This window comes from Benincasa hispida, chromosome 8, assembly GCF_027475165.1.
Source record: "Benincasa hispida cultivar pf3 chromosome 8, pf3_genome.v1.1, whole genome shotgun sequence".
Taxonomy (NCBI): Eukaryota; Viridiplantae; Streptophyta; class Magnoliopsida; order Cucurbitales; family Cucurbitaceae; genus Benincasa; species Benincasa hispida.
Genome location: NC_143485.1, coordinates 12,160,478 through 12,232,566, shown reverse-complemented (window position 1 = coordinate 12,232,566; position 72,089 = coordinate 12,160,478). Strand labels below are relative to the sequence as shown.

The following is a 72,089-nucleotide window of genomic DNA, read 5'->3' as shown; positions in this document are numbered from 1 at the left end:
AAAGAAGTCAGAAATTTTTGTTACCACATATAAAGCCTTAATGGTCTATTTATAGGGGATTTGACCAAGGGTTTATCTTAATCCTACTAGGATTGAGATATGAGATTTACCCGTCCTGGGATTAGGAATATGACTTTTCCTAATCCTAAACCAGCTAGATTAAATCTTATCTTATCTCTTTTTATCTTGATTTTACTTTAATCGTGATTCTACTTTATCATATCTTGATTTCTGGCTTTATTGTCTGGCAAAAATTCGCTGATAGCACAAAAAATGTGCTATCTAGCTCCACTGAATTCAGGATTGTTCCACGATTTTATGTGTTTCTTATGCTATTTTGTAGGTTTCGAGTAATTAAGAGGTAGAATTAAGCATTTAGAGTCATTCAGGGCTAATTTGAAATAGTTTGGAGTTAATTTGAGTATCCGAACTTCAAAGGAGAAAAATTACCAAAAATGCCCCTAAAACAAGCATAACGACCCAGCACACAGCGTAGAGCTACTTGAAGACAAAATGTTGATAACCATCACAAGGTAATTATGCTAGCCTAATGCTCCAGAGTTACGCTACAAGGTAGTAGCCTCACATTTCATGCAGCGTAATTATGCTACCCATTGCGTAGCTACGATACGTGTTTTGATGGAAAACACACAAAAACGTTCGCATCTGCCCAAATCACCATAGAGTAACAATGCTTGCTGTACATTTAAGACTTACACTCTGATTAGAGTGAAAATTACATTCCTACCAGTGTCATTACGCTGCGACCTCAGTATAAATTGATATCTTTCCGAATCAGGTCATTCATCTACCATCCAGCCAACCCCCACACGACTCCTCTCATCTTTTCCCCCCTTTTTAGTCAGTAGGATGAGTCAAAAAAATTCCTTGTCGATTATTATGAATATTATGGTCTAAGGTAATCGTTCCAAGTTGGGTTTTAGGATTTTTTTACCTATTTGTTGTATTTGTGAATTTTCGAACTAGTTATTCGTAATTTTCGGATTCAATTCCATTTTTTAATGTTTATGATTATATTATTAGAATCTTTGGGAATTTTATAATTATCGCTTGTAATTGACATTTGATATGTGACATTTAATCTTATGTTAATCAACTAAAGCAATAGGTTACGTTAGCTTGCAAATCATTTAGATGAGTATTGTTCTAACAAACCTAGAATCAAATCAATCGAATATTTAATTAAGATTTTTCCTGTTAGATATTCAACCAAACTTTGCCCTAGATTTTAATGCAATTAGGCCAACTTGAATTTGCATGTTGTTCATCGATTTAAATTGGGCTAATTAGTTGATTAGGTCAAATTAACTGGCTTTTTCAATTAATTTGGTTAGGTATAAACAATTGCTTAACTCTAGTAATGAGAAATCTATGATCGAATGAATTGAAATTGAGAATTTCGTGATAACTCAAGCTATGCTTTTTTCTCATTGTTCTCACAACTACTCTACTTTTATTTTATGCTTTTAAATTTCTTCGCTACAAAACAATTTTCAAAACCCCGCTCAGTTACACAAGCTGAAAACACTTTAATTAAGAAATTCTAGAGCTCCCTTTGTTTGACGCAATCTTTCCACTAAGACTAGCAGTTTGTTATAGTGGATACGGTTAACATACTTGGTCTGGATTTGGGTGACGAGATCCGCTCCAGTCATTCACCCCACAACAAAATTATAAAGAGATTAAGATCTTAATTACCATTTATTTCATTTTAAAAGTTACGATTACAATAATTTACATAATTGAATTTTACATATCAGTTCCCGCATCAATTTACGGAATGATGTTACGTTGTAAATGATGTCACATAGGTCTTCAAGTTCTTATGAATTACTCGTATGAATATTGATGGTGTGCAAGTGTATGTGTCGAGTAATAGTATAGTAAAACGGTCTTGAGAGACCAAGTATCATCCCAAGGGATCAAAGTATTACATATTTGTTTAGTTATTTAGAATTGTGTCAATTTTATCTAAGGAATGGAAACTAAGATTTGTAAACTAAATTCATTAAAAAAAAATGAAAATCTTATAGGTAAAAGCATTCTAGGGTGTTGAATTCATTAAATACTTCATTAGGTCATACTTAGATTTTCATGGAATCTTGTGTAAACAATATGCTTAAGTCTAGAAACTATTATCCAAATTATTCCTCTTAAAAACAATTCTTTCCTATGCAACTTAAGTAATTATTAATCTCTTGAAACCAAGTAAGAAACATGGTATTAAGCATCACCATTAGCAACTTTCTTTATTAACTTAACTATTCTCGTGATAAATTAACAAATATTTAATGTTATAGATCCAGTAAAACATACAATCTCTTAATTATACATCTAACCTAACATGTCAATCGCACAGAAAATGTGTGTTATTTTGCCTTAGATTTAGGATTGTATTTAATATGTTTTTATCAAATTTGATGTATTTGCTAGTCATTTCAAGGATTTGTGATTGGAAAGTTAATTATACTTAAAATAATCCAAAAATGACAAAATTAGGCTTAAATGAGTCAAAACCAAGTAATGGACCAAAGGGAGTGAAGAAAAGAGAGGAAAAATGCTATGTATCAAAAGGTAGGGGAGTGTTCCAATGTTGGTTGTAGCATTGCAACAATAAGACGTGAAGCAGTGTTGAATGCAAAAAGGCAGTATCTGCACTCTAGGATGCAACGTCGCAACCCTAACCTTGAACTAAAAGAATTTCGGGCTTTAATGTCGGTTGTTTTTAATGTCGGTTTAAAACCGACATTAAAAGGCTTTAATAACACTGTCTTTAATGTCGGTTGTTGCGACATTAAAGGTCGGTTGTTGCGACATTAAAGCCCTTTAATGTCTGTTCCATCCGACATTAAAGCCCATAATCTATCTGTTTTATCAATTATTGTTCGTTTTTTTAAATTTCGTTGTTGAATCCATTTTTTTGGTCAAAAAGTATAACATGACACATCAACATCGAACGCTGTGGCTATGACATATTATTTATGTATGGATTGCAAATCTATTAAATTTAATCCACAAATTCTGATATAAAATTATAATTTAAAAGGTTGTACAATAATTCAGCCCTTTAAAACACAAATTACAAGTAATACACATTATGAATTTACAAACATTATGAATTTACTGTCCCTCTCCAATTGGTAAGTATGGATCCCTTCATAATTCTTCTTGAACAGAACCCACCCCCCTCCCCCCTCCCCCAGCTTCAGTAGTGTCTGGTTATAGGCATCTTTGTCTAATCACTATTGTTCAAAGGATCACAAACAAAAAAGGTTTAAGACAAAGGATTGAAAGTGAAAATGTGATCAGAATTCATATTCAACTAACCGTGTTTATTGGGAATGTGTATAAATGGTAAAATTCTTTACTAGAGTTCCCCAAGAAAAAGCATGAAGAGGTTACGATACCAAATCTTTACTCCTTTGTTGCACCTGCAAAACAAGAGAATCATCTTTTTAAAATTGTGAGTCATTAACTAAAACTTATTAAGACTGTGAGTCAAACATTCTTTTAGTGTATTTAATTAGTATAATGCACATGTTCTCAAGCTAATCAATCGTTTAGTTCCTGCATCTATCGCTTAGCTCCAGTGGCCCATCGTGTAGCTCAATCGTTTAGTAAACGATCTCGTGCATAGGCGATCGTTTAGCTATCGCGCCCATCCTTTACCTCCATCGTTTAGTGCTGACGGCATATCGTCTAACGCATTCACCTATCGCTTAGCATTCCGCCTATCATGTAGGACGTCTGCTCATCGTCTAGCACAGCACCGCTATCGTCTAGCGCTCACTATCACGTAGCACCATCATGTAGTCTATCACTTAGCGCCCGTGCATCTGCTATACGATCGTCCAATGCCCACCTACACGATCGTCTAGTGCCTACGCATCTGCTACACGATCGTCCAGCGCCCACGCATATCTACATGATCGTCTAGTGCATCGCTTCGCTCCGCATATCTACATGATCGTCTAGCGCATCGCTTCGCTCCGCACATCTATTATATGATCGTCTACCTCATCGTTTAGCTCCCCGCATTACTACACGATCGTCCAGCGCCCATCTACACGATCGTTTACCTCATCGTGTAGTACTACCCATTTGCTACACGATCATCTACCCAGTGCCTTGCGCTCAACATTTTGCTTTCACTGCTCTTGCTCACGCATACCCAACGCAGGAGCAACTTTTAGCAACGCCTCTTGCCAATACTTTAACAAATGTATCATATAAACCAAAAACCATTAATCAAATCGAATTTCAAAGGCCATAGGCACATCAAAAGGCCCAAATCTAGAAGCAGAGAGACATATTGAAGTGAAACCGCAACTGACTTTCATTGAGACATTTACACAAATAGTTGAGAGGCGTAACACAAGAAAAAAAATTATTGTGAGTTTAAGAGAGAAAAGAGAAGAAGAGCATATTGATCTGGACAAACGATGAATGGCGAACTTCAGATCTTTAGATCTAGACTTCAGATCGAACGACAAATGGTGGCACACAGATCAGGGCGACTTCAGATCTGGACTTCAGATCTAGGTGACTGAGTGCGGCCGACGATGGACGAATGAAAGGATCTACACCACGGATGACTGGTGCGACTTCAGATCTGGACTTCAGATCTAGGTGACTGAGTGCGGCCGACGATGGACGAATGAAAGGATCTACACCACGGATGACTGGTGCGACTTCAAATCTGAGCCAGATCTACACCACGACAGACTCTTCACCCACGATCGACGGATGAATGGTAGAGTCTACACCCAGATCTACACCACGATGGACATTCGACAGACAAGGATCTACACCACTGATGACTAGGTTTGGAAGAGAGAAATGAGAAAGAAGAGAGTCTGAAGAGGGAAATGTGAGAATGAGAGGAAAAAGAAAATAGGAGGAGAGTGAAGAGGGAAAAATTAAGCGGGTCTTTAATGTCGGTTTAAAATCGACATTAAAGGTACCCCTACAATGTCAGTTTAAAACCGACATTAAAGATCCGCTTTTAAAAAAAAAACAACCGACATTATAAATCTGATTTCACTTTTTTCAACCGACATTAAAGCCCAAAATTCTTATAGTGAAAGTAATTTAACAAATGTATCATATACAACAAAACCATTAATCAAATCGAATTTCAAAGGCCATAGACACATAAAAAGGTCAAAATCTAGGACCAGAGAGACATATTGGAGTGAAACCATAGCTGACTTTCATTGAGACATTTACACAAACAGTTAAGAGGCGTAAACATAAGAACAAAAATTGCTGTGAGTTTAAGAGAGGAAAGAGAAGAAGAGCATACTGATCTGGACAACATCGCGGTGGACAAAGACGAACGGCAGCAGATCTGGAGACACGCAGCGAGGGAAAATTGAACGAAAAATGGCAACACACACCACGTAGGAATATAAACTTCAGATCTGGAGACACATGATTAGCGTATTAAGTTTGGGTGCTTATTTATCAAACTGAGAGTATAAGATACAAAAAAATAATTGAAGAGGGAGTAGCAGATCCAGGCTGTGGTGCTTCGACAGAATGAGCTTCACCCACGATCAGATCCGGGTTGGCTGTGGTGCTTCGACAGAACGAGCAGTAGATCTGAGCGACTAGATGTGACGGTGTAGGTTGCACAACGAATAGACCTGCACGAAAGCCAGATCTACACCACGACAAACTCTTCACCCACGATCGACGGACGAATGACAAGGATTTGGAAGAGAGAAGTGAGAAAGAAGAGGGTCTAAAGAAGGAAGTGTGAGAATGAGAGGAAAAAGAAAATAGGGGGAGAGTGAAGAGGGAAAAATGAAAAAAAAAATGGGGGGAAAATAGAAAATGAGAGGATATATTAAGTGGATCTTTAATGTCGGTTTAAAACCGACATTAAAGGTACCCCTACAATGTCAGTTTAAAATCGACATTAAAGATCCGCTTTTAAAAAAACAAAACAAAATCGATATTATACATCTGATTTCACTTTTTTCAACCGACATTAAAGCCAAAAATTCTTGTAGTGTGAGCTTTACAATGCTTCGACAAAATCATACCAACATTGCAATGTTGTTGTCCAAGCGTCGCAAAGCTGGCTTTCCTTAATTGAAACTTTAATAATTTTGGCAAGAATTTTGTGCCAAATTTTAACCCTCTGATTAATTAGACGACTCTAAACACATAAAAGGAGAATTCTGACCTAATTGGAAGACATTCATGAAGGAAATCGATCATGAGGATTTTCATGAGCAGTAGAAAGATCATTCTAAATTACAATCATGTATGAACATTACAATTACAGTCAAAACCAGAAACATAGGGTTATGCAATCAATACATGAATATAAAAATGAACAAGGAGAAATGCTATGAACATTTGTCGACTCGTCTCCACGCTCCTTGCTCACGAACGCTCGAACACAGCAACCTCGAATGCTCGATCAACATGATCGCTACATAGCACGAACACTGCACACTCGTCCTCAGCGATCGCCTTGATCACGAACCCTCCAACAACACGAACGACCTCCATAGAACCTCGACGATGTCGAGTTGAGTATGACACCACAAAGAAGGCTACCTTGGTATTCTCGATGTGAAAATCCAGAGGGTGGGCTCTGTTTGGGCTTGGTTTAAGGCAGAAGAATGGAGGAAACAACAATCGTGTAAAAGATTGAGCAAGTGAGAGAAGGCTGAACCTATGGTATAGGTCGATGCCCAATCTTTTAGCAAAAGCTAAGGGAACATTTAACGCATCGCTTAGTTCTGCGTCTATCGATTACAAAACACTACACGATTGTTTACCTTAGTCAAGCTGTTGCTTAGTAAATCCGTGATTACTTGACAACTTCCGTGAGATTCTTTTTACGAGAGAAAATTTCCAAAATCAATTTTGACAAAAAACTTACTAAAAATAGGAAAACAATTTTCCTTTTAGCTCACGGTTACCAAGAACCACCAATAACCTCTCACTCAATTACTGATTAGAGAAAAAAGATTTAATTATCCAATAATTAATATTATTATAAATATAAATGATAACCAACTTATCATACTATATTTATAACCTATAGTTTTAATATTTCATCTCATGAAACATATAAACCATAGTTCTTTTTCTATTCCATGGTACTTAATGTAAATCTCATTTACATTAATCATCCACTAGATGTATCTCATACATCATACCAATCATATCACATATAATCAAAATACCTCTTGTCAATTTGAACATTTCAAATTGAACATTTCAAATCAATACCAAGAACTGATTCTCAATTGATTTCATTGAGCTACCAAGGGGACCTTATAGAACTATGGCTCGAAGCTTCAATGGTACGTGAATAACTGACTAAACTCTTGTCACGAGATCCACCATCCGTTAACTACCAGGCACTCCACTAAAGATCGATAGTTGAACTCTTCTTACCACAGATATATTATGTATCCATCTTAACCAATCAGAAGTGCGACAACCCTTCACAAATTGCTCGTAAGTAAAGCTGGGCTAATAACCGTTATGTCCCTATAGTTACATTTAACTCCTTAAGTACCACTGATCCCTCTAATTAACATAAGTCATAGTTCTACTATGACTGAGTCCTCTCTTCCAAAGAGAAGTTGTGGCCACTATGTTCAAACCCCAGAATCAATCCTTAAGGGAGCAATCTCTCTACTTATCCCTGCTTCAAGAAAGAAGTGAATTTCATCTTGTGGATTGAGTTCCCAGCTCCCAGATCAGACAAGTCCCCAAAAAGGTAGGCATGTTGAGTTGGCAATTTGGCCACTCTCACCCAAACTAATTAAAAGACCGCCCTCAAAGGCATGAGTACCCAAAACACTCAAGATTGAGGTCGTGTCACCTATGGTCTTTTAGGTGAGATGTAAGTCTCTAGTATGAACAGTGTTATACACAAAGTCTAGTCATCTCGTGGTCCGGTCTTGTACAAACTCTTTGTATAGGAAAATCTCACTCGCATGTCTCCACATGAATGGTCAGGATCTACCATCTGTAGTAGTTTACAACACTTGCAAACCTTTACAAAGCACGTCGTATCCGTAGTGTCACCAAGATCAGGTATCCCTCCTTAATCCTTATACTACAGACCTATTTTACTTTATCACTTAAGGCATGATCCACTTGTATATCACATATACATGCTTAAGTTCACATAAGATAACCATGGAGCGTTGTTTATTGGATATGAGTAAATTCCAGAATTAAATAACAATTATTTTATTCATCAAATAATGTGTATCAATACAAACAACGAGACTCCGAGAGAATTAGGATACCAATCCCAAAAATTCAAACCTAATTTTGAGACCAAAAAGGGAGAGTTCTTGCAAAAGATTAAGGATTGAAGACCGATTGTGAGACCGTTTATTTTCTGGACGTGCTAACGTAGAGATGAATGGCAATTTCCACCATAGGAGGAGCATTCTAGACAAAGTTTTCTCTTATTCGTTCTTTCTCTCTACTCGAATGCTATCAATCTTGTATGAGAATATGTCTTTGAGAACCATGAGTGGCTAGACCCTTTGTTTTAGGGTGTTGTTGGATTTATATATTAACTTGAGTTAATATTTAGGAAATTTCATGGAATTGCACAACTATTTATCTTTGTATGTTGCAGTTTTAATTGAATTTTATTGGCCATCAATAAATGTTAGATTGAATGTTCAATTCGGTAGATTCTATGTTTAATCGGACTTGTAACATTAAATTGCTATTAACCTATCACGTACGTAGTTAGAGGAGAAGTAAAAGTTGACGATGAAAATGTTTAATGCTATGGGTTTTAATTTTATATCACGACATTAATTATCATTTAGGATCACATGAATTTGATATCATGACGTTAATTATCATTTAGGATCATTTAGGATCACATTAATTTGATATCACAACGTTAATTATTATTTAGGATCACATGAAAAAAAAAATTCCGAAAGATAATAATTTGGAATTTAGATTGTAAACTTAGATAAATAGTATGCTTGATTCCATGATTGACCTAAATATTGTCCAGTGAAGTATGTAATGAAAACTGACATCCTAGAACACTCATTAATTTTGAAATTTCATCTGTTTGTCGTAATTTTCTGCAATTAAATAAAAATCACTCAATTTGACTTTTCAATTTCCTAGCTAAAATCAATACGGTTTTGAATAGTTAAGTGGAAACTATTTGTCTCATCCATATGGATGATACTTGGCTTCTTAAGCCATTTTAATATATTATAACTTGACCGCGTTCACTTGCACATACACATTGCACATCAATTTTTTGGCATTGTTACCAGAGATCAAAATAACGGCCTTTTTTCTTAGTATTCAATAATCAGAGAAATTTTAGACTAGGGCTTCTTATGCATGCCCCGTGATAAAGGACACACCTCTTTTGCCTCTTGATCCTGAGATTGAACGTACATTTAAGAGAAATCTTGGACTCAAGCAAGAAGTGGAAGAAGTGATGGTCGAAGAAGTGGAGAAGGCCATTAGGGATTATTTCCAACCATCCTTTCCCATAGCTCAGCCCGGGATCGTGAATGAACCTGTAAATGCAAACAAGTTTAAGTTCAAACCAAGGTCAATTCAAATGGCAAAGGACATTGCTTTTAGAGTACGTCCTATTGAAGATCCTCACAGGCATCTGAGATCATTCCTTGAAATTTATGGGACGATAAAAATTAATGGAGTTTCTAATGATTCCATAAGACTGAGATTATTTCCTTTCTCTTTGAAGGATCGAGCTAATGATTGGCTTCAATCAATTTCATCGGAGAGCATTGGAACATGGGATGAACTAGCTAAAGTCTTTTTGAACAAGTACTTTCCACCCACCAAATCTTCCAAATTGAAGTATGAGATTATAGCTTTCTTTCAACAACCTAATGAACAACTCTATGGATGTTGGGAGAGATACAAGGGTTTATTTGATGCCCACAATATGAGTATCTCAATTGGTTGCAAATTTAGTTCTTCTACGATGAGTTGAATGGTAACACTAAATCCATTTTAGATGCTACTACTGAGGGAATGATGATATTTGGAAAAACTGCTACTAATGCTTATGCTATTTTGGAGGACATGGCCATTATGAGTTATAATTGGCCAAGCGATGAGATCTTGCCACCAAAACTGCTGAAGTCTATGGAATTGAAGAGGTCAGTGCTATTCAGGCTCAATTGACCACAATTACTAACACTTGTCTAAATTGGTTGTAGGAGGACAATCATTGAATTCACCATCAATAGCTTTTCAAGTAGCCATGGAAGTAGAATCTCAATAAGTTTGCGGTGGACAGAAGAGTGAGACAGACAATTATGTTGACATAGGACATTATAGGGCCACTAACAAATTCCTACTCGTTATCATCCTAGTTTGAGAAATCATGAATTTTTTTTCTATGCTAACAATAAAAATGTTTGCAAGCACCACCTGAATACTCTGGCGTAGGAATATCAAATGTGAAGAGGAAATCTTCTCTAGAGGAAGTAATGTTGGAATTTGTAAAGGAATCTAGAGAAAGAACTACAAACTCAGAGACCATAGTGCAAGCTCATGGGAAGGCAATTCAAAAAATGGAAGTGCATCTTAGCCAAATTACCACTTTCCTTCGAACAATGCAAAATGGTAAATTCCCCAATTGTCCTGAGAAGAATCCAAAGGAGGAAACTAAAGCTTTGACATTGGGAGTGGGAAAAAGCTAGCCACCCTTTTGATAAATGTCAATGATGATGAACCATTTGAAAAAGAAGTGGAAGAGTTTAACGATGAAGCTAGTGAAATGCAAGAACCTGAGGATGTTGCTAAGGAAGAACAACCAAAGGAATAGATAAGTGAACCAGAATCATCTTCAGGTAAGTCTTCTTCACTTATACTTTTTTTTTTTTTTGCCTAATAATATTCCTTATCCTCGGAGCTTTCAGAAAAAGAAGTTAGATGAGCAATTTTCTAAGTTACTTGAGATTTTTAAGAAGTTGCATATTAATATTTCATTATTAGAAGCTTTAGAAAAAATGCCTAATTATGTGAAATTCATAAAATATTCTATCAAAGAAGAATAAGTCTAAGAAATATGAAATGATTGGTCTGAAAGAAGAGTGCAGTGCTTTGCTGCAGAAAAAGTTACCATAAAAGCTTAAAATCTAGGGAGTTTTACTATCCCTTGCACTATTGATTCATTGACTATTTCTAGAGCTTTGTGTGATTCAGGTGTTTCAATTAATTTGATGCCTTTATCTATTTTCAAGCCGCTTGACTTTGGAGAAGTACAACCCACTACGACCTCTTTACTACTAGCTAACAGATCTTTGACATATCTTCAAGGTATTATTGAAGATGTTTTAGTCAAGGTTGACAAGTTTATTTTCCTGTAGATTTCGTGGTGCTAGACATGGAAGAGGACTCTAAAATGTCTATCATTTTGGGTCGTCCATTATTAGCCACTGGAAGAGCTTTGATTGATGTCCAAAAAGGTGAATTAACTCTGAGGGTGAATGATGAAAAGGTAGCATTTAACATCTACAGGTCATTAAAAAATCATGATAAGCCAATTTTTTGCAATATGATAGATGTGATTGTTAGGACTGTTGAGGAGCATGCTAATGTTTTACTTGCTAGAGATTATTTAGAACAAAGTATTATAGATTTTGGTTGTGATGATGTTGATACATCTTGGATGATATTGCTCAGTATGTTAAATGGTTAGATAGTCTACATGTTTGTAGACAAATGTATAAAAACATGCCTTTTGAGTCTTTACATGCTGTGAATGAGGTAGAGAAACCTATTATGGTGTTAAAACAATTGCCTACTCATCTTAAATATGTATTCTTGGGTAATTCTTCTTCTTTTCCTATTATTATTTCGTCTGATCTAAATGAATGTGAAGAAGAGAAATCATTGAGAGTGCAAAGGGATAATAAATCTGTTATTGGTTGGTCTATTAAGGATCTTAAGGGGATTAGTCCATCAATTTGTATGCACAGAATATTGATGAAAGATTCCTTTACTCCTTCAGTAGAACATCAAAGGAGATTAAATCCTACCATGAAGGATGTGGTTAAAAAGGAAGTGCTGAAACTTTTGAATGCAGTGATTATTTATGCTATTTCTTACAGTTCTTAAGTGAGTCCCATGCAGATTGTTTCGAAGGAAGGTGGTATGACTATGGTTAAGAATAATAAAGATGAATTCATATCCACTAGAATAATGGCAGGATGGCATGTTTGCATCGATTATAGGAAGTTAAATAAGGCTACTAAAATAGATCATTTTCCTCTTTCTTTTTATGATCAAATGCTTGATAGGCCTACATATTATTCTTAGTATTGCTTCTTAGATGGATATAATCAAATTGCTATTACTTCTGAGGATCAGGAGAAGACTACCTTTACTTGTCCATATGGGACATTTGCTTATAGAAGGATGCCCTTTTGTCTATGTAATGCACCTACCACTTTTCAAAGGTGTATGATGAAAATCTTTTAAGCGTTGATAGAGGAGATCATGGAAGTGTTTATGGATGGTTTTTTTGTTTTTGTATCTTTTTTTTTATTCTTGTCTTGCTAATCTTGCTCTTGTTTTGCAAAGATGTCAAAAAGCCAATCTTTTGTTGAATTGGGAAAAATGCAACTTCATGGTGAAGGAATGATTGTTTTGGGGCATAAAGTATCTCATAATGGGTTAGAGGTGAACGAACAAGAATTTTTGCAATTGAACAATTTCTACCCCTATAGATGTGAAAGGAATTAGGAGCTTTCTGGGACATGTAGGGTTTTATAGGAGATCTATCAAAGATTTTTCAAAAATTGCAAAACCCTTGAGTAACTTGTTAGAAAAGGATGTTAAATTTATTTTTAATGATGCATGTTTGAAAGCATTTACTTTTTTTTTAAAGAGAAATTGGTTTCTGCTCCTATCATTATTGCACCTATGTGGTCTGAACCTTTTTAAATTATGTGTGATGCTAGTAATTATGCATTAGGTGTTATTTTAGGCCAACCTAAGGATAACATTTTAGGGTGATATACTATGCTCGTAAAACTCATGATAGTACTCTACAAGATTACACTACTACTGAAAAAGAGTTGCTAGCTATTGTGTTTTTTTTTATAAGTTTAGGCCCTACTTACTTGTTTCTAAGATAACTGTTCATATTGACCACGAAACTTTGAAATATTTATTTGCTAAGAAAGAGTCTAAACCTAGATTGATGAGATGAGTTTTTCTTTTGTAGGAATTTGACTTTGCCATCAAGAATAGGAAAGGATGTAAAAATGTGGTTGCAGACCACCTGTCTAGGCTTGAGCTTGAGAATGAAAAACCTAGCTCATCTATTGTTGAGACCTTCCCTGGTGAATGTTTATATCAGGTAGATGAAAAGTTGCCTTGGTTTGCTGACATTGTTAATTATATTGTAGGTAAGGTGTTTCCTCCTGATCAAACCACTCAATAAAGGAAGAGGGTTTTACACAAAGTCAAATCTTATCATTGGGAGGATCCTCTTCTTTACAAGGTGTGTGCAGATCTCATAAGAAATGTGTCCACCAGAAGGAAGTTATAAGTATCTTGAACTCTTGTCATTCTTCACTTTATGGAGGTCATTTTGAACCAACTAGAACTGCAGCTAAGATACTTCAATCAGGTTTTTATTAGCCTTCATTTTTTAAGGACCATTATACTTTTGTTAAATCTTGTGATAGGTGCCAATGTATTGGCAATATCTATCGGCAACATGAGTTTCCTATGACTCCTATTTTGGAGGTGGAACTTTTTTATGTCTGAGGTATTGACTTTATGGGGCCCTTTTCCTGTGTCTTCTAGAGGTCATACATATATTTTGGTTGTAGTTGATTATGTGTCTAAATGGGTAGACATTGTAGCTACTATGAATAATGATGCCCGCACTGTTTTGAAACTCTTGCATAAAAATATTTTCACAAGGTTTGGTACACCTAGGTCTATCATAAGTGATGAGGGATCTCATTTTGTACAAGTTGTTTGATTCCATGATGTCTGAATATGGTGTGAAACATAAGATTGCTACAACATACCATCCTCAAACTAACAGTTTTGCTGAGGTATCAAACAGATTCTTGAAAGGAAAATTCGAATTAACAAGGATTGGGCTCTCAAGTTAGATGATGCATTGTGGGCCTACCGTACTGTAAGTATAAACAATGTGCATGCAGAAACAATTTGGATCTTAAGCACCCTAAATTTCATTAATTTTAAAGATTAAACATGCATGCAAATAACTTTGAAATTAGGATTTGAGTTACAACCTTTGTAGCTCCAAATTAACCACCAATTCTACTCCAATGTTCTCGGTTGTGAACCAAAATGAGAATACTCCTGACTATCCTCCGGCCTTAGAATGGGATGGTGGGATTCAGTGAGTGACTAAATTAGAGATGAATTTAGAATAGAAATTTAGAGAGAAAGGATTTAAATTCTAAAACTCTTTTATAATCTCTAAGTTGTTAAGAAGAATTTTTTTATCTACTAACTTGAAAATCACCAAATGGCCAAGAATATTAATCTTTATCAAAGCATCCTATTTATAGAGCAATTATATGGTATTCATGCAAATTTGAGTTAACCAAATTTTGACACTTCAAAATACACTCAATTTGGTAGGATGAGTGGCATTTTGTGTAATCAACACTTTGCCAAATGAATCTCACTAATTCACTAAAAGTTGGATTTTTCCACTAAAAATCGTTCTTGAATCTTTCCACTAAATGAATTCAACATTTTGACTTTTGACTATTTTGAAGTCAACATTTGACTTTAGTCAAATTTTAATTAAATACAATTTTAGTTCAAAATTAATTCAAAATTAATTTTTGAATTTCCCACTTAGTGAAATCAACTTTTGACCATTGACCTTCAAAGCTTGATGAAGTCAATATTTGACTTTGACCAACTTTGATTAATTCCATTTAGTTCAAAATTAATTCAAATAATTAATTTTAAATTAAACTAATATTAAATAATTCATTAAACAATTTTAATTAATTTAATTTAATATTCAATTATTAAATCCAACACTAATCTCGATGAATCCTTATTCATAGTTTTGATATTTAAATCTTATTTAAATATCTCCAACTCTCTCTTCATCACTCAATTTCCAACTGAATGATACGTCGTTAAATATATCACATATATTTAACATTTATTCCCTAATTCAAATATGAACACTTCAAATTCTCGTAACACTGTTCTAAGGTTTAGTCTGAAATGAGATAACAGGAGACCTAATGGACCTACAGATTAGCTCCAATGATCCAAGATTAATTGGCTAAACTCTTTTAACTTAATTAACCAATATTTGTTAACTACCGAGACACTCCACTAAAACCCAATAGTTTCACTCTTCTCACTATAGATATATTTTTTCCCACTTGATTTAACTATGATTAGTAAGTCGATCGTTCATAAGTTGTCCATATTTACAACTAGATCAAAATTATGGGTTTACCCCTGTAATACATCTTGCTCCTTAAATCTCCACTGATCCACTAATGAACAATTGGTTTAGGGTCCTACCAATAAAACGAGTCCCTATCAGTCATAGAGAGGGTGAGGTCCCTTATTCAAGATTAGGAGTCAGTAATTTAGGGAACAACCTATCTGCTAACCCTAAAATCGGGTAAGAATGAATTCCATCTTGTAGGACTATGTCTCTAGTTATCTACCTGGTTTTACCTTTAAAATGGGAGGCTTATTAAGTGGCAATGTTGAGCCACTTTCACCCATGTAGACTAAAGGATAATCCCAACTAAACAAGAGTTCATAGTTAGCTCAGTATTAAGATCTAATTACCTTAGGTTATCGAAATGAAACATTTAGATTTAATAGTAAATGGCGTTGCAAAGAAAAGTGACTATTTTATGGTCCGATCTCATATAAACATCTTTTGCATAGTATGCCCCCACTCGCATGTCTCTACATAACTGATTTAGGATCACATCGTTTGTCTTAAATACAAAGTGGCTTGCATCCATAGTGATGGAATACACAAGCAAGAAGAAAAGGCAAAAAGAATCAATAAGCACTCTAATTACGTTTAATTTGAGTTCTAAACCATACTATTTCAGAAAATTACAAGAGGGTTTAAAACATGAACTTACCTTTGATGAATTCTTCCAATTCCAGGTTGCTCTTCACTTCAATTTTGCTCTAAATCAATCGTGAACCACTAAGAGATCTTCTCTACTATTCTCAGCCTTGAATTTGAGTGGTGGAACTCGAATTGAGTGAATTTGGTGAAGTTATTTTTCTGGGTTTAAGAGGAAGATGAAGACGAGTGCAGAAACTCTTTCTTCAGCTCAAAGCACTACTACTTCCACTTAAATTCTGAGTGTTTTATTACTCTTCAGCATGCAAGCACTTCATCGGCTATGAATGCCAGTAGCTTGATCAGATTAAAGTGGAAATTGATGTGTGATATTGCATGGAGAACACCTCATGCATGGTGGTGAAAGTGGGTAAAACACACTTTCTCCATTTTTTTTCAAAATTCTTAAATTTCCAATTTCTTTTAATTAATTTTAAATTAATTAATACCTGATTTAATAAATCCATAATTTAATTAAATCGAAATCCAATTTCTCAATTTGAATTAAAATTGGAATTAGTTTGAATTTATAATTAATTGAACATATTTATTTAATTAATTAATTTAATATCAAATATTAAATTAATCACACGCCTAATTTTAAATATCAATCCTATTTATGTAATTAATATTTAAATCAATATTTAAATATTATAAACTCTCCAATTTGTTTAATTTCAATAAATTAAACGTTAATTATATCATATATAATTATACAAACCCTAATTCAAATAAGAACCTATTCAAATTCAAACCCTAGTTTCAATTTGAACATTTTCAAATTGAAATTCAATTTGAACAATTCAAATTGATATCATTCCAAATTCACTCAATTTATTAATTGAAGGTGTTCATATTTTTGCAAGCTAGTAAAGGGACCTTGTAGACCTATAGATCATGAGCTCTAACGATTAAGATTAATTGACTAAAACTCTTTAGACTGAATTAATCAGTATTCGTTAGCTATCGAGTCACACCACTATAGCTCGATAGTTGCACTCTCCTCACTGTAGATATATTTGTGTCCACATGATATAACCATAACCAGTAAGTCGGCCCTTCACAGGTTGTTCGTAATAATGGTTGGGTCAATATGTTGTTTTACCCTCGATATTACATCTTGTTCTTTAAGTTCCTACTAATCCTCTAATGAGCAATTGGTTTATGATAAAATCACTAAACCGGATCCCTTTCATATCTAGATTTAATACTTAAGAGAACAACTTTTCTCCTATCCTTAAATCGGGTAGGCATGAATTCCATCTTGCACCCTATGTCCCCAACTATCTACCTAGTCTTACCCTTGAAATGGGAGGCTTATTGAGTCAGCGCTGTTGAGCCAACCCTCACCCATGAAAATCTAAGGATAATCCCGAATAAACAAGAGTTCATTGTTAGTTTAGGATTAAGATGGAGTTACCTAGGTCATCTAAGCGAAATAGTCTATCTTAAGCAGTAAACAACGTTATAAAGTAAGAGTGACTTATTTCTTTGTCTGATCTTATGCAAACTCATTGCATAGGACGTCCCTACTCCTCATGTCAATACATGAATGAATTTGGATCACTTCATTTGTAGTATCTTTGCAACAACATGTAATAGCTAGAGACTAGGCCACATCTAATAGTGTTACCAGAATAACGTACCCAACCTTAATCATATACTATAGACTGTTTTGGCTATTTACTCAAAATTGATCCATCTTTATGTCTCTACATAAAGTTCAAGTATTCATATTCATACCTTCCTCTAGCTCTAACATTCATAGGACCACAAAGGTCTGAACGTACCAGCTCCAAGGGTTCTTTGGCTCTAAGACCTTTTTCAAAAAAGGATTTTTTAGTCATTTTACCCTCAAGATAGGATTCGCAAGGCGGTAATGAACTGTCTTCTAACTTATTTAGATGACCCTTCTTAACCTGTTTCTCAATCCTGTTGAGATTTATGTGACCCAGTCTCAAGTGCCAAAGGTAGGCATTTGGAGAAACTTTCCTTTTCTTATAAGTCTCAGTAGTTTTAAACTTCTCTATGTTCAAAACAACTCTGACCTCAGTCGGTTTTAAAAAAATTTTGCAGAATAAATTTGGTTATTTCTGGAATTGATGAACATTTCATCATTTTCGAAGGAAACTTTATAATTTTATTCTAGCAAACAAGAGATAGATATTAGATTCCTTTTCATAGAAGGAACGCAATAAATATTTTTAAGATAAATGTATTTATCTTCTATAAATAACTTCATATATCTCACTGTTTTAGCTAAAACAACCTCCCTGATCCCTACCTTAAAGATTGTTTTGCCTTCTGTCAACTGTCTCCAGGAACTTGTTTCCTATGAGAAAGTACAGACATGATTAGCGGCACCTAAATCAATTATCTAGGTTTTATCATTTTCCACTAAACATGTTTCGATAACTAGTAAATCATATTTATCTTATTGTTCGAATTTTGCATTCTTATCAATATCGTTCAAAACTTTAGATGAGTTGGGAGATAGAGTAAAATCCTCTATTAAAACTCTTTTAGAACCATTAACCGCTAGTAATTTGTACGTTGATTTGATTTTACCATTAACTAATTCGGAAGTGAGTATTCTAGAAGAATTTGACATGCTAAAAAATTTTAAACAAATTCTAATTAGCAATTTGCAACTAAATCCAAAGCCATGTTTTCGCAAAAAAAAAGTAATAATTTACCCATAACCATTATTTATTTGCAGCGATACTATAGTGAGTCAGAATACATGCTATCGAAGGGCAGTTATATCCTCCTTCACTAAAGAAAAATAATTTTGACCAAACACTATCTTCAAAATAACTCTTATTCCTGTAGTTGTTTAGTTACTATTTTCGGTAAGAAATTACTAACACTTTAGTAATTCTGTAAGTGTAACCCTCCATTTTCAGACGTCAGAGGTCGGCCCCAACTATGCTACTAAAATGGAAAGTCAAGGTTGGGAATGGACCTAAGAAATCCTATCCATTTCTGAAGTTTGAGTTGTTCTGAATCCTATGTTACATCCCTCTAAGGGGATAGTCGTCGTTAAACGACTAGCAAGGGCCACCTAAAGCAAACCAGCAGGCGCAACATAAGAATCTCATAGTCCAAACTAACGGAAAAGACCACAGGACACGTTGACATATATCCTTCACTCACTTACTATGAATTACTTCCCTCATTCACCTTGTTATTGACTCATACAAATACTTTTTGAATGAAGGTCACTCCCAAGATGACACGAAGTGTCATATGAATCTCACGGTGTGAACTATGTGGAGACATGGAAGTTGAAATCTATGTATCATATATTTGATTTATATTTGAACGAATTTCCCTTATTCACTAGAATCTAGAATTATGCAAATACTTTCCGAATGGAGATCACTCCCAGGGTGACACGAAGTACCGCTTAAATCTCGATTGTGAACTTGTAGGGAAATGAAACCTAAAAATAACGTATCGTATATGTTATTAATCTCCCACTGAAGTGTTCTAATAACTTTATCATATAAGTTATTAAACTCCCATCGAAGTGTTCTACTATTAATTTGGGTAAAATTATACTTAGGTTTAGTTTCGGCTAATTAAACAACCTAAGTCTATGTTCTAACCTTAGACAGGATTATATAACGGTTGAGTTGTTTTACAAGATATCGACCTATTTTAACTTATTAAAATATGTGATTAACTTATGTGAGCATACAACTTATCTTCGTTATGGATTTTAATGTCTAACTCAATTTTATAACAACTTATAAAAATGAGACATGCTCTTACATCCACAACATGCATCAAAGGCATTCAAATTTAATATAACAGTTATATTAAATAAGTGAAACCCTAAACATGCATTCTATACATTATAACAATTTATAAAATATACATAATGCATGTAACATGCTTCCTATGGTGGGATTTTAAATCTAAATGGCATACAATATGCACTAATATGTTTAAATCTAAATTCAGCATACATCACATGTATAATTATTTAAATAATACTGATATGGTTCAACTTTGGCATCCTAAGCAAGCATAATAACTAAATTATTACAAATTAGGATAAAAAAGAGCTTCAATTTAGTGCCCCAACGGGACCCGAACCGCTCGAACCGGACCTCAAAAGCATAAAAAATGGGTTGAAGCGGCCCAAAAATAGTCAAATTGGACCGGATTGGGGCTGAACCGAATCAAAATTGAAGAAAACCGGTTGAACCAACCCTCCTTGTTCATCTTCGCTCGATCAAACCAGTTCAGACTCAAATCCTCGCTCGGTCAATTGTTGAAACTCGCTACTCGACTGAAATCTCGCTGGTTGGGATGAATAGTGTAATGATGTTGCATCATAGTGTTACGACAGTGCAGAAAAACACCACGATCTGGGCAGCCACGAAGAACAGCATTACAATGCTCAAGGGTAGTGTTGCAACGTTACCTAGACAGAAGCCATTCTGCAGATTTTTCTCCTCGACCTTGCTTGCTTCAATCTTCAAATTATAACCTAATTCATAATCTAATGACTCGAAATAAATTACAGACTTTAGAGCACCCATTAAAGCTCATCAAACAAGAGCCAATTACAAGTTTAACTTGAAAATAAAAAAGAAATCTAATGCCAAAGTTGGAAAACCATCCATATCAGTCCAAAACATGAAACATAAAAAATTTACCTACCAAAAATCAAATTAACACTAATTGAGTACTTAAATCACATTCTTTACCAATTGATGGAATAAACAAGAAAGCAACAAAAGGAAATAGAATCAATAAACACTCTAACTATATTTAATTTGAGTTCTAAAGCATGCTATTTCAGAAAATTATAAGAGGGTTTAAAACATGAACTTACCTTTGATGAATTCTTCCAATTCCAGGTTGCTCTTCACTCCAATTTTGCTCTAAATCAATCGTGAACCACTAAGAGATCTTCTCTACTATTCTCAGCCTTGAATTTGAGTGGTGGAACTCGAATTGAGTGAATTTGGTGAAGTTATTTTTTTGGGTTTGAGAGGAAGAAGAAGATGAGTGCAAAAACTCTTTCTTCAGCTTAAAGCACTACTACTTCCACTTCAATTCTGAGTGTTTTATCACTCTTCAGCATGCAAGCACTTAATCAACCATGAATGCCAGCAACATGATAATAAACTGGAAATTGATGTGTGATCTTGCTTGGAGAACACCTCATGCATGGAGGTGAAAGTGGGAAAAACCTACTTTCTCCAATTTTTTTTTTTCAAAATTCTTAAATTTCCAATTTCTTTTAATTAATTCTAAATTAATTAATACCTGATTTAATAAATCCATAATTTAATTAAATCGAAATCCAATTTCTCAAATTGAATTAAAATTGGAATTAGTTTGAATTTATAATTAATTGAACATATTTATTTAATTAATTAATTAAATATCAAATATTAAATTAATCACACGCCTAATTTTAAATATCAATCCTATTTATGTAATTAATATTGAAATCAATATTTAAATATTATAAACTCTCCAATTTCGTTTAATTTCAATAAACTAAATGTTAATTATATCATATATAATTATACAAACCCTAATTCGAATTTGTACCTATTCAAATTCAATCCCTAGTTTCAATTTTAACATTTTCAAATTGAAATTTAATTGAAATTCAATTTGAACAATTCAAATTGATATCATTCCAAATTCACTCAATTTATTAATTCAATGTGTTTATGTTTTACGAGCTATAGAGGCACCTTATGGACCTACAGATCATGAGCTTCAACGATTAAAATTAATTAGCTAAAACTCTTTATACCAAATTAATCAGTATTCATTAACTCTCGAGTCACACCACTATAGCTCGATAGTTGAACTCTCCTCACTGTAGATACATTTGTGTTCACATGATATAACCATAACCAGTAAGTCGACCCTTCACAGGTTTTTTGTAATAACGGTTGGGTCAATATGTTGTTTGTTAGGTTTTATGTCCTAAAACTTGCAGTTTGTAAAATGATAAACATTTTCTATTATCAATATACTTGTTATTGATCTCATAAATTGTATGAAAGTCTAAATCCAAAAAAATAAGACCCATAACTATTGTATGAGTACTTGAACTTTATGTGGAGACATAAGAGTGGATCAGGTTCGAGTAAATAGTCAAAATGATCTATGGTACATGAATGAGGTTGGGTACCTTATTCTAGTAACACTATTGGATGCGACATACTCTGTAGTTGTTATAAAGAGTTGTAAAGTGCTACATACGAAGTGATCCTAATTCATACATGTTATAATATGAGAAGTGGGGGTGTCCTATGTAATGAGTTTGCATAAGATTGGGACCAAGAAATAAGTCACTCTTACTTTATAACGTTGTTTACTGTTTAAGACTGACTATTTCACCTAGATGACCTAGGTAACTCGATCTTAATCCTGAGCTAACTATGAACTCCTGTTTATTCGAGATTGCCCTTAGATTTGCATAGTTGAGGGTTAGCTCAACAGCGCCGGCTCAATAAGACTCCCATTTCAGGGGTAAGACCGGATAGATAGCTGGAGACATAGAGTGCAAGACGGAGTTCACATTTACCCGATTTAGGGTAGAAGAAAGGTTGTTCTCTCAAATACTGAATCCAGGTCTTGAACAAGAGGCCCCACCCCTCTCACTGGGCTGAGAGAGTTTGGTTTTGTGATCGGATCACAAACCATTTGTTCATTAGAAGATCAGTAGAGACTTGAGAAATAAGACATAATCTCGGGAGTAAAACAAATATTTGACCTAGCCGTTATTACAAACAACCTGTGAAAGGTCGACTTGCTGATTATGGTTAAATCATGTGGACATAATATATCTACAGTAAGGGGAGTGCAACTATGAGCTTTAGTGGAATGACCCATTAGTTAACGAATGGAGATTAATCTGGTCTAATGAGTTTAGCCAATTAATCTCGGATCGTTGGAGCTCATGATCTGTAGGTTCGCGAGGTCCCCCTACTAGCTCTTAATGGACTAGCTCTAGAATAGTGTGATAAGTTGATTTGAAACGTTCAAATTAGAATTAAGGGAATTAGTAACTATATGAGATATAATTATGTTTTATTTTAGAATTAAACGGAATAGGAGAATTTATATATTTAAATATGATTTAAATATATAAAGATGGATATGTGTTAAAATTAATTTAATATTTGATATTAAATTAATTAAGTTTCATTTAATAATTAATTTATGAAATTAATTAACTTTTCATTTTTAAAATCAAAATACATTTATAAAATCAAATTTTGTTTTTTAGATAAAATTGGAAAATTGGAAAACAAAACGCACTTAAATGGAAAATGAAGTTTTTCCATTATCCATCTTTGAAGTAGCTCACACATGAAGCAACATCTTGCCTTTGTCTTCTCCAAGCATGAGCTGCAACTCATGCAACTCTTCTCTTTGCATGTTGATCTGCAATATAAGAAAGAGACTGGAGTGAAAATCGAGCATGCAATCAAAAGAGTTTTGAGAGAAAAATTGGTTTGAAGAAAGGTTCTTCAACAAGGTTGCAGCAGTGAGTTTTTCTCCTTCATCCCTTGATTCAAGCTTGTTTGAGTCTCACAACTCAATCTAGAGCACCAAGAAAATAGTGGGGAAGATCTTAAGGTGGTCTACAACAAGATATGAAGAAGATTGCAGCTGGAGAAGGAGCTTTGAAGAAGTTCTACAAGAGGTATGTCTTGAAACCCATTTTTCTGCAGAAGCATGCTTTATATTATGCTAAAATTATTGAATTTGAGTGCTTAGATGATCCTTGTGCTTCCGGTGCTGTTGATACAATCCTATACTGTTTTACCCTCGATATTACGTTTTGTTCCTTATGTTCCTACTGATCCTCTAATGAATAATTAGTTTATGTTACAATCACTAAATCGGACCCCTCTCGAGCCAATGAGAGAGTGGGGCCCCTTGTTCAAGACCTGGATTCAGTACTTAAGAGAACAACCTTTCTCCTATCCCTAAATCGGGTAGACGTGAGTTTCATCTTGCACCCTATGTCCCCAACTATCTACTCGGTCTTACCCCTAAAAAATAAGACTTATTGAGCCGGCGCTGTTGAGTCAACCTTCATCCATGAAAATCTACGGATAATCCCAAATAAACAGGAATTCATAGTTAGCTTAGGATTAAGATTGAGTTACCTAGGTCATCTAAGCAAAATAGTCAGTCTTAAATAGTAAACAACGTTATAAAGTAAGAGTGACTTATTTCTTGGTTCGATATTATGGAAACCCATTGCATAGGACGTCCCCGCTCCTCATGTTAATACATGAATGAATTTGGATCACTTTGTTTGTAGTATCTTTACAACAACTTGTAACAACTACAGAGTAGGCCGCATCCAATAGTGTTACCATAATAAGGTACCCAATCTTAATCATATACTATAGAACGTTTTGGCTATTTACTCAAACTTGATCCATCTTTATGTCTCTATATAAAGCTCAAGTATTCATATAATAGCCATGAATCTTAGTTTATTGGATTTAGAATTTATGAATGCAATTTAAAGATTCAATAACAATTTTATTGAAGAAACGTTTGAATAACATCTTTATTGATAATATTTGTATTTAAGTTTACAAACTGCGAGTTTTAGGACACACAACCCAACACATAGTGCTTCCAAGATAAGGTGCCCAACCCTATCTCTACACTTATAGTCCCTTTTGGCTATATACTCAAACTTGATCCATTTTATGTATCCACATAAAGTCCAAGTATTCATGCTATAGCTAAGGGTTTATTAGTTTACTGGATTTAGACTTTAACAAGTGCAATTTACATATTCAATAACAACTTTACTTAATATACCTGAATAACATCTTTATTGCGAAATAGAATATGTTTAATGTTTACAAACTGTGAGTTTTAGGATATACAACCCAACAAACTTCCACTTGGACTAAAACTCCATTGGGTTTACATATATACAATGTCGAGTATGAAAGAATAAAATACAAATACAATAAACTAGGGCATCAGATAGCCATGAGTTCTCCCACTTGTCTTAGATTTATGAGTCTCGTAGTCCTAGGTCGACTAGGTGACCCTTAAACACTTTAGCCATGAAGGCCTTTGTAAACGGATTAGCTAGATTGTCTTCTGAGGCGATCTACATGACTATCACGTCTCCTCGATGTACGATTTTCCTAATGAGATGGTACTTTCGATCGATGTTCTTTCTGCGCTTATGGCTTCTCGAGTCTTTCGAATTTGCAACTGCTCCATTATTATCACAATAGAGTGTGATAGACAGATTCATATTTGGAACTACTTCCAAATCAATTAAGAATTTCTAAAGTCATACCGCTTCTTACGCTACTTCATATACAACTATATACTCCGCTTCTATAGTGGAATCAGTAATACAACTTGCTTTATGCTCCTCCATACTATAACTTCTCTATTTAGAGTGTACACTGATCCCGAAGTTGATTTCCTTATTGGTCTGAAAATTAGAGTTAGTGTATCCTGTAAAGATCAGATCCTTAGCACCATGCAAAAACATATAGTCCCCCATTCTCTAAAGATACTTGAGGATGTTCTTAACGGCAATCCAATGATCATATCTAGGATTGGACTGAAACCTATTGACTATTCCAACTACATAGCATATGTCTGAGCGTGTACACAACATGGCATACATCAAACTCCCAATTGTTGACGCATAAAGAATTCGTTTCATAACCTCAACTTCTTGATGTGTCTTAGGACACTGTTCCTTAGACAGATGAATTCCGTGTCCAAAAGGTAACATCCCTCTCTTGAAATTTTGCATCTTATATCTAGACAACATCTTGTCTATATAAAATGCCTGAGATAAGGCTAGTGTTCTGTTCTTTCGATTTTGAACTATTTGGATTTCAAGAATATATTGAACATCTCCCAAATCTTTCATTTGAAACTGTAATACTAGCCATCTTTTAACGTCAACAAGGAATTCTACTCTATTCCCAATGAGTAGGATATCATCAACATATAATACCAGAAAGGTAGGTTACAATCTTGTTGACAATTTTCTTGTAAACAAAAGGTTCATCTACTTTTTGTTCAAAACCAAAAGATTTGATCGCAATGTCGAATCTTATATTCCAGGATCGAGATGTTTGTTTCAATCCATAAATGGATAATTTAAGTTTGTAAATCTTTTGCTCTTAACCCTGTTCAATGAATCCCACTAGCTGAGACATATAGATACTCTCTTCAAGATAGTCATTCAGAAAGGATGTCTTGACATTCATTTGTCATATTTCATAATCATAAAAGGTAGCAATGGACAAGAGTATTCTAATTGACTTAATCATTACAATAGGAGAGAAGGTTTCTTCATAGTCCACCACCTCTTTTTGGGTAAACCCTTTTGAAGGTGAAGGAAAAATAGCACATTTTTGGTGCTATCACTTATGAAGGTGAAGGGAGCTCACACTTAGGGAGAGCATAAGTACGTTGTTTTAATAGGATCTCATAAAAAGCATGGAGGAGCAATAATGTGGAAATAGGAGGATCTCAACCTTAACGGGAACCTAAGTTTGAATTAAAAAGTAAATTGTACACGAGTCACTGAAGAGAAAGTCTATCATATAAGTATTTTGTTGTAATTATTACAATATTGATATAATATAGTTTTTTCAACCAGACACACAGCTCCCAAATATAGATGATATTGCACGAATTGGGTTATCAATATCTGTGTCTCACGGTTGGATATTAAGTTATTTTGTTATTAGTAATCATATTATAATATCATATTTGGCATTTATATTATGTGTTAGATCCACTTTATTTTTTCATAATATAATATATATCTACCTTTAACTTATAAAAAGTATATAAATAATTATCTACCAATATTGACTTTTTACTAATATTGAGAACTCAACATTTTTAATGACATCAATATTCTAAACATTTGGGATAACATAAGAAACTTATAATGCATGCTAACATGTAAACAACCCATTAGCATCATATATACTCGCGTTGGAAATGCAAGGTTAAGAAATCACATTAATGGCAACATAATTTATAAGAAAATTGTGACCATTTCTTTTTAGTCCAATCAATGGGACTACGAATATTTGAATCTCGATCTTAAGAGAATGAGTATATGAGTAATTACCATTTGAAATATGCTTACTACATTGTAATCAAAATGATATCATTTTTTTGTTTTATAATTTTTGTATTTAGTCTTAATTTTTTTCTAATATGAAAACATTAATATTCTTTATTAAAAAAAGAAAAGAAAAGAATGGGGTCACAACATTTTTTCCATGAAGGGAAATGTTGTGGCAAGAAAGCCTCTATAATTACCACATAGGCATAATTAATAGAAGATTTTGATTGAGCCTGTCACATGTTTGACAATCCAAGCAAGTGATCTCTACTATGTCTAAACTTGAGCCCACTCTTTCTTAAATGGAGTCTACATTCAATAAGTCAAGATCTACATCTTTTGAGATGATCCCACCTTGTCATCATGTTCAAACCCCATGCTCACCAAATTAGAAAAAAGGAAAAAAAAAAAAATCCAATGTTTACCATCTATATTTGAATCAAACAAAATAATGTGAGAAATTGAATTCAAACTTATGATTTCTGATAGAGATTTGAGTTATATGTTAATGTCAGAAGTAGCGTACAATGATATCAAGCTTTTATATATCGATTCGATAAAAGTCTCTCGATGTTTCAATTTTATAAAAATATCGATAAAATGTTGATGTCAATAAATATACTGAAAATTACAAATATAAAATATTTATTAAAAAAATATCCACACATATTTGTATAGCCTAATTAACTCCCTAATAACAAGTTGTCACTTGGTAAATTTTTCTTATTTAAGAAAATATTTTTATACTTTTTTTTTTCTTTGTGATTGAAGGGGATTCATAATAATGGGTGTAGTCTGTATTGCACTCAAGTATTACTCATATTTAAATATAGAAATAAACTCTTCATCTCTTTTAAATACGTTTAAAATGTTTATAATCAATATTTGATTCGCAGTCGTTATATTTATTGATACTTTTTGCTATAATTTGTTGATTCTTAATTATATAGTTGGACTTTTCATATCAATATCAAATAGAGCACATATGAAACTTTTGTTAAAAATATCAATATGTTAATGAATATTTATGGCTTGTTTGGGACGGTGAAATGTAATGAGGATTACTGAGAATCAGTATTATGATGAGATATTAAAACTAGGGTCAGAATAGAATCATAAAGCGTGAAAATAGTGGGAAAGAGGGTTGTATTAAAAATAACGAGAATGAAATATAATATGAATTACAAATTAGACCCAAAATCCTCAATACAAATATGGACTTGGGATTACAACCCATTACATTTCCGTCTTTCAAACATGCCCTTAATGCATTAGTAAGGAGATATGAAAAAATTATTATTATTTTGTATTTTTTTCCTTTTTTTGAAGAGAGAAAAATAAATGAAAGAGATAAACTGAGATTGGTGATTCAAATTTCCTTATCCCCAATTGTACTAAAAGATGAATAAAAAAGAAAAATAAATGTCAACCAAAGCATAACTCAACTGACATAATATTCATACTATCAATCTCGTAGTCTGAGGTTCAATTCTTCTACGCACACTTTAATTACAATATCTTTGAAAGAAAAAATAATAATAATAAACGAAAGAAAATGAAAAAAGGAAAGTGGGACCAGGATCCATTAATGATTGAAGTGAAAGGAGGAGAGTGTGGGATTATAGTATGATATGATGTACAAAATACTTACCATTTATTATTAAATAAAGATAAAAAAAATGAAAATGTTTCACATGCATTGGGTTTGGAGGGCCCAGATTCCCCTTCCCTTTCTGATAGCAATGTCTCCATTCCCTTCACTCTCTTCCAACATGCATTGGCCCCTTCTTTTGACCATTCTCTCTCTCTCTCTCATTTTAAATGATTTTAAACAAATAAATCAAATATGTTATACATCAACTTGAAAATTATATAACTTAAAACTAATATATCTGATAAAAAGAAAAAAAAATGAAAAAAATTATATATATATATAATCATGGACTACACTCGTCTTTGTACAACTTACTTTGATCACACATTAAAAAAAAATTAAAATATTCCATTACAAATGAAAAAGAGAAATCATATGACAGCTGTGATTGGTCAATTGAGTGGGTTGCACAAAATAAATTTATTTAAGTATTTTTCTAATTTTATCAAATACCTGCCGCTCTGAATGACTAAACGTGTTTGGACCTAGGGTTTAGAGAAGTGTGATATATAAATTCCCTAACCCTATTGACGCCTCTATAATCGATAATCTGATATTTTTTTCTAATAATAAAATTGATTTCTTCCTCTGTTTGTAAGCTTAACACACTGTTAGTGAACCATGTAAATTTTTGTGTGTCGATTTTTCTACCGTTTACTTTACTCGCTTTCTTTGATTACTGATATCTTAATTCAATTTGTCATTAATTCATCCATTCACTCTTCTTTAGAGCCAATGTTCTTATGATAAAATTTCCTAAAACCAATATATTGATTACACTCATTATCTAAACATTTTTTAATGGGTTGAAAGTTCCACATCCAATTCCACCTTATATTCTTTTTATCAAGGAAGTCCCTTTCTTTATTTGTTATATAAAAAAAAAAAAAAAAAAAAAGTCATGAAAAAATGTTGTATTTTGTTTAAAATTAAACTTGTGAATTATTAATTTTTCTAGTTTAAGAATGTTGAGCAAATGAGTCCCAAACCTTTTAATGATTCATTTTTCTAAAAAAAATAGATATTAAAAATTTACTTTTGATTTATTACGTAGTACATGAAATTAAGATTTAATTTGAGATTATGGTATCTTTTAAAATTATTCTGGCAAACATATTTTTAGAAAAATTAAAGATAAAAGAATACTAAATTGTTAATGTTTAAATATAATGGCTAAAATAGTTAATACTATTAAAATGTCTATGTTTATATTTTAAAATAATTTATATTTCTTAAAAGGATAAATGTAAGCTTTCAACTTACATTTCTATTATCTTTTTTTGAATTATTTGTTTGGTATGTGACAAATAGTTGCAATTAAAAAATATATGGTATTATTTTTTTATTAGTTTTTTAAAAATGTTTACATTGAACTAATCAATTTTAAAAATTAAGATATAGAATTTGGTTTATGAGCAAGGTATTAGATTTAAAACAAATGATAAATTTTAACATTATCATTTTCAACTACCTCATAGTAAACAATCACTTATATTCATGCTATTAAACTTTTATTGACATGTCAACATTTCTATTAATATTTTTATATTTTTATTGGTCGACATTGGCATAAGGGAATAAATTGACATTTCTATTCTATCGTTTAAGAAAATTCATGAGCATGGAAGACTAAGATCTTGTTCAGTTACTTTTCGATTTTTTGTTTTTGGTTTTTGAAATGAAGTCTATAAACACTTCTTTCACATTTCACTTTTATTTTTTTTTTTAAATCAACTTTTCTACCAATGTTTTCAAGAATCAAATGAAGTTTGAAAAACTGAGAAAAAAAATGGTTTTTAAAAGATAGTATTTGATTTTTGAATTTGACTATGAATTCAACTCAAGATGAAAATTGTGGTATAAAAATTGAGAAAAAATATGTTTAGTTTTAAGAAATCAAAAAAACCAAACAACTACCAAACGAAACCTAAGCAATAAAATAACATAAATATAAATATAATATAAATAATAAATATTTTAACTTATTATAAAAACAGTAGAATGTTTATTTACTAATTTGATTTTTTAATCACGGTTTTTGTTTTCATAATTTTTTCATAAATACTCCTATAACATCCACATTTTATAAATATTTCTATCGACACATTTCTTTGAGATTTTGATATTCCTATCGACATTTTATATATATATATAATACAAAAATGCTAACCTAAACGTAACTCGTCGAAATCTTTATAATATTTCCAAAAAAAATATATATTACATATCATTTGATTTTTTCCCTACTAAAAAAAACTAACACTAAACTCCATCAGTAGTGGAAGAAAAAATTTTCAATCCTAATTCGTTAGGATAATTTTCTTGTTCCATTCTGTGTTACATTTAAACCGTTCGTAAGAAAAAATAAAATTCTAAGATTTCATTAATTTAATTTATTTCTATTATCCATATTACAATTTTTTTTCTAGCAGTGTGTGGTTGAGCTGAAACTGAAAATCGTCGCTCTAATGGCGGCGGCTCTGATCACTATATTGATTTGAACCCACCGGCATGAGATGCACCACCTGATTTCCGACGCCGAGGAAGTCTCTGGTCAAATTCTGCCCTCCAATTTCCTCCTTTGCTCCGCCCAGTAATGGCTTCATCGTCGTCGGACGGACATCTGATAAGACGGCGGAATTGCTCGTTCCATATACCGCGCCGGTGGTAGCAGCCGCAGCGTTGAAGAGAATTGGCGGCGTGGCTGGGGTTCTAGTGGGACCCATTTGGGCGGCTTTCTGGAGAAGTGCGGTGGCGGACATGTGGGGCGCCGCTGTGTATGAGGAGGCCGTCGTTAGCGGTTCCGACAAAAAAGGGTGGTGATTTTCCGGCAAGAATGTAGGGTTGTCGGAGAAGCTGTGGATGGCAGTGGCGGCGGAGAAAAAGGGGTTAGGATTTGGTGGAGGGTCGAGCCAGAGCGGGAGCTGCGGCGGCGACGACAGTGGTAGAGGACGAGGCTTGTGGTCGCCTTCGTGCTCGGAGATAATGTTAGGAAAAGTGTGGACGAGGGAGGTTTGATCGACGGCAATGGCGGCGGCGGTGGTGGCAGTGGCGACGACGGCGAAGTTTGGTTGGAAAAGTAGTGAAGAAGTAGGAGAAAAGTTGTTTATGAAGGTTGGATGATGATTTATTCTTGAGTTTTCTTCAGCTAATGCATCACAAAATGCTCTGTGAGTAATGAAGCTATCCTTTCTGTGTTCAATATCCAAGTAAACAAAAGAGTTAATTCATACCAAATCAAATTTATTTATAATTACCATATGAATAATGGGATGATTAATTATTTCATGCATTTACTTAAAACTAGAGAATACAAAACTTCTCGTGTTTTGTGTCTTTCTAGATTAGTATTAGTTTCAATTTCGTCCCTATCTAATTTTATCTAACACATTAATTTCTGTACACATGTAATAGATAAAGGACCATAGACTAATATTTAATACTAGTCATTTATGACTCACTATACACTAGTCAAATAAAGATATTTGTGGGATGATAAGATTCAATTTTTAGGTCATGAGATTGAGAAACTCGAAGTTGTTTTTGAGTTTTTTTTTTTTTTTTATAATGAAAATTCGTACTCATTCTTCTAATGTTTATTAAGCTCAAACTCGGGTCAAATTTAACTTTCACATATAAAAAAACGAAATCGTTTGAAATGAATGGTAAGAACTAAAGTAGAAATTTTGAAAAATATAGGGACTAAATTGGAAATAAACAAGCTAAAGTATATTTTTCAATCTTTTGGTATGTACGAGAGATAAGTTAAAAAAAGGTTATGATATAAAATTCCAAAATGTAAAGAAAGAAAATGCATGGAATATTAATTAGAAAATCAGCTAGCATACATTTATTTGTTGTCTATACATATAGTTGAATAGAGAAAATAATAGTAATAATAATAAAGATTTGAACCTGGAAAAGAGAGTCCCACAGTCACATTTGTATTCCTTTGTCCCACATATCTTAGAATGAGCCTTCCAATCTGATTGAACTGCATATTTCTTGGAACACTTCTCACACTTCCATTTCTTCTCACCATGCTTCCTACTATAGTGCTTCTTGATCCCGGTGAGGTCGCCGAGCGCCCTCGCCGGGTCGTGGTGCACGCAGCTCTTCTCCGGGCACACGTAAACCTTCTTCCTCACTTCCTTGCTCGTCCTTTGTCGAAGCTTCCATGGCAAGTTGTGCCCTCGTCGGTGAAGCTGCAAGTTCTGGTCTCTCTGAAATCCCTTGTTACATATCTCGCAAATGAATCTATTCTTCGCCATGAGAGATTTCGGAGACATTGCTATTACTTCTGCATCTGGATCTGTTTGATTTTTTTTACTTCATCATCAGTCATAGTTTAAAACAAACAATTTCATCAATCTAAACATATCTCAGTTACCTCTACTTGAAAAAAAAAAATGACAACAGTAAAGGGTTGTTATTGTTGAATGACCTTACTTTTTGTTGTTTTTCTAACAAATTTTATGAAAAACTACATACCCATCATTAAAGCTAAGATTTCAAGAACAATATTTTTTTCGATGTCAGCGTTTAAATTTCAAATTCAATAATTAAAAACAAAATCGTCATCGAAAAAGACTTAATTATGTTATAAATTAACGACGGATAATCGAAAAAATTAATACGAGATCAAAACTACAAACTCAACCAAAAAAAACCAATTTAACAATAACCTAACATTGAATTTATATCTAAAACAAAAACAAAGACAGAAACAAAATACTAAAGGGAGAAAGAAAAACCAAACAAAACAAAAAAAAACAAAATTAAGGAAAAGAGAGAGATGTTTTTAATTATTTGCCTGGTGTTCCTGGTAAATTTCTCTTCTTCTTAAGAGGAACAAGTGAATTAGGGTTGGAATTTGGATGTTGTTGACCAATCAAATTGCTGATTGTGGACAGACCAGAAAGGCCATCAAATTCAGACATCATATCTCCACTCTAATTTGTCCCAACTGAAAAGAAAAAACATAAACATAAACATAAACAAAAGACAATAATTAATATTAAACCTTAAATTTTACTGTCTTCTTCAATTCAATTCCAAAGCATATTAAACAGCTAACTAGAACAAAAATAATAATAAAAGTATAATAAAGCTTAGGAAGAATTAAATTAAAACCACATGCACACAAGAAATAGATAGATCATAAAGAGAGAATTAAAGAGGGAGAAACCAAATAATAATAATGATGATGATGCATATTTTTTTCCCAAAAATTCCAACCACGAAACAAAAATATGAAAAATCAATCATAAGATTCCTCGAAAAATCATAAAATTTCTCCTACCTTTAATGAATCAAACAATCCCTAAGTTGTTTCACAATCTTGAAAGGAGAGAGAGAGAAAAAAAGAAGAGGAGAGAGAAAATTCAGGGAGAAATGAAATCTTAAGAGAATATTTCCTTATTTCTCTCTCTTTTTATCTCACTCTCTCTATATTTGTTGTCTCCTTATCTAACACGGCTGCTTTCAAAGTCGGTCAGCTTTGGACTCAACTGGACCACCTTTTTTTCTTTTTGTTTATTTTTCTCAATTTTTTTTTTTTTTTTATCTCCATGTGAATATCATTTTTTTTTAAATATCAATTTACTTATGAAACCTTTGAGATGATGAGTTTTGACAAAATATTAGAAGAGTAGTTATTACATGTCGAAAATATTCAAGAAAGTAAGTACTCTAAGTACTATTAGAGAGTATATCTTTGATTTCAAATCATCCGAATTTGAACTAATCAGGTAATCTGACTTAGTTGTGTGAGTGGTAAAATGTCTTCTACAAGTGTTTCCTTTCTATGATTATGTAACAATTTTTTAGATAGTGAAAAATTGTCTAGTTCTCATGGTTTTTTTTCAATTAGGAATTTTTTTTAATGTTAATTCTTGTGTTCACAGTTTTATTGTTTTACTTGTTATTTTTGTACTTATTCCTATGACAGTGGTGAGAGGTTTTTGTCAATGAAAATTTTCGTAGATGTATGAATTAACACCCTCTCCTTCAGACTTAGTTCGAAAATATCTTACAAAATAATTATTGTTTCAAATTAAACTTCTAAATTTTTATAAGTGAACTTGTTTAGATCATTTATCAATATTAAATTTGAGAATCGTCTATGCATTCAGTTCTTACACGTTTGTAGACTTCTTTAAATGTTGGATTGATATTGACTATTAGAATTTGACGTATAAATATTTTTTCAAAAGAAATCTTAATTGAGAATCTAAATTAATTCGCTTATGAAATTTTAGGCATTTAATTGATATTTATTTTTTAATAATGTACTAGAGGTAAGAAGGACCAATAGATGCACCTAGTTATATCAACTAAGTTAACATGTCTATAACATCCTCATCATACCTCAAATCCAAAAGTGATACATTAATAAAAAAAATAAAAAAAATAAAAAAGTGATACAAAGGAAGAGTTGGAGAAGAGCTCAAAGTAAGTCAATGTTTACAGATAATGAGAGGCTAGAGAAAAGTCTTCCAAATGTGACATATTAGATGCATCATAATTAAAAAATAGAGAGGACTTAATACACCAAAGAGCAGCCCAAAGAGATAATATCTTCCACAAGTATGTAGAGGATTTTCCATAGGTGTTTAATCAATAAAATTATAAATCTCACACGAATCCAAACAAAAACGTAATTAAAGGTGTAAATTGACATTTTTCCAATTTTCTTTTGTATGTTCGAGCGCAATCAAAGTTGAACATTTGTTATATAAGAGGGAGATCATGGTATATAAACGATGATAACAATCTCTAAGCTTTGGGTAAAATAAAACAAAAAAGCAATAAAGATTTATGCTCAAAATTGATAAGATCAAATGAGATATGTAGAGGGTCATTGTCTTTTAATATTATAAAATAAAATAAATATAGTTGCAAATGGAGGAGGATGTAGAAAAGTTCTTTTTTGAATCTGACTAATAAGGACCATGAGTGACTTTTCTTTGGTGCATGTTAATCATTATTCTGTACATTATTGAAGAGCTTAAAGTTTGTATTTATACATATAGGAAACTCAGAGGGGAAAAAGGAGGTGAAAATAAAATTTGTTGGAAGATGAAAGGTGAAAATATCACATCAGTAAAACCCCTCTTCAGAAAAATATAGAAGAAAATATTTGGTTTACTAGAAGTCAAATGAGTGAAAATTTTCTAATTTTATTCAGAGAACTGTAGGAGTGGAAAAGAATCAATGCAAATATCAGTTGTGAAAAACATTGAAATTATTTATTATGAGAGTAGGATGGAAAAATTATTTCTTTACCAAGTGGATCGTTTAGTTTAACGATAATTAACACGACCTTCTTTATTAGAGGTTAGGATTAGATTCGATCCCCCACCTCTATCGTTGTCTTACTAAAAAAAAGTTATCTTTTCGATCACTGAATTTGCATGTACCATTAATTATATAATTAGTCAAAATAAGATTTGATCAACTTTTTTAAATTAAGGTTATATAATCTTTTGCTTTCTTAAGTAAATATTTTGTTATTATTATTTTTTTCCTCTTTTCCTATAGTTCTCTCTCTTCCATCTTAAGTAAAAAAAACATCATTCTCCTCTTCTTCTCCTCTTTACCTCTTCAACCTTTACACACTTCAGATCTAAAAATTTTTAAATTTGGAAATTTCAAATTTGAAAAAACGAGCGAAGCAAGAAGAGAGTGAAAAAAATGGATGAGAGTGAGAAATTTGAGAATGCAATAAGTGAGAAATAATACTAAAAAATATTTATCGATGTCATCAAAAGGTTAGAAAAGTTGATTATGAGAAACCACATCACTTTTTCACATGATTTTTTAGGACATTCATACAACAAAACTTGTGTTTGATTCTTAAGATTTCAAAATATATCATTTTAGTCTTTGAATTTTTAGAAATGGGTATAGAAGGAATCTAAGTAATTTAATATTATTATTTTAAATGTTGATATAATATTTCAACTAAAAATTATTTTCTATCTTCTCCTCCACTCTCATATTCACTCTTTTTCTTTAATTATTATTTTTAATTTAAAATGTCATATCAATATTTATAAATAATTTATTCAATGACCATTTAAACTCATTTTTACTCGATAACTATAAAGGTACATTTTGAAACTTTAGGTACTAAATGCACCTATTACTAAAAATTTAGGGGGTAAAAAAGGATAATTTATCCTTGTATATATAGCATAATTTCAAATAATAATTTGAATAATGGGTCACTTAATCCTATTTCAGAAGATTGATATTGGGTGTGATACAATTGTGTGTATGTTTCATAAATATAGAAATGAAAGAGTTTTTTTTAAAATAAAAATATCAATTTATATCCTTAAAATTTAGGGGTTGTATTAATTAAAACACTGAATTGATAATTGTATCAATTTAAATTATAAATATTCGTAAATGTATCAATTTAGCCTCTAATCCAGATCTCGTTCAACTAATATCATGTGAAACTTATTATTGAGTCGTTCAACTAATATCATGTGAAACTTATTATTGAGTCAATTAAACTCTAAAAATTTTCTAAGCCAGTCAATGTAAACCCTTCATTATGATTAACTTTTTTAAAAAAATCATGCATTAATTCCCAAACACGTGTAGACTTTATCAAATATTAGTTTTAAAAATGGATGTACAATTAGAGGTAAATGGATAGATAATTTCTCAAATAAATTTTTGACTAAGAGTCCAAATGGATTTGTTTATGAATGGTAAGGGGTTTAATTGATATAATTTTAAGTTTCACACTAGGTTCTCTCTAACAAAGTGTAATAAAAGATGTAAATTGATATACTTACAAAAATTCAGAGTTTAAATTGATATAATTATTAGTTCATGGTTTAAATTTATATAACTTTTAAAATTAATGGGTATAAATTGATATTTTCCAAAAAAAAAATTATTTTTTTTCGTACTTTTCTCTTTTAAAAACACTGGATATTGCTTTTCTGTTGTTTTTTTTTTCTTGAAAACTATTTTAAAATATAGTTTATTTCTTCAATTATCCTTTAATTTCTTTTTTATATTAAGTTTAGAATCAATATCATTTCAAACCTAAAGTAAATAAATACATAAGAGTTGTTGTTTCTTTAAATAACCAAGAAAATCATTAAATTAAAGGGTTATTTGATATAGGAGAGTGAACCAAAATATTTATAAATATAGTAAAATTTTACCGTCTATCTGCGATAGACCAGATAGACAGACATAAATAGTAGTATATCGTGGTCTATCGTAGGTAAATTGTGATATTTTACTATTATTTGTAAATAGTTTAGTAGTTTTATCATTTAAAATAATTTTCTTTAAATTAAAGTTTAAAAAAATATTTTTTTGGAAAATTATTTATATATAATATGTTGTTTCTAACCAACATTGAGATTTCAACTTCGATGAACGTTGTTATGTTTTAAAACAATTACCATAAGAATCAAATTGATAATTAATACATATATTATTAAATAGTTATCTAAAACTAATTGAATATAATTACCAATGAAAAATATTAAATGTTTTTTGCTAACAAACAAGAAAAAAAAAGATGGTTGATAAAGTAATTTTCTTTTCTATTTTTGAGAAATAAAATAAAAGTAAAGTTATGTCGTGCATCCATTTTACCTTTTCTCTCTTTTTTTTCTTTTTTCTATTTCCTTTCTTTATCTATACCATTCATATCTACTTAAATTTTCTATTTATTTCAAATTTCATTCCTAATCTAGAAAAAGGTTTTAAATCATACTTGCATTATTTATTTACTTATTCCAAATAGTACTTACTTTGCTTTTTTTTTTTTTTAAAAAAAAAAAAAAAAAAGAATTACCCAAATATTTTTCTTTCGGATGAAAATTCAATCGTAGATGTATAACTCCCAACAGAATTATATTTAGATTGACTAGTATTTAATTTGATAATAGATTATGATTAATGTAACTCGAAACGAAATAAAAATTAAATTTGACCATTTATGTTTAGATTGGTAAACTCACTTATTGTGAGGGAATAATGTAGTGTTAATATATATTTGATAAACATTTTTTAATATCTAATATTAATATAAAAAAAACTATTTTTTAACCATATATCGGAGTAGGAGATCAATCTTTAGAATTCAAAGTTGATATAGTACAAATTCATGCCAATTGAATTATGTTCAAGTTGATGATAATAATAAAAATTATTAAAAGATTAATAAATCGTGCATGGATAGAGATATGGAAATGAAAAAAAAAAAATAAATAATTTTAAACATAAAATAATGATTGTGAATAAATATGATTTTATTCTGTTTTAATTAGTTTAGATTTTTTAGGGTGTGTAAATGATTTTATTTTATTGGTCTCTATATATTTTTAGATATTTTATTCAGTCCAATAGATAATTTGAAATTATATTTCTTGTTTTCATTTTATTGATGTGTAAATGATTTTATGAATTTATAATGTTGTAATCACATATGTATAGTAGGTGAGATATGCCTTTCAAATAGAATCAAAATTCAACCATATCAAAAAATAAAATAATAATAATAATAATAATAATAATAATAATAATAATTTTAAAGTAAATTTAAAAATCCTTAAAAAAAAAGAAGTAAATTTAAAGATCAAGATAATTATTTTTTTAATTTCTTAAATTCGAAGCATGAACATTTAAAAACTAACAAATTAAAAGCATAGAAATTTTAGATTCTTTTTTCTGAAGAAAGAAACAATTTTAGAAATTTAGAAACTAATACAGAATTTAGGATAAATTATAAATCTAGTTTTAAAACTTTAATAATATATATTTATTCTGTCTCTAAAATTTCAAATGATTTATTATGTATTTTACCTTTTGAAAAATATTAATTAAGTATTTGGACTTTAAATTATAATTATAGTAAATCTTAGGAAAAGTTACTACACTTTTTAGTCCTTGAAGTTTCAATTTAGTGTCTATTTGGTCCATAATTTTTTTTTAATACTTTTAGTCTCCAAGATTTAAAAAATAGTTTTAAATAGTCTTTTAGTTAAAATTGATAGTTTGTTAACTAACGAAAAATGATGTAACATTGTTAATCAAATAAATAAATCATTTACCAAAATACGACATGATAAAGTACGCTAGTGGAATATACTTACAAGGATTAGTAGTTCAAAATATTGTTTGAGGGTTTGTTTGTTTCATAGGTTTTGCCATAGGATTTTAGACAGACATTTAGTATTCTTATTTGTTTCATAGAATTTGACTTTTTAAAACCTATTATATTATTATCTAGAGAATTTTAAAACCGATCAGACGTGGGTTTTCTAATACCTCCTTACATGTGAGATTTTTATACTTGAGATATGAACAATAAAACTATAGCTTAATTAATAATATAAATTAATCCCTTCGGAAGCAACCTGACCATATGGGAGAACGTTTGCACCTTGGCTGGTGGTTGGTCCTACTGATCAAAACTTTTCAAAGATTACAATCCCACCTCCATTTCTCTCAATTTGTTTGCGTTTATGTAACTTGCTTGTATCTTGGTGTTTTGTAGGCTTCTCTCTAGCTCTCTCTTGTGTTGTACCTATATTTTTATTGATTAATGAATTGGGTAGTGGATGTGATGAGGACGTTAAGAATGTGTCAAACGTAGTTGAGATGTTCCAATGCGTCTAGTAATTCACATTGTTTATTTTTCTAAATAATTAATATCAATTAATGAGTACTATTCATTTTAATTAACTATTAAATATAAATATATTATTTAAACTTAATTTATTCCAACTAATACATTATCTTTAACTATTTAATATAAAATTTTATTATTAATTATTAATAATCTAATTAAATTATATTTATTTAATTATTTTTAATAAATAAATTAAATAATTTAATTACGTTTAAAAAATATTCATTTATTTTAAATTTAACTAAGTAAATAATATAATATAACTGTTGAATGAGAAATTTCGGTGAATCACAAGTTGCCACATCATCAACGAAAGGCCAAGCCTATTCGAAAAATTATAAGTTGGATCGGGCCGAGTAATTAAAGTTGCTCGGGCCCAACTCAATTCAAGTCTGGTGAAATATTGGGTCAAATTAAAAGATTAAGCTCAAGCCCAATATTTCGGCCCAATAAAGCAATTGGGCCCAAGTCCATGTAAGGCCCATGTGAAACCCTCTATAAATAGAGGTCTTACCTCTTCATTTGGGGGGAAGTTGGAAGAATTGAAGACCAAAGCTCTCTGAAAATTTGAAGTTCTAAAGCTTTGAAAATCTGAAGAACATAACTCCTTTAAAGCTCTGAAGATCAGAAGACATATTAAAACTCTGTAGATCAGAAGATATATTAAAGCTCTAAAGATTTAAGCTCTTAAGATCCAAGACTTAAGCATCCAAGATCCAAATACTGAAGCTCTCGATTCTTGAAAACTAGCGCTCTCATGCTTTCAAGTGCTGAAGATTGAAGCTTCTTAAGTTTCAAAGACTGGAGCACTCAAATTCTGAAGAATTGGAGATCTAAACTATTTGAAACTTTGAAGATTAGAAGGCTTCAAAAAACTGATCGTATCTTCACAACCTACAAGCTGAAGATTCAATATCCTCAAACTCGAGGAAAAACTCACAAGCCGATCAATAAGCTAGAGGTCGATCCAAGCTGATCAACAAGCCACGACCGATCCAAACTGATCAACAAGTCCAAAGACTGCTAGAAAAAGATCAATAAGCCCAACGGTCGATCTTGTTCTCTTACATCTAATATAGACACAGTAATTGACATCACTTTCCTTCTAGAGGTCAAAGGTTCGATCTCACATCCCCATAATTATTATACTAATTAAAAGATAGTAAAAGAACAGAAAGCATGACTGACAAATATATACTATCAACCTCGATGTTAAAGATTTGATCTCTCCATCCTACGTATTGTCAAAAATAAAAAAAATATTTAATTGCCAACTAAATAGGCCATGAGAGACCTAAGAAATTTTTGTAAGCATACACATGAATGTCAGGGAGAGGGAGAGGGAGAGAGGTCTATTGTAAAAATTGATGGACTAAACTTGCAAACGAACCCGAGGCCCCAATAACTTAGCTAGAGAGGTTAATTTTTTGAGAGAGGATGGTAAAAAGTAAGTCAGGGTTTGTAGTGAAAATGGCATTGTATTTTGCCTTAGGTAAAAATAATTACACCATAATTGTAGTAGGGTCAAAGAGAGAGAGAGAGAAGATGATATATACATATGGTCCGTGAAGGGTGAGAAGAAGTAGGGCCCTAACAAGAAAAGACTCGTCAGTCTCTGTGGCATTGCCACTTCATAGAAATATAAAGAAAGTGAAAAAAAAAAAGATACCAAACAAAAAGGGAAAAAAAAAACGAAACAAAAAGAAAAACAAAAAGGAAAAAAAAAAAAAAAGAAAAAAGAAAAGAAGAAGAAGAAAGACATAGACAAGAGAGGGACCTTTGTACTGTCTATATGTCAACTAAACTTCACGAGACTCCCTCAAATTCTATATCCCTTTCTCTTTCAATTTTTCATATATTTTTCTCTTTTTTTTTTTTCACTTTAATTTTGCATTACTTCTCATTTTTGTATCTTGGATATATATGTGTTGTTAGTGTTTTTCTTGTGTTATTTAATTTAGGGTTAAGTCTTGATTTAGTATGGTTGTCGATTATTGTTTTAGTTGAATATATAACGTTGGTATTGTAAAATGAACATAATCCAATTGACATAAAGTATGTGTTTATCAACTTCGATGACAGTGGTTTAAATCTTTCATTATTAGATAACTTGGGGTTCCATCTCAAAATTAATTGATAAAGAAAGGAGTAGTCCATTTATCTTATTAAGATTGTAAGGTCCCTTAATTTTTTAAATGAGAGATTCTCAATATGCCCCTCAAAATGGTGCATCTTTTTTAGTTCGTCATTCTTGATTGGATCCTAATTTTTTTTAATGAACCGTATACACATTTGGGTTTTATGAGTTTTGATACCGTATTAGATAATATGGAGTTCCATCTAAAACTTAATTGACTATAAGAGAAGTAACTCATCTATCTTATTAAGAGTATGAGGTCTCTTGATTCTCACTTTGTATGTTTGAGCTCAAAATAATAATGGTAATCACAATGTTTGCATTAATGTATACATTGATTTGAGCATTTATTTGGAGTGTATAAGACTTGTTTGGATTGACTAAAGAAAAAAATATCTTTTTAAAAAATCGTTTTTATTTAAACTCTTTTGATCAAAACTGTTTAACTAAAATACACTTTGAAAATGTTTAAAAAACTATTTGGAGTGATTGTCAAAACACTTCAATTTTTTCAAAATAACTTATTTTCAAAAGTAAACACTTGAAAAGTTAAATCAAACAAACCCTAGGTTGATTGAGGCAAGGTCTGGTAACCAAATATATAAAAAATGTTAAAATTATATCAAAGGATTGAAACAATTTGTTTTTTTTAAAAAAAAATTCAAACATATGCTCCAATATATTCGAAAAGTTAGAATTTCAACATGGTTAGTTTTTTAATTTAGAATTTAGAATTTAAAATTTTTACACATTTGGAAAGTTATATGAACAAGTAGAGAAAGATATATAAATTAATGTTTAAAGAATCGAATATTTTATTTTCAAGTCTCTATCCTTTCTTTTTCATCCTAGCAAATAAGTTTAAATCATATTATTGTCTTTGGATTCTTAAATTTAATTCTTCTTTTGGTCTTTTGTCTTTCGAAATATTTTAATTTTTATAAATATGTATTTTATATTCTTGAGTACAACAAATATGAGGTGGTGAATGATTTCAACTTCATTTCAACTTATAGATCTCATGCAAAGGAAACATCTTTATCTTCTAAGCTATAGTTCAAGTAGTCTAAATAGTTTATATTGATTATTGTTATTAAACTTTGTTATAATATTTAATATGAATGTAAAAACCATTATTTAGAATGTCAATACAAACTTGTTTAAACACTAGTTATCATTCATTAATCTCAAAATAGAAAAAAAAAAAAGGACATTTTTTAGAATATACAAAATAAGAAAAAAAAATAAGTTATGCCAAAATGAATATAACTTAAATTATGTAAAACTTTTACTATCGATCTCGAGGTTAGAAATTTAATTTTTCCACTACATATTGTCAGAAAAAAAAGACATTAAATCATTTTAATTTTTAAATTGTAAATAGAACTCAACGAATGAGTTTCAATCTCACGTATGATATTTACTATAAATGCAGGAAGGAAATCAATTAGTGGACTTACTATCAATTTAGAAATTCCCTACCCCATAAAAGGGGTAATCACATTACTTATTAGGTACGTCTCACAACCTTTTTAGTAATTACTGTGTAGCATCCTTTAATTTACCATTTATCTTGCATCTATAAATAAGACTAACGATTAAGTATTTTACAATTTTTCTCTCTCTTTATTTACACAACTAAATTACTTTTTTCTAATAAAAAATTAAATTATAGAAATATGAAAGATGTCAAAAATATGTTGTTATCATCTATTTTGTGACTTTTATTTAGTAAAAATTACTATATGCATGATATTTTTTCCTTAAATGGTTTAGATTAGTTAGAATGATCAAATATAAGTCCTATAATGTTCTACGTATATTTTTACTAGTTTAGGCTGATTTTATAACCTTTTACCATTGATTTTAATTATTATACAAATTTTATTTTAATGCGACCGCATCAAAATCTTAATTTCCCATATTCCTGCCTAGTCATTCTAGTTGCTATTTACCTAGTCCTCAACCATCCTTCAGCACCAAAATTGATGATAAAGTTGTTCAGAACATGTAATTCTGCCATTCTTCAACCCATTTGAGCCTACAAAAGGATAGGAAGTTTCTCTTTTTAAGAATCCATAGCCCATCAATGAAATTCATCCCTCTTTGGACGAAATCTCACATTCCCAATAAAAAAAGTTTGAAAAACGAAAGTTTCTCTAAAGTTTGAGAGATCTAGGTCATTCTTACCTCGTGAAAACATGTGAAGTGATAAGATTCATCCTAGAGAGAGGATAATCATCCAAGAGAAGGATTAGGAGAGTGAGAGATTGCCACAAGACATCATTGCATTGTATTTTTGAGCATTTCATTCAGTTTCTCTTTGCATTTGTTTATCTTTATTTCTTTCATCCGTTGAACATTTTTCTTATAATCATGATTTATGATCTAATGACATCTATTCATTTTTTTTTAATCATGAGCTAATTCTTTAAGAGGATCAGTTATGTGAATATCTTAGGCTTTATGGTTTGATTATTGCTTATGCTTCATACCTCTTTGATTTATGCATTTCCTTTCTTGAGTTTATGGGAAAATATTGTTAAGTTAAACTGATTGCTTAATTTAGCAATCTAGTGGAGTTTTCATGTTGAGAAGATTAGAATATAAATTGATATCACAAAGCGATAAGGGACTAATACCACTGAAATATGACTATCACGTTGCCTTAGAAATAAAAGACACCATAAGATAAAGAAATTGCATGGGAATTTATCTAAAATCCAGCCAACCATAGAAATATTGGTTTTAGCTACTTAGGGCTCCTAAAGGAACTTGATACAAGACTGAATAGGAGAAGTTTTCTATCCATGACTATTTCACTACCCAGGTATAATGCAGTTGTATTGCCTAAGGCACACTGCCTTTTGGTCGAAACATAATTGTATCATTGTTCAACACTTTTGTTTACTTTCTTTATCATCATTTAACCTCAAAATCACTTATTTATTGGTTATCTCTTGGTTTGCATCAAAAAACACATTTTTTTTTTAAAAAAAATTGAATTGCATAAATAGTCTCGTGGGATTCGACTCTTTCTATACTTCAATATTTATTATTTCATCGATAGTATATGCTTGCACTTTGACCATATTTATTTTCATTTTTATCACTCACACATTTGGTCGATCAAAATACCTTTAAACTTTAAGAAGTTTTAAAAATACCTTTAAGCATTAAAAAAAAAATTGAAAAGTACTCTTACATTAGTTTTGGATGGAAATCGTTATTGTTTAAAAGTTACCTTGGACTTTCAAATTAAAAAATACCACTAAACTATAATAATAATAATAAATACTTTATGTTAGTATATGAACTAAAATCGTCGGTACCTTGTTACAAAAATGCCTTTGAACTTTTCAAAAGGTTCATTAGTATCCTTAACATTTCCAAATATATATATATACACCCCATTACAACATCTTTTTTTTTTTTTTTTTTTCATTTTTACTCTCTCTCATGCTTTAATATATGACCTAACACTTCTTTATTTTCTCTCTTTTAATTTTTCTCCTCTTCTTCAATAACCTATTACTCCCTTTCTTCATTTCTCCTTTCCCTTAATTCTATTTTTCTTACCGATTTTATTGCTCCATGTTAGTTGCTTGACCTTTGTTTATCTTAAAAAAAAAAAAAAACTACCCCTTAAATTAAGGTATATACACTAACAAAAAGATAAAAGAATAGAGGAACATGCACCAAGGGACCTTATGATTTAAGGGTTGTTTAGGAGGCTGGAATGTAATCAGGATTATTGGAAACCAAATGAGTGTTGAAATACGTGACATATCAAGGGCAGAACGGAAATGGGATCGTGAAGCATGAAAACAGTGGGAAAGAGGGTCAAGTTGAAAAATTGTGGGAATGGAATGAGTTTGTTATTACAAGTCAAACCCAAAACGCCCAATCCAAACATGAGTTTTTTTTATTACATTCAATTCTAAAGCCATCAAAGTCCAGCAAAACAAATAGGCCCTAAATGTTCTAATAAGGTTATATCTTAGTAGTTGAATGTGTGTTAATACATCATTTGAATTTAATACAAAAAAGAAAAGAAAAAGAGACGTGTGTTGAGAATTTAAGGCACATCAAGATTTTGATCATAATTTTGAGGACAACGAGTAAAAGGGAAAGGAAAGATAAAATGTTCATTGCCCAAATTATAGTGATGAAGACTTTATTGATCATTTTTCTGACATAAATTAGTCAATTTATTTTGATTAGTAAAGAAGATTCAAATTGATTGAAGATGATATTTCTTTGTCGGTCATTTTTGTATTATATTTGATTTTGGAATTTTGTGATGTTGGGTTTTATGTCCTAAAACACGTAGATAGTAAATGTATTAATTAACTGTCATCAATAAAGAGTTATAGATGTTAATTCAATAAAAGTTATTGTTTGTATTATTGTCTAATTTATCTTAATAAACCTAAATCCAATAAACTAATATCCAAGATTATCTTATGAGTCTTGAAATGTATGTGGAGACATACAGGGATCAATGTTCAAGATACAGCTAAAAGGGTCTATAGTATAGGGATAAAGTTAAGTACCTTATCCTCGTAACCCTATGGATACGACCCACTTTGTATTTGATACAAACATAACGATCCAACGAGTTCGTGTAGGTGACACGCGAGTGAGGGTATCCTATGCAATAAGTTTTCATATGACTGGACCACGAAATAGTAACCAATAGATGTAACACCGTTGACTAGTTAGGTTCCTATTTCAATAGGATGACCTGGGCGACTTAGTCTTAGTCTTGAATATATTATGAACTACTGTTCAGGAGGGATTGTCCTTTGACTTGTATGGGTGAAGGTGGACAGATCTCCGACCCAATATGCCTACCATTTTGGGGACATGACCGAGTGGTGAGCTAGGAACATAATAATACAAGATGGAATTCATTCCTTCCTACCTTAAGGGTAAGTAGATGAGTTCCCTTAAGTGATGTCTCCGAGACTTGAACAAAGAGCTCTACCCTTTCATTAGCCCGAGAGGGGTTTCTGTTTGTTGGTTAGACCATAAATAGGTTGTTCATTAGAGGAGCACTGGTGCTTAAGGAGTCAGAGATAACCCAAGGGTAAAATGGTAATTTGACCCAGTTGGAGTTACGAACACTCTGAAGGATTAATGTGCTCGTATTGGTCTATATCCGTGAACACATTAATATATCTATAGTGAGAAGAGTGTAGTTGTGGGCCTTTAGTAGAGTGTACCCACAGTTAACGAATATTGATTGATTTGGTTAATGAGTATAGCCAATTAATTTCATATCGTTGGAGCTTCTGATCAACAAGTCCATCAGGTCCCTTCGTTAGTTCACTAGAGGATACTTAAGAGAGATAATTTGAATTGTTCAAATTAATTTAAGGAAACTATATATTAATGTGATTAATACATAATTAATTATAGATATGATCTACAATTAATCTGGAGAACAATATTTGAATAAGATGCAAATTAATTAATTCAAGTGAATTAGATTCACAAAAAATTAATTAATAGAGAGACTTTGCACATATGCATGGGATGTATATGATAATTAAATATATACATTAAATTGGATTTAATGTATAAATAGTTATTTAATGATTGTGAAAATTAAAATTAAATAAGTGTTATTTAATTGTGAAAATTAAATAAGTGTTATTTAAATAGGCCAATTGATTCTCTATACTCTCCAAAACCTTATTCTCCTCTCCCTCTCCCAATAGTTGAATACCACATATCCCTCTATTGGAATCCCATAGAATAATGAGGCAACTTTCGTGGTAGTGTTTGAGATTGCTCAAGGAGTTGTTCGTGATGAAGACCGTTTGGAGATCCATTCGTTGGAACCTTAGAGAGGATTGTTTGTGGCACTTGGGGAACCTGCAAAGGTAAGAATCGTTCTAACCTTTTCCCCAATAGCATGCTAGTTTATGTGTATATCTATTTCCTCTAGTACAACGATTTTATTTAATATAAAAATCGATTTGCGAGATACAAGGTATTCTAATACAATGCTTCCGCTGCGGGATTTGATCCCTTCAATTGGTATCAGAGCCAATTCCTTGCATCTTCGTTCTGCGTGTTTTTCGAAACAAAATCATCTAGAAGTGGATTTTTTCATATTCTACATCATGAATGTTTAAAAGTTGGTTTTCAAAATTGGATGTTTTTTTTTTGCTCTAGATTACTTTTTAATTTGATTAAATTTGTAAGGGCCCGTTGTATTTTTATGCAATTTAATTCATGCTTCGAGTCTGTAAGTCTGTTTCGATCGATAGAGCAATAGTTGCTGAAGAGATTGAGATCAAAAGAAGGTGTTCGGGGCAAGTTTAGAGTCGAAAACGAGGAGGACAACAACAATCTGCCACTCAGTGTTGCGATGCTGCTATCATTTAGGGACAAGACCAAGTAGAAGCTAGGAACATAACTACACAAGATAGAATTCGCTCATTCTCATCTTGAAGGTAAGTAAATGTATTGTTCCCTTAACCACTGACTCTGGAACTTGAACAATGAGGCCTCACCCTCTCATTGGCCCAAGAGGGATTTAGTTTATGGTCGGACTATAAACAGATTATTCATTAGAGGATCAGTAATACTTAAGGATTAAGAAGCAACTACAGGTGTAAAACGATAATTTGACCCAGCTATAGTTACAAACAACTTGTAAAGAATTAATTTATAATTGTAGGTCCATTAAGTCCCTCTACTAGCTCACGATGGGTTGAACAAGGATTTTAGTATTGAAAGAGTTTGAAATGTTCAAATTTTTTAAGGGAATTTATGTTAATTGTATATGATGTAATTAATATCATGTATATAGATACATTATAATATAAAGTTAATTTTAAATTAGATCCAAATTTAGACTATATAATAAAAGAATATAAATATTTAAATAAGATTCAAATATTAAATTAATAAGAATTGAATTTGTATTAAATCTATAGGTTAAAATTAATGTGAATGAGATTCATATTAAAACTATAGATTATGAGAGAATATGTATATTAGAATATGATTTATATATACATTAAATTAAATCTATGATATTTAATAAATGAATTAATTAAATTAGATTTAATCAATTAATATTTAATTAAATTAAATTTATTTAATCAAATTAAATAACTCCCCTAAAGTTGTTGGGGAGAGGAGTTGTAATTCCCTTCACGTATTTTATCTATGCTTTAGGTGAAAGACAATATAAGAGACCTCACATTTTCCTTTCTTAAAGAAAGACTCTCCAAATAGTTAGTGCTCTTTGTAAAAAGTTTGAAACCATTCCTTTTTATTACAAGAGGTTCCCACAAGCCTTCCTTGTCCAAGAGAATAGCAGACAAGATCATTTAGTGGTGTCCAGTTTATGATCGGAAAAAGACTTGAAGAAGAGGTTTTCAAAGAAATTAGTTCTTCCCCTTGACAATCCTATAGAAAAGCATGCTTAATCTAGACGTTTGTCTCTATTCTGTGAATTTATTCTTTAAACTAAATTGAGGCAAAGCAATCATACGCTTCCGCATGGGATTCGATCCCTTCAATTTTATGCTTTAACTTAATCTTTTGGTTTAATGTTCGGTTGCTAAGAAAATTGGGGTAATAATTTGACAAACGAGACAAAAACGAGAGCATTTATACGAAGAAAAAAAAAATGAAGGTATCCATATATGCTTCTTTAAAATTTATTCTTTTCTAACTCAAGATTAACTTTAAAGAAATTGACTATACTAATGATAGAAGCTATCATTTTGATAGGTTTTTAAAAGATGTATATTTTCTATGATAATTTCCCCAAAATTGTGCTGATTATCTGCTGTAAATACTAATTTTGTAGGTAAAATGGTCCCCGAGGCATTTAGGAATTATTACAAGAAAATCGGGCCAAAAAGATTAAAAAAAATGACCAAGAAAATCAACAAATTGAAGAGAATCAAGTAATTACCCAGAATGCTATCGAGTAAGGTTGTTGAGCTATCGAGCATCGAGTATTTAACAGAATACTATCGTGTATAATCGAATAAGGACTGTCGAGTAATCAGCTATCGAGCCATCAAGTATCATCAAATATCATCGAGTATTCAAGTATCGAGTCATCAAGTTCCTTCTTATTCATTTTTCATTGAGTAAAATCTATCAAGTAAAGGACATCCAGCATCGTGCATCAAGTATTGCATTATTGTGCATCGAGGATCGAGTATGAAACAGAAAACTCACTTTTTGAACTATAGAAAACTCAATGCGTTCATTCTTTTTTCCGGATCTTGACGCCATTCATCCTCGCGCCTCACGATGTTATGTTGCTGGTATAAATAAGTTCAGTTTTTCAACAAAACAGAGACCAGATTTCATTTGTCAAAAAAGGAGAAACCCATTATAGAGAAAGAAACTTCGGAAGAGAAGAGAAGCTCATTTTTTAGAGAGAGATTTCGAATTTCTAAGAGCAATTCTTGTAATTTTTTGTGAGATTCATTTGTTTGTATTCAGACTTTGTATCAATATGCAACTATCAATAGATTGCTTGAACAATTTCATCATCGATGAGTAGATAATTCTTTTTCTTGGGGAATTATGTAAATTGAAATTTTCTTGAGATTTTTTCTTGAATTTTCTTTCCTGTAATTACTTTCTTTTGAATGTTCTTGCTGAGATTTAGAATAAAAATCGATTAAGATTGAATTGATGACTCAAGATTAATCAATTTTTGTATGCAAAAATTACATATTTCTATAACAAAATGGTAATTATGGTTGCAAGAATTAGTAGTCTTGATAGAAAATGTGGACTTCTTTTCCTCTTTTTTTAAAGAATCTATTAATTAAGAACACTCATGCAATCAATCTTGAATTTTCAGTCTTTTGATTTGAAGATTGGAATAGTTAAGAAAACCCATGAGTTTAATGCAATTTAGGGATGAATTGTAAAATATTTTTAGGAAGCAATTAAGACCAAGATTAGGGTTAATTGTGAAATTTGCTAATTAGGGCATTAGAAATTTATTCTTAATGAACTATTGAATAATCTAATTGTACGATTCTTTGTTAAGTCAATGATAGAATTTCCTAGTTTACATAAAATCCCCAAGATTTCATTTCAATCGAATCTTATCTCACAATCTCTCTTATTTCTATCATCAATAAATTTTCTATATCAATTCTTTTCTTTTTTTTCCTCAGTTAGTTTTTAGTTCTTAAAAAAAAAAACGCCATTTAATCTTTTGCATTTTTGAATTCAAGTAGTCTATTTTAGGCCAATTAATTGTGATTCTCTTGGGATCGACCTCTTACTTCCACTATTACCACGTGTTAGTTCTAGTTGTAGTTAGAGTATTATAAATTTCATTTGTTTTGGATAAGATAGAATTATTGATAACAAGTTCGCACAAAACAAATTGACGTCGTTGCTGGGGAACTGAGCAATTGGCCTTTTAGAATTTTTAATTTCCTTTTAAAAAAAATAATAATAAAACAAAAAAATAATAGGTTTTAAGCTTTCCTTTTGTGTAGACTTGCTCCTCTCGGAGTTTACTTTGTGATTTGATTATAGATATCGACCACGAGGAGAGAAGATTATGAAGGGAAAGTGTAAGAAGAGAGCGAAAAGAATTTGAAGAGTTGGACGAAGAAGAAGAACAACCACAACCAAACATCATGGGCGAAGCAAGGGAACAAACCTTGCAGGAATTAGCGGAACCAGATTATAATTAACAACCTTTTTGCATCGTGTACCTGGAGACAACTGTCCTATTTGAACTTAAACTGGGGTTAGTACATCTACTTCCTTTTTTATAGAGGACAAACCGACAAAGACCCTCACAAGCACATGAAGGAGTTCTACCTTGTTTGTGATGGAATGCGTCTGCATGGAGTGTCACAAGAGCACCTCAACCTTAAAGACTTCGCTTTCTCTTTGAAGGATGTGGCTAAGGATTAACTATACTACCTACCGACGGGTTCTATTACTACGTGGAATCGGTTAAAAAAGAAATTTTTAGAAAAATTCTTTTTGGCATAAAATTCTTTCCGACATCAAAGGTCCATAACATAAAAAAAGAAATTTATGGAATTAAACAAAATTTAGGAGAGTATTTGTTTGAATATTGGGAAAAATACAAACAGTTATATGTATCTTTTCCACACCATTAAATTTCTGAGCAATATCTAATATAATATTTCTATTCAGGTTTACTCCCGTCCAAGGGAAGCAATATAGATGCGGCCGATGGTGGCGCTCTAGCAGAAAAAACACCGACCGAAGCAAGCCAACTCATATCAACCATGGCGGAGAATTCCCAGAATTTTGGGACAAGGACTCTTGATAACTTTGTTGTTCAATCTAGTGAAGTAAATGACTTGAGATCACAAGTATCTAATCTAGTTTCTATTTTTACTCAAGTAGCCCAAGGAGGTCTTCCTAAAGTCAAACTGTGTGGGGGCGTGTGGATTAGTCAAGCACACTTCCGAGGCTTTCCCACAAGCCCAAGTCAATGCCATTGGTGAATTTCAAAGAAAATACGACCTCCATGGGCAAACTTATAACCAGGGATGGAAAGATCATCCCAATTTCAAGTGGGGATCTCAAGGGTAATTTGAGAACTGAAACCCACCATCTTCTTCAAGCTCCTCAAGTATGTCTCTAGAAGACGTAGTGAAATCATTTGTTGACCATTCGTTAAAATTTCAACAGGAACTACACAATTCGCAAAAGGACAACATTCAACTTCATCAAGAAACCAAGCAACTTCAACAATACACAAAATCTTTTCAACTAGAGACTAGACAAAACTTCTCAAACTTGGGCACATAAATCATACAACTTGAAATTGTGGTAATCAAGCTTGAGATTAAATCATCCGGAAAGCTCCCCGCTCAACCGGAGCATACAAATGTAAGCGCAATCACTCTAAGAAGCAGTAAGGAAATCCTCTCTTCCTCTCAAGATGCAAACCCGGTTAAATCTACTCCGAAGAAGCAATAAAAGGTAATGAAAGAACAAGAGAGCAAAATAAATGAGCTAAAAGAGACTCCTATTTTTCCTGAGGTATGTGATTATTCTCCCCCTAAATTAGAGCTATATGTACCCAAGGCACCATTCCATAGTAGATTAGCAAGACCTAAAGTAGAAGATACCGACCATGAGCTAATTGAAATGTTAAAAAAGGTACAAATTAATATCCCTTTCCTTAATGCTATTCAACAAATACCTAGATATGCTAAATTCTTAAAGGACTTGTGTACTAAGAAAAGAAAAGGGAAGGAAGAGAAGAGAATAACTGTTAGTAAGAATGTCTCTGCTTTACTAAAAAAAGATATGCTCCAAAAATGTAGAAATCCAAGAATGTTTGCTTTACCATGAAAAATAGGAGACAGAATTATCACTCATGCCATGCTAGACCTAGGTGCATCAATTAAATGTCATGCCTTTTCATGTTTATGAAGACCTTAAATTGAATGGCCTACAAAAAAGGAGTGTTTGCATACAACTAGCTAATAGGTCATATATTCAACCCTTAGGCATTGTAGAAGATGTTTTGTTGAGAGTTGGAGAACTAATCTTTCCTGTTGATTTTACATGTTAAAAATGGATGAACCATACTCTACTTCTTCCTCTAACATTTTACTTGGTAAACCCTTCATGAAAACTGCAAAAACAAGAATTGACGTAGATAAAGGGTCTTTATCAGTAGAATTTGATGGGGAGGTAAAATCTTTCAATATCTATGATGCCATGAAATTCCCTAAAGAATATTTGTCTCTTTGTGCAATAGATACATGTGACGTGTTTGATGAATTTTTATTTTCAATTGATGAAAATTTGGATTGTTTAGTTGCTCCCTCCATTGACCTTGACGATGATTACTCTTTGATTGACTCTTTCTTTACTTCGAATGATTTTGATTTGTATGATAACCCCTCTAATGATGATGTTGTGGAATCTCAGGTACATGGAATTGAGCTTAAGGCTCTTCCTTCTCACCTTAAGTATGCTTTGCTAGGAGAAGAAAATATCTTTCCTGTGATCATATCTAGAGAACTCATATCTTCTTAGGAAAGTTCACTAGTAGAAACATTGAAGGATCACAAGAAAGCGATTGGTTGGACTTAGAAGATATCAAGGGGATAAGCCTTTGCATGAAAAGAATCGTTCTAGAGGATGGAGCTAAGGCAACCGTTCAACCTCAAGGAAGACTAAATCCAACCATGAAGGGAATTGTTCATAAAGAAATTCTCAAGCTATTCGAAGCCAGTATGATTTACCTAGTCCTAGACAGTCAATGGGTAAGTCTAATACACGTGGTACCGAAGAAGACCGACATGACCATTGTGAAAGATGAAAAAGGTGAGATGATCCCCATGAGAGTGCAGAACGGTTGGAGAAAGTGTATAGACTTTAGGAAACTCAATGAGGTAACAAAAAAAAAATCAATTTTCAATACCTTTTATTGATCAAATGGTTGAGCGGCTAGCCGAGAAGCCATATTTTTGTTTTCTTGATGGTTTTTCTGGATTTTATCAAATACCTATAGCACAGGAAGACAAAAAAAAAAAAAAAAAAACTAATTTTACTTGCACTTATGGTATCTATGCATTTAGAAAAATGTCATTTGGGCTATGTAACGCTTCAGGCACATTTCAAAGATGCATGATGAATATATTCTCTGATTATGTAGAAAAGTGCATAGAAATTTTCATGAACGACTTCACTGTGTATGGTAGTTCTTTCGAAGATTGTTTGCACAATTTGAGTTTGATATGCATAGAAACAAATTTGGTTTTGAATTATGAAAAATGTCACTTTATGGCTTCTCATGGAATAGTGTTAGGACACCTTGCGTCTTATAAAGGATAGAAGTTGATAAGGCTAAGATAAATGTCATAGCTAACCTATGCTCTTTTCTTGGTAGTCCAGGGTTCTACGGAGGTTTATCAATGACTATTCAAAAATTGCACTCCCTCTATCAACCCTTCTTCAAAAAGATGTCGTATTCGATTTCAATATAGAATGCAAGGAAGCTTTTGACACGCTTAAGGAGAAGTTGACATCAACTCCAATCCTTCAACCACCCCGATGGGACTTACCATTTGAAATCATGTGTGATGCTAGTAACCTAGCAGTGGGGGCAATATTAGGATAAAGAGTTGACAAGAATGTCATGTGATATGTTTCGCATCTAGAACACTCAGCTCATCTCAAATAAATTATTCAACAATAGAAAAAGAATTTCTCTCTATAATTTTTTCTTTGGATAAGTTTAGATCTTATATTCTTGGTTTTCCAATAATCATATATACTGACCATGCTGCTCTCAGGTACCTAATGATGAAGAAAGAATCAAAACTCAAACTTGTCAAATGGATTCTCCTTTTACTAGAGTTCAACATAACCATCAAAGATAGAAAAGGATCCAAAAATTCAGTGGCGGACCATCTAAGTTGTGAATCAAGCAAGAAGAAGAACAAATACCTATTAGAGAAGACTTCCCCGATGAACACCTTTTCAAGATATTTATTTTCTTACCATGGTACACCGACATGGTAAACTACCTTATTACAGGTAAGTTTCCTCTTAACATGTCTTGGTTTAGAAAGTATAAACTAAAAAGAAACTCTAAATACTATGTGTCGGATCCTCTTTATCTATGGAAAGTTTGTTCTTATCAAATCATTAGGAGATGTGTCCCTAATAAAGAATTGAAGTCTGTTTTATCGTTTTGCCATGGACAAGCATGTGAAGGTCATTTCAGTCCTAAAGGAACCGCTATAAAAATTTTAGATTTAGGATTATTCTGGGATTCTCTTTTTGCTAATTCGTATGCTTATTGTAAGTCTTGTGAAATGTGTCAAAAATCTGGATCTTTGTCTAAAAGAAATAAAATGCGCCTTAATTCTATTCTTGTTGTGAAATATTTAACATTTGGGGTTTAGATTTCATAGGTCCATTTCCTTCTTCGTTTGGATACTTGTATATTTGACTTGCGATTGATTATGTTTCCAAGTGGGTCGAAGCAATCCCCACTAGAACAAATGATTCATCTATTGTTTTAAAATTTCTTAAAAATAACATCTTTTCTAGATTTGGAATTCCTAGAGCCATTATAAGCGATCAAGGAATGCATTTTTGTAATAGGACCGTAGAAGCATTGTTGAGGAAATACGGAGTTCACCACCGTGTAGCGACCCCGTATCATCCTCAAACAAATGACCAAGTGGAAATTTCAAATAGAGAAGTGAAAAATATTTTAGAAAAGATAGTGAACCTGAAAAGAAAAGATTGGAGTCCCAAACTTAATGATGCGCTTTGGGCTTACAAAACTGCTTTTAAGACATCTATAGGTACAACCCCGTATAGAATTGTATGTGGCAAGGCATGCCATCTTCTAGTAGAGGTTGAAATAAAGCGTTTTGGGTAGTGAAACAATGTAATTTGAATCTAGCCCAAGCCGGAAAGGAAAGACTCCTAGAGCTACAACAATTGGAAGAGTTGAGACAAAATGCTTATGAAAATTAAAAAATTTACAAGAAGAAAACCAAATCTTTTCATGAAAAAGCTTAATAAAAAAAAGACTTCAAAATTGGACAAAAAGTTTTGCTTTATAATTCTAGATTACAATTGATGCTTGGAAAGCTCAAGTCCGAGTGGCTAGGTCCTTTTGAGATTACTAACATTTTCTCTTATGACACAGTTGAAATAAAAAGTATTGAAACAGGAAAAATCTTCAAGGTGAACGGGCACAAACTTAAAATCTACAATGAAGGTCATGTAAACCACATCGAATTGGCCTTGCATTTAGTTAATTCTTCATATACTTGACACCCCTCTTCACCAACATCGAGCAAACGACGCTAAAAAATTGCAATGAGGACAATTTTTTTCTTTTCCTTTCTTTTCATTTTTATTTTTTTCATTCTTTTCTCATTTTTCATTTTTTTCTTTCTTTCTTACTTTTAGTATTTCAAATAAATAGAATAATTGAATCTTTTCTTTTCTTTGTAGGTGATTTACTCAATAAAAGAAAATGGAGCTCTCAAATAAAAAAAAAGTAAGAAAATTCTCTCTCAAGCAAATAAATGATCAACAACAAAACCAGGGAAGTTTCTCTCTACATCCCTTCTCTTTTTGTTTCTTGAATTCATTTTCTTATTCTAAATGTTGAGGACAATGTTCCATCTTTAAGTTGGGGGTGGGTAAACACTACATGGCTTGGTATTCTTATGTTTTTGTTATTCTTTTGAGTATTCTTTGATTAACTTTAAAAATAGCCTCACAAATGTTTTTTTACATGTCTAGAACCCTTGAGCATCTGAGCTCGGGATTAATAGATTGTTGATTACTTAGATTGATTACATAGATTTTGCAATTCTGCTTTAATATATCTGAATAAATTTGAGGTTCTGATTCATCTAAGATGATATAATTTTGATTATTTGAAAAACATGTCTATTGAATTCTTTATTCTTCAAAAGACTATTTTTTTCCTTGAATGCAATAAATTCATAATCGAATAAATTCATGTTTGCACATTCAAGAATCTCATTCATTTTGATTCTACGCATCTTTTTTTTTTTTTTTGTTAGGGTTGATGTCCTAAACTCTTGTTGGGTCCTGTAATTTGTAAACACTGTATTGAACAAACACTTGTGCTGTGATAATATATGATATTTTCTTCACTATTGTCTATGAAGCATGGGATGTTTTATTTGCTTCACCACAAACCAATAAACTAAGATCCCTGGTTATCGTTATAACTTAAGCATGTAGTGGTGACATACAAGTGGATCATAAGTAATAACCAAAATGGTCTGTAGTATATGGATAAAGGAGGGAAACCTTATCCTGGTGAATCTACGGATGTAGCCCATTTTGTATAACAGTAACAAGTGTTGTGACTTGCTACTGATGGTCTGATTCTGATCATTCATGTAGAGACAAGTAAACGGGGGCGTCTTATACAAAGGAGTTTGTATAAGATTGGACCACGAAGTGTTATAGTCTCATTATATAACATCATTCAAGACAGAGACTTCATTTCACTAGGATGACCATAGATAACATGACCTCAATTTTGAGTGAGTTGGGAACTCCTGCCTTTGAGGGCGGTCCTTTGATTTGCATGGGTGCGAGTGGCCAGATTGCGACTTAAACCTACTACTTTGGAGATTTGTTTGATTTGGGAGTTAGGAACTCAACTACACAAGATGGAATTTACTCCTTCCCTGAAGCAGAGGTTAGTAGATAGATTGCTCCCTTAAGGGCTGATTTCGGACTTGAACGATGTGGCGCCACGCATCTTCTCATGGCTTGAGAGGTGTCCACACATAGTAGGACTATGTTGTATTGTTCATTAGAGGGATCAGTGATACTTAAGGAGTTAGATGTAACTATAGGGGCAAAACGGTAAATTGACCCAACTGTACTTACGAGCATCTGTGAAAGGTTATCGTACTGTTGATTTTTTATATTCGATGGACACAGAAATATATCTGTGGTGAGAAGAGTGCAGTTTTCGATCTTTAGTGGAGTGCCTGACAGTTAACGGATGGTGGATCTCGTGGTTAAAGAGTTTAGCCAACTATTCAAATATCGTTGGAGCTTCAAGCCATAGGTTCATAAGGTCCCCTTGGTAGCTCAATGGATTCAAGTTGAGAATCAGTTTTTGGGTAAGTTTGAAGTGTTCAAATTGACAAGAGGAAGTTTGATTATATATGATATGATTAAACTGGTCAATTATATATGCTATAGTTGACATGATGTATGAGAAATATTAATTGGAGGAAAAGGATATAAATATGATTTATATCTAGTAGAGGAGAAAATGACTATGGTTTATATGTTGCATATGATGTGATATTAAAATTATAGGTTATAAATATAATATGATTATATTTATTTTTAATTAAACAATTATGAGATAATTGTTGGTGGTTTTTCTCCATAACCATATATGAAAGTGAGAGATTACATTTAGTTTTCGTAACTGAATGATAAAATGAAAATAGTTGTCATTTTGCAAAGAAATCGGACATTCGCTTCACGAATTGTACACTGCCCATTGTCTAGCTAACGAGAGCATTATCTAGCTAACGAGAGCATACACGATAGCTCAAGTTTTCCTAAACGATTGTGTACACGTGCAGCCGACCTAAACGATCGTGTAGCTTTTTACTAAGTGATCACGCGCCAGAGAAATTTACCTAATCGATCGTCTAAACGATCAGCCCCAATTTACTAAACGATCATGCACCCTTTGCTAAACGATCAAGCATCCGTCTATACGATAGACACAAATATCTCCCACTTGCTTGGTCGTTGTAAACGATCGTAGTTTGCTCCTCCCCTCTACCAAATCCAACAGAGCCCACACCTTCTGGATTCTCACTCCGAGAATATCGAGGTTACTGAGTGGTGGTGTCCTCCTTGCTACCTGTTCATGTAGAAAACAGTTCGGTGGTGAGCGACAGCGAGATTTGGTGGACGATAGACTTGGTGATCACAGCGACAGCGGGAGTTGCTGTTCCTTGACGAGAGCAAGATATAAAGAGAAAAAGAGTTCTTCAAGAGGTATGTCTCTCGTTCCTTTGTATTTAATTGTTAAAAGCATGTCGTAGTTTGTTAATAAATGCATAATTTGTTGTTTGTTTCTGAATGCGGTATTTCTGTCACAATGAATTTGGAACGATCTTGCTTCCACTCATAGGTCCTCTTTGATAAGAGTTCCTTCAATGTTTACTCAATCTCTTGATCTTATTGATGAAATTTTGGTGACACACTCTTTCAAGTAAGGATACAAACAAAATTTTAGACCTTCAAAAAATTTCAAACAAAAATTTGAAACTCATTTTTCAAAAGAAACTTTCTTTTCCTTTTAACTTCATAAAAAATTTGAATACTTAGTCTTTAGATTTATTTAGAACCTTTAAACTCTTAGAAATGTCATATCTACTTAATTTTCTTTGTTACCCTGATAGGACAAATTTGGCCTAAGAATAACCATCTTGTTTTAGAGGCAAGGTTAAACATAGAGGAATAAAAAGAGCCTAGTGTATTAAAAATTGCTAGCAAAAAAAAAAAAAGAAAAAAAAAGAAAAAAAGAAAAAAAAAGTGCAAGCTTGCGAATTGACATAACAAATTAACATAACCTTCACTAACATATGTGTGTGTATGCATGGGTAGAGGTGAAAAGAGCTACCTTCATTGTGTTTCTGTTAGGACTTGCAAGAAAAGAGCGATAGGTTCCCGACAGTGCAAGTGTGAAAGTTATCCCTCTAAATAAAAGAAATGCCAATTATGTTTTGTGTGTGTGAGATTGAAAAAATAAAAAAAAGTCACCCTTGTAGTAGAATTTCCTCTATCCAATGCAAGTTAGGTATACCATAGACCGATAATCGAGCCAGTGTAGGGTGAAGAGGAATTGAAAGTTGGATATTTCCTTTCTATTAGTTTAGGCCTTTAAGTAAACTAAAACTAGGTTGTCTTTTCTTTTATGATTTTGTAAGAAAAAGACCTTTTCTTTTCAAAATAAGCTTCAACCTTTTGTTAACAAAACTTTGAATTTCTAAATGCTTGCTTATATTCTTAATTCCTCGATTGTTGAGAAAAAAGATGAGAATCAATTCATTGTGTAAAAACACTTGAATGTATAGACCATTAGGATGTGAAGAAGAAAATGTACCAACTTGAATTTGTCAATTTTAAATAGAAGAATGAAACTTTGAATAAACAATAAACAACCCATTTTTGCTTGAATGTATGCATATTTCTAGTTCAGACTTGTTCGAGACGACCAAGAGCTAAGTTGGGGGTGTTTCGATAGGGTTGTAAAGGATGTATATTTTCTATGATAATTTCCCCAAAATTGTGTTGATTATTTGCTTTAAATACTAATTTTGTAGGTAAAATGGTCCCCGAGGCGTTTAGGAGTCATTACAAGAAAATCGAGCCAAAAAGATAAAAAAATGACCAAGAAAATCAACAAATTGAAGAAAATCGAGTAAATACCCAGAAATCCATCGAGTAAGGTGATTGAACTATAGAACATCGAGTATTTAACAGAATACTATCGTGTATAATCGAATAAGGACATTCGAGTAATCAGCTATCGAGCCATCGAATATCATCAAATATCATCGAGTATTCAAGTATCGAGTCATCAAGTCATTGAGTCATCGAGTTTTTTCTTATTCATTTTTCATCGAGTAAAAGCTATCAAGTAAAGGACAACCAACATCAAGCATGAGTATTGCATCATCGTGCATCGAGGATCAAGTATGAAACAGAAAACTCGCTTTTTAAACTACAAAAAACTCAATGCATTCATTCTGTTTTCAGAATTTGACGCAATTCATCCCTGCGCCTCACGATGCTATGCTGCTGGTATAAATAAGTTCAGTTCTTCAACAAAACAGAGATCAAATTTCATTTTTCGAAAAGGGAGAAACCCATCCTAGAGAGAGAAACTTCGAAAGAGAAGAGAAAATCATTTTTTAGAGAGGGACTTCGAATTTCCAAAAGCGATTTTTGTAATATTTGATCAGATTCATTCGATTTGTATTTAGACTTTGTATCAATATGTAACTATCAATGAATTGCTTGAAGAATTTCATCATCCATGAGTAGGTAATTCTTTTTCTTGGGGAATCATGTAAATCGGCATTTTCTTGAGGCATTTTCTTGAATTTTCTTTCATGTAATTACTTTCTTTTGAATATTATTGCTGAGATTTAGAATAAAATTGATTAAGATTGAATTGATGACTCCAGATTAATCAATTTTTGAATGCAAAAATTACATGGTTCTATAACAAAATTATAATTATGGTTGCAAGAATTAGTAGTCTTGATAGAAAATGTGGACTTCTTTTCCTCTTTTCTTTAAAGAATTTATTAATTCGGAACATTCATGCAATCAATCTTAAATTTTCAGGCCTTTGATTTCAAGATTGGAATAGTGAAGAAAACCCATGAGTTTAATGCAATTTAGGGATGAATCGTGAAATATCTTTAGGAAACAATTAAGACCTAGATTAGGGTTAATTGTGAAATTAGTTAACTGGGCATTAGGAATTTATTCTTAATGAACTATTGAATAATCTCATTATTAGAGTTTAAAAATATTGAAATAGAAAGGGAAAATAAATAGCACAAGGTTTACATGGAAAACCCTAATTCAGGGAAGAAGAACCATGATAGAAAAGTTCTTATTATTTTAATGTCATACATACAAGAGACTCCAAACTCAGATTAAATAGAATGAGGGAATCCTAATTTTAGTAGGCATAATGGAAAAAACAAATATGCCCTTAGGGCTAATGCACCATATTTCAACACTCTCCTTCAAGTTGGGGCGTAGATATCAATAAGACCCAACTTGTTAACACAAGCTTCAAACGTTTGTCTCGGTAATCCTTTGGTGAGAACATCTGCAACCTGTTGGACTGAAAGAACATAGGGAATACAAATAACCCTGTGGTCTAACTTCTCTTTAATAAAGTGTCTGTCAATTTCTACATGCTTGGTTCTATCATGTTGAACTGGATTGTTGGCAATACTGATGGCAGCCTTATTATCACAATACAGCTTCATAGGACCCGGACTGTCCTGGTGAAGATTAGCCAAAACTTTCTGTATCCATATTTCTTCACACACTCCCAGGCTTATAGCTCTATACTCTGCCTCAGCATTGCTTCTGGCAACTACACCCTATTTTTTACTTTGCCAGGTCACCAAATTTCCGCATACAAAGGTACAATATCCCGATGTTGACTTTCTGTCTGTTACTGAACTTGTCCAATATGAGTCAGTATATGCTTCGATGTTCCGTGTGTCATACTTTCTAAAAACCAAGCCCTTTCTTGGAGTGGACTTTAGATATCTCAGAACTCGAGTCACTGCTTCCATGTGTTCTTCATATGGATTTTGCATGAATTGGCCTACCACACTTACAGCATAGAAGATGTCGGGCCTAGTATGAGACAAGTAAATCAGTTTTCCTATTAGGCGTTGATACCTTTCCTTATTTACCAGCACTCCTTTCGTAATGTTTTTTTTTAGTTTTCCATTAACCTCAATAGGAGTGTCAGTAGGTTTGCATCCAGTCATTCTTGTTTCCTTTAACAAGTCCAGAGTGTACTTATGTTCAGACACTGAGATTCCTGCTTTCGATATTGCCACTTCCATCTCGAGAAAATACCGTAGACTACAAAGATATTTGATCTCAAAATTCGCCTGCCATCCTCTATTTTAGTTTAACAAGTTCTGTCATATCATCCCCTGACAAAATGATATCATCGACATACAATACCAAAATAGCCATCTTCCCTGAAGGTGATCTTTTGGTGAACAATGTATGATCAGAATGCCCTTGAACAAACCCTTGAGATTTAACGAATACTGTGAACCTATCAAACCACACTCTTGGAGACTATTTCAACTCATATAATGCCTTTTTATGAGTCTGCAGATGTGGATGCTGAATTTAGCTTCGAAACTTGGAGGGGGACTCATGTAAACCTCTTCTTCTAGCTCGCCGTTCAGAAAAGAATTTTTAACATCCAGTTGCTATTGAAGGAAATCTGAAGTGAGATTTCCATGAGCAGTGGAACAAGACTATTCCAAATTACAATCATGAATGAACATATATTTACAATCGACTTCAATATAAATGATTATACAATTCATACAGAGAAATTACAGCATGAATAAACTCCAATGAATATAGATCAAACTCTAAGCACATATGAGAATGTGTCTCCATGCTCCGTTGCGTGACCCTGATCGACCAACAGAAACCATGAGCGCTCGAACTACACGACCACAACACATCGCGAACACCGCACGAACACTTCTCTCTAATCCTCAACGATCTCCTCGGTCACGAACTCTTCCGCAACACGAACGACCTTCACAGCACTACGAACGGCCTCTGAAAACCTCGATAGTATCGAGTTGTCTACACCACTAAAAAGGCGACCTTGGTATTCTCGGTGTGAGAATCCAGAATTTGGGCTCTGTTCGGACTTGGTATAGGGAAGACGAATGGAGGAAACAACGATAACGTACACGATTGGGCAAGTGGGAGATGGTAGAGACCTATCGTATAGGTCGATGCCCAATCGTTTAGATAAAGCTATGCGATCGTCTAGTAAAAGCTATGTGATCGTTTAGTCTATTGTTTAGCTCGGTCTGTCGCCTACAGACTCTACACGATCATTTACCTTGGGCCGGTGATCGTCTAGCAAAACTATGCGATCGTTTAGTAAATACTGCACGATCATTTAGCTCCCCACTACACGATCGTTTAGCTCGCCCAGCCGTCATTTAGTAAATCCGTATTTATTTGACAACTTACATGAGTTTCTTTTGTGTGGAGAGAAAACTAAAAACTTTTTCAAACTTTTGTAAAAAACTTCTTTTTCAAATTAGGAAACCACTTTCCTTTTAAACTCACGATTACCATGATCCAATAACCACCCACTACTTTGGTTATTTAAAAGAAAAAGAATTAATTATCCAATAATTAATATTATTATAAACATAAATGATAACCAACTTATCGTACTATATTTATAACTTATAGTTTTAATATTTCATCTCATGAAACATATAAACCATAGTTCTTTTTCTATTCCATGGTACTTAATGTAAATCTCATTTACATCAAACATATAAATCTTGAGCTGGTGGACTAGACGTCCCGACCTCAACAACTTTTGTTGATCTGTTGTTCTGTTTAACAACTCTTGTTGAACCCTCAACAGTCTCAGTCTCACTTAAGATCTCACGTAAAACGAGCTTACTTTGTGGCTTATGATCCCTCATGTGATCTTCTTCCAAGAAGATAGCATTAGTGGAAACAAATACTTTGTTCTCACTCGGATCATAAAAGTATCCTCCTCTCATTTCCTTGAGGTAGCCTACAAAGAGGCAAACCTTCGAACGTGGTTCCAACTTCTTTGGGTTAGTCACTAGCACATGTGCCGGATAGCCCGAAATCCTAAAGTGACGTAAACTACCTTTACGGCCTCTCCATAACTCAAAAGGTGTTTCAGAAACAATTTTCGAGGGAACGTTGTTCAGGATAGAACATGCATTTTGCATTGCATAAGGCAAAAACGAGTTTGGAAGATGAGCATAACTCATCATAGACCGAACCATGTCCAACAAGGTTCTGTTTCTCCTTTTTGATACACCATTCTGCTGAGGTGTACCAGGGGCCAAGAGTTGGCACACAATCCCATGTTCTATCATATAGTTCTAGAATTGGAGTTTCATATACTCTCCACCACGATCAGATCGTAGTGTTTTTATCTTCTTACCTAACAAGTTTTCAACTTCAGCCTTATACTCCTTGAACTTGTCAAGGGCTTCAGACTTACACTGTATTAGGAAGAGATACCCAAACCTTGAATAATCATCTATGAAAGAGATGAAATATTCATACCTACCTCGAGATCTAACATTAATTGGACCACAGAGGTTTGAATGTACAAGGTCCAAGGCTTCCTTGGCTCTGTAACCTTTTCCAATAAAAGATCGTTTGGTCATCTTACCTCTGAGGCATGATTCACACACCGGTAAGGAGTTTTCTTCTAAACTCTTTAGAAGTCCACGTTTCACCAACTTCTCAATCCTATTGAGGTTGATGTGACCTAACCTTAGATGCCAAAGATGGGCGTTTTACTTAGGAGAAACCTTTGGTCTTTTAGCTGTTGTTGCAGTACTAAACATTTCACTGTTAAATAAGGCTTTTAAGACTAACGACCTTAGTACATATAAGTTATTTTTCATTGAACCATAGACATCTCCATTCCATTCTTGAAAATAAACATTTTATTATCAGAAAAGAAGACGATGTAGCCTTGTTCAATGAGACAAGAAACCGAGATTAAGTTCTTCTTAATATGAGGAACTACAAAAACATTATCCAATAGCAGATAACGTTTCTTGTCACAAATAACTTCAGTCTGCCTACAGCAACAGCTGAAACAACCTCACCAGTACTGACTCGAATAGTCATCTCTCCCTGTGGCAACGTTTACCAGGAACTGAATCCTTGGTAAGAGGAACTGACATGATTGGTAGCACCTGAATCAAGAATCCAGGCAGAATCATCATTCTCTACCAGACATGTCTCCAAAACCAATAAATCATATTTACTGTCTTGTCTCCTCTTTTGGAGAGTAGTGGGATGGAGGTCGTTTCCCAAGAAATTCGTTTCACATAACGCCTACGTTTCGCGATCGTCTAAGAGACTACGATGCTGCGAAGCACCATCGCCTAAGCGATTGCTTAGCTAGCGTCTCCGTATCATATATGTGCGATCACATAGATAATAACTAAACGATGAAGCTTGCTAACTATGCGATCGTCTAGCACGTGCCTTCAACTAAATGACGAACATCGCCTACGCGATTGCGCAACCAACGCTACGCGATATGGGAAACGATTTACCCCATCGCTTAACATTAGCTAAACGATCGTTTAGAAAATACTTCACGATCGTCTTGAAAAAATTTCTAAACGATCGCTTAGTTAAATCCTAACGATCGTTTACCTGAGGCTACACGATCCGACCAACGCTTGGTCTTATTCTTCATTGAGAACTGCATTGCCATGCGCTGAAGCTTCATCACGAACGACTCGACGAACTCGAACTTTTTGAATTACAGACCAATTGCAAAGTTAATTTCACCCAAAAACACATAGGGACCCTTACAATTAACACTTTGTAATACCGAAAGCTTTAACAAAAAGGCAATTTATACCCGAAAACATTCATCAAATTCATCCACAAATGCAGAAAACGGTTAACCACAAATGCAAAAACCCACCACGACTGTAAAAATGCGTTTAATTCAGATCTGTAATTTGGAATATTCGAGAACCTGGCTCTGATACCAATTGAAGAAAATTAGAAGCAAGATTTTCATGAGCAGCGGAACAAGACTATTCCAAATTACAATCATGACTAAACATATATTTATAGTCGACTTCAATACAAACAGTTATACAATTCATATCGTATGAGGAAAATGAATGGAGGAAACAATGATCACGTACACGATTGGGCAAGTGGGAGATGGTGGAGACCTATCGTATAGGTCGATGCCCAATCGTTGAGATAAAGCTATGCGATCGTCTAGCAAAAGCTATGCGATCGTTTAGTCTATCGTTTAGCTCGGTCTGTCGCCTACAGACTCTACACGATCATTTACCTTGGGCCGGTGATCGTCTAGCAAAACTATGCGATCATTTAGTAAATACTGCACGATCATTTAGCTCCCCACTACACGATCGTTTAGCTCGCCCAGCCGTCATTTAGTAAATCCGTATTTATTTGACAACTTACATGAGTTTCTTTTGTGTGGAGAGAAAACTAAAAACTTTTTCAAACTTTTGTAAAAAACTTCTTTTTCAAAATAGGAAACCACTTTCCTTTTAAACTCACGATTACCATGATCCAATAACCACCCACTACTTTGGTTATTTAAAAGAAAAAGAATTAATTATCCAATAATTAATATTATTATAAACATAAATGATAACCAACTTATCGTACTATATTTATAGCTTATAGTTTTAATATTTCATCTCATGAAACATATAAACCATAGTTCTTTTTCTATTCCATGGTACTTAATGTAAATCTCATTTACATCAATCATCCTCTAGATGTATCTCATACGTGCTTACCCCGATGATGATTCCGAGGCTCCTTTGAATTTGCCACAGCCCCGCTGTTGTCACAATACAGTGTGATCGGCAAATCCATATTTGGAACAACTTCCAAATTTGTAAGGAACTTCCTCAGCCAAACAACCTCTTTAGCTGCTTCACAAGCCGCTACGTATTCAGCTTCCATAGTGGAGTCCGCGATGCATCCTTGCTTGATGCTTCGCCAAACTACAGCCCTTCCATTCAGAGTAAACACTGACCCCGATGTCGATTTGTGAGAATCTTAGTCGGTCTGAAAGTCAAAGTCCGTGTATCTTATAAGCACTACAAGAATTTTGGGTTTTAATGTCGGTTGGAAAAAGTAAAACCGAATGTATAATGTCGGTTTTATTTTTTTTTTAAAAGAGTGAATCTTTAATGTCGGTTTTAAATCGACATTGTAGGTATACATTTAATGTCGGTTTAAAACCGACATTAGAGATCCGCTTTTATTTATTTATTTTTTTAAAAAAAACCCATTCCCCCCCATTTTTTTTCATTTCCCGCTTCTATCCCTACCTATCCCATCTATCCCTTTTCTTAACCCTATTTTCCCCATCAGCCTCCCTCCTATTACCAGCCACTGCAGCTCGCCTCGCCGCTCGCCGTTCCTGCTCGACACCATCTCATCGACTACCACCGCACGCTGCACTCTAAGCTGTCGAAGTATCAGCCGGCCCTCTCGGTACACCATCTCATTTTTGTTTCTTACGAAAATGATCTTAGGATACATTTTGTTTCTCTCCTCTCTCTCTCAGATTTCAGATAAACCTTCGTAGACGGCGAAGAGAACTGAAATCGAAAGCTATCAAAAATGGCGACCAAAAATGCCAAAAAAGCCAATCTCTTGGATCATCACTCCCTCAAACACCTACTCGATGAATTTGTTTCCGAGGTAATTCAATCCGCAATTTCATTCCCCTTTTTTAGATATTTTTCGCGTCAATTTTAATCTAGGTTTGAGCTTTTTGCTTGCAGATTGTCACCAGTCGTGGCTATATTGAAGACGTGAGGTTGAGTAATGTCAAATTGATTATGGGCACTTTCATCATCATCATAGCTTTGGTGGCTCAGTTTTACAAGAAGAAATTCCATGAAAATCGCGATTTCTTGATCGACTGCATTATATTATATCCTTTTTCTGAATTGCGTGTTCTTTTTCCCATTTAGATCTTCCGTTAATAGATTGAATTTCATTTCTTGATTGATATTGGATTAAGTGGTGGATGTTCTCGTATGCAGAATTGTATTGTATTCTAAATCTTACGCCATTTTCTTAGATTATTAGGCTTTGATTTTGTTTAATGAAATGAAAATCATTGGATGGTGCCTCTCATGTGATGTTTAACTCTGGCAAGTATGTAGTTTTTAATGGGATCTTGCAATTTATTGTTTGCACCAAGGAGAAGAACGCAATTTTGTTCACATATCCTCCTGCAGTAAGTTTCTTTAACTTTCAGAACAATCTTGTTTTCTTGCCCAATGTATGTTCATGCATTAGTTCCTATTTGGGAAGTTATAGTGTGCTTATTTCTCTTTGGACCATATTGGATTAGAATGTAACACCCGTTTATGACTCATGGGTACTATTTATTTGTAGTTTAGATTTGATTCAAGGTGCTCCAGTTTGTAGGTCGCACTATGGTCGTTTGTGGGTTATTCATGCACTATGGTAGTCTTTGTGACAACTTTTGAGGTTTGAAGTATATTGTAAGCTAAATTTGCTTATTGATGTATGTGTTCTTGAATATTCATTTTTTGGGAATTCTGATAGTTCTGTTGAGAACAAGTGGTTGTGAAATATTTTTGGGAGTGTGTTTCTTTGAATAGGTTCAAGGTAAATTTTTTGTTTTGTTGTGGTAGCATCGTTATGCTGCCGAAAATTTTCCATCGTTTTCATATCTCATTTTTAGATAACCAAGCTTCCCTTCTTCAAGATCTTGAAAAAAAAGATTCTCTCATTTATTCAACTATTGAGTTTTCTTGTTTTGTAGATGCAACAAAGGAGTAAATATTTGGTATCGCAACCTCTTTATGCAACAAAGGAGTAAATATTTGGTATCGCAACCTCTTTATCAAACACATTCACTACAAGAATTTTGCCTTGAATGTACCATTTATGTACATTCCTAATAAACACGGTTAGTTGAATATGAATTCTTATCACATTTTCACATTCAATCCTTTGTCTTAAACCTTTTTTGTTTGTGATCCTTTGAATAACAGTGGTCAGACAAAGATGCCTATAACCAGACATTGCTGAAGCTAAGGGGTTCGTTCAAGAAGAATTATGAAGGGATCCATACTTACCAAGAGGAGAGAGATAGTAATCTCATAATGTTTGTAAAATCATAATGTTTGTATTACTTGTAATTTGTGTTTTCAAGGTCTGAATTATTGTACAGTCTTTTAAATTATAATTTTATAGCAGAATTTGTAGATTAAATGTAATAAATTTACAATCCATACATGAATAATATGTCATAGCCACAATGTTCAATGATGATGTGTCATGTTATACTTTTTGACCAAAAAAATGGATTCAGCAACGAAATTTAAAAAAAATGGACAGATTCGGGTTTCAATGTCGGTTAATAATTAAAAAAAAATAGAGGCTTTAATGTCGGTTGGAAATTTCACTGAAGGTCTTTAATGTCGGTTGCAACCAACATTGAAGGTTGTGTTATTGAAGCCCTTTAATGTCGGTTGTCAACCGACATTAAAGCCCGAATTTCTTCTAGTGAAGGATCAGATCCTTATCTCCATACACAAGCATGTAGTCCCTCGTTCTCCGAAGATACTTGAGGATCGCCTTGACCGCCATCCAGTATTTAAATCCTGGATTTGACTGATACCGACTGATAATCCCTACTGCATAGCAAATGTCAGGTCGAGAACACAACATTGCATACATCAAGCTTCCTACGGCAGAAGCATAGGGAATCCATCTCATCTCCTCAACCTTCTGAGGTGTCTTAGGACATTGATCCTTAGACAGAACGATTCCATGCCTGAACCCCTCTTGGAATCTTGCATCCTATACTTGATCAACATTTGATCAATGTACGATGCTAATAAAATTACTGGCGATAATTACGCAACATGGAAACACCTGATCATGAAGATCTAATCATCGAGGATCTCATGTTCACTCTCACGGAGGCTTGTCCTCCTATTCCAGCTCCTAATGCTGCTCGAAATGTTCGTGAGGCATACGAGTGATGGACAAGGGCGAATAAGAAGGCCCAAGCCTACATCTTGGACAGTCTTTCTGAAGTCTTGGCCAAGAAACATGAGCCTATGGTCTCAGCACGTGAGATCATGGAGTCCCTACAGGGGATGTTTAGACAACTGCCTGAACAACTTATGCATGAGGCTCTTAAATACATATTCAACTCCAAAATGGAAGAAGGAACCTCTAGTCGTGAACATGTGCTAAACATGATGGTCCACTTAGTGTGGCGGAGTTGAATGGGTCTACCATCGATGAGGGCAGCCAGGTTAGCATAATCCTGCATTCTTTGTCGGAGAGCTTCCTGTACTTAGTTAGCAATGTGATTCTTAACAAAGTGAAATACAACCTTACAACTTTCCTCAACAAGTTGAAGACATTCCAATCTTTACT

General features: G+C 32.9%; 1 protein-coding gene and 1 long non-coding RNA gene across 4 annotated transcripts; one reads left to right on the top strand and one right to left on the bottom strand.

Annotated features, from left to right (window-relative positions):
• Positions 1-31,110: 31,110 nt before the first annotated feature.
• Positions 31,111-34,440, bottom strand: LOC120083111 (zinc finger protein GAI-ASSOCIATED FACTOR 1-like). 2 transcript variants are annotated; one of them, XM_039038669.2, is made up of 4 exons: positions 34,247-34,440; positions 33,758-33,910; positions 32,860-33,256; positions 31,111-32,136 (listed from the first exon to the last, which is right to left on the bottom strand). In XM_039038669.2, exons 2-4 carry the CDS (start codon positions 33,885-33,887, stop codon positions 31,410-31,412), a joined length of 1,254 nt encoding a protein of 417 aa, XP_038894597.1. In that variant the 5' UTR covers positions 33,888-33,910; positions 34,247-34,440; the 3' UTR covers positions 31,111-31,409. The 2 variants fall into 2 exon arrangements, with proteins under 2 accessions (XP_038894597.1, XP_090172451.1); XM_090316325.1 differs by lacking the exon at positions 34,247-34,440 and adding an exon at positions 34,133-34,244.
• Positions 34,441-44,192: 9,752 nt separating this feature from the next.
• Positions 44,193-51,245, top strand: LOC120083692 (uncharacterized). Of its 2 annotated transcripts, none has more exons than XR_005483499.2 (3): positions 44,193-44,269; positions 48,543-49,222; positions 50,593-51,245. It is a non-coding gene; the product is annotated as an uncharacterized LOC120083692 (long non-coding RNA). The 2 variants fall into 2 exon arrangements; XR_016531501.1 differs by lacking the exon at positions 50,593-51,245 and having other exon boundaries at positions 48,543-48,646; positions 49,037-49,531.
• The last annotated feature ends 20,844 nt before the right edge of the window (positions 51,246-72,089 follow it).

Bases quoted from the DNA above. Each gene is read 5' to 3' on its own strand.
- LOC120083111 (XM_039038669.2), bottom strand. From the start codon at position 33,887: ATGATGTCTGAATTTGATGGCCTTTCTGGTCTGTCCACAATCAGCAAT. The intron at 33,257-33,757 runs GCAAATAATTAA...AAAATCAAACAG, and splicing joins AAATTTACCAGGAACACCAG to ATCCAGATGCAGAAGTAATA. The intron at 32,137-32,859 runs GTTCAAATCTTT...TATTGAACACAG, and splicing joins TGTGGGACTCTCTTTTCCAG to AAAGGATAGCTTCATTACTC.